This window comes from Myxocyprinus asiaticus, chromosome 27 (assembly GCF_019703515.2).
Source record: "Myxocyprinus asiaticus isolate MX2 ecotype Aquarium Trade chromosome 27, UBuf_Myxa_2, whole genome shotgun sequence".
Lineage (NCBI taxonomy): Eukaryota > Metazoa > Chordata > Actinopteri > Cypriniformes > Catostomidae > Myxocyprinus > Myxocyprinus asiaticus.
Window position 1 is genome coordinate 26,491,778 of NC_059370.1, and position 71,842 is coordinate 26,563,619.

At 38.4% G+C, this 71,842-nt stretch overlaps 5 protein-coding genes across 7 annotated transcripts; all 5 read right to left on the minus strand.

Moving 5' to 3' along the window:
• Positions 1-7,812: 7,812 nt before the first annotated feature.
• LOC127418230 (forkhead box protein I1-like) lies at positions 7,813-11,463 on the minus strand. Its single transcript, XM_051658698.1, has 2 exons — positions 9,066-11,463; positions 7,813-8,927 (listed from the first exon to the last, which is right to left on the minus strand). The coding sequence occupies exons 1-2, from the start codon at positions 9,658-9,660 to the stop codon at positions 8,362-8,364; spliced, it is 1,161 nt and encodes a 386-aa protein (XP_051514658.1). The 5' UTR covers positions 9,661-11,463; the 3' UTR covers positions 7,813-8,361.
• An 84-nt stretch (positions 11,464-11,547) lies between these two features.
• On the minus strand, positions 11,548-22,871 carry lcp2b (lymphocyte cytosolic protein 2b). 3 transcript variants are annotated; one of them, XR_007893352.1, is made up of 16 exons: positions 22,590-22,871; positions 21,773-21,835; positions 21,428-21,474; positions 20,638-20,703; positions 20,499-20,527; positions 20,364-20,398; positions 20,082-20,280; positions 19,885-19,970; positions 19,717-19,774; positions 19,555-19,641; positions 19,373-19,445; positions 19,207-19,273; positions 18,936-19,010; positions 18,495-18,650; positions 13,878-13,985; positions 11,548-13,759 (listed from the first exon to the last, which is right to left on the minus strand). XR_007893352.1 is itself a non-coding variant. In XM_051658278.1 (15 exons), the coding sequence occupies exons 1-15, from the start codon at positions 22,665-22,667 to the stop codon at positions 13,932-13,934; spliced, it is 1,173 nt and encodes a 390-aa protein (XP_051514238.1). In that variant the 5' UTR covers positions 22,668-22,871; the 3' UTR covers positions 11,548-13,931. The 3 variants fall into 3 exon arrangements, 2 of the variants coding, with proteins under 2 accessions (XP_051514238.1, XP_051514237.1); XM_051658278.1 differs by having other exon boundaries at positions 11,548-13,985; XM_051658277.1 differs by lacking the exons at positions 11,548-13,759; positions 13,878-13,985 and adding an exon at positions 13,993-17,129.
• Positions 22,872-26,043: 3,172 nt separating this feature from the next.
• Positions 26,044-28,376, minus strand: LOC127417925 (protein Wnt-8a-like). Its single transcript, XM_051658190.1, has 6 exons — positions 28,309-28,376; positions 28,115-28,148; positions 27,754-27,892; positions 27,467-27,592; positions 26,743-26,885; positions 26,044-26,598 (listed from the first exon to the last, which is right to left on the minus strand). Exons 1-6 carry the CDS (start codon positions 28,374-28,376, stop codon positions 26,044-26,046), a joined length of 1,065 nt encoding a protein of 354 aa, XP_051514150.1.
• An 820-nt stretch (positions 28,377-29,196) lies between these two features.
• Positions 29,197-30,909, minus strand: LOC127417878 (protein Wnt-8a-like). The gene is made up of 6 exons (XM_051658121.1): positions 30,839-30,909; positions 30,694-30,727; positions 30,424-30,562; positions 30,158-30,283; positions 29,900-30,042; positions 29,197-29,763 (listed from the first exon to the last, which is right to left on the minus strand). The coding sequence occupies exons 1-6, from the start codon at positions 30,907-30,909 to the stop codon at positions 29,197-29,199; spliced, it is 1,080 nt and encodes a 359-aa protein (XP_051514081.1).
• Positions 30,910-36,463: 5,554 nt separating this feature from the next.
• Positions 36,464-38,404, minus strand: LOC127417879 (thymosin beta-like). The gene is made up of 3 exons (XM_051658122.1): positions 38,276-38,404; positions 37,410-37,514; positions 36,464-36,847 (listed from the first exon to the last, which is right to left on the minus strand). The coding sequence occupies exons 2-3, from the start codon at positions 37,507-37,509 to the stop codon at positions 36,810-36,812; spliced, it is 138 nt and encodes a 45-aa protein (XP_051514082.1). The 5' UTR covers positions 37,510-37,514; positions 38,276-38,404; the 3' UTR covers positions 36,464-36,809.
• Between the last annotated feature and the right edge of the window lie 33,438 nt (positions 38,405-71,842).

Below are 71,842 nucleotides of genomic sequence, written 5' to 3' on the forward strand. Positions count from 1 at the left end.
ACAACAAAATTACTCATCTTGTGCTCTCTACATGAAGCTGTAATGTGATTAATTTTTATGTGTTTGGTTTTTATTAACTGATTGCCAACTGACTTCCCCCCAAGGAAACGAGGCGTTTCATCCCAGATATCCTGCAGTATCCTATTGCTAATGCAAATTTAGTTGACATGCTTTGTTGACGAGCTACATGCTTTGTTTATGTGCTGCTGTGATATATTGCAGATATATGAGTTAGGCTTACTGTCTATTTAATTCATTAAACTTGCACTTGTCCACTAGTAACCATTTGATAAATAATCATTACAAGTTCAACATCAAAGCTTAATTTAGAGGCATCTCATACAGTTTTTCTTTATGACGTTGAATAAAAGAATTAAAAAAAAAAAAAAAAATGTCAATGATCCTATATAAAACGAGTCTGTTACATATGGAGCAAATTTGGTAAACATTATTGTCAGGGCCGTAGCTAGTAGGGTGAAAGGCGGTAATGATTCTAGGGGCCCACAGGTCCAGGGTGGCCCCACAACAAATTGTATACTGTATTTTTTTAATAGGAAAGGGGCCCTGACCAATATACAATAAGGAGGCCCAGAATACCTTGCTACAGCCCTGATTATTGTATCGAAGCGCCGTTTTCTGAGTAGCCTAATTACTGAATTACACAGACACTGCACTCTTTCAACCACAAGAGGGAGCAGTAGACATGCTATGGCTGCGTGCCAAATGGCATAAATCACCCTCTGTAGGGCAATTTGAAGGGAGAACAGTCATGATATTCATGCTGTTAGATTGCTTCAAACAGAATTTCTAATAAAAATTATTAAAAAGTGAGTTCCGAATGACCCTTATTTTCAAGGGCATAGCAGCTGTGGGGGACGTGGGGGACACGTCCCCCGCACTCTTTAAAAAGGTGATTTGGTCCCCCGCACTTTTTCAAGCTAAACCCATATCAAGTCCAAATGGTGGATTTGTATACAGTATTTTTTGCGTTTTGTTACTTTGGCCTGATTGAGTGACCATCCAGCCAATCATAGGTGAGTTTCATGAGCCAAAACAACCCTTATGTAATAGGCCGTCAGTCAGACAGTCTAATGAATGCGGCTCCATTCATTTCTACAAAGTTGCTTTCAACAATGCTCATTTATCCATGTTTTTTATCGGCATTGATGTTGATCTAAATTAATTATCTAGCGATGAGGAACATACAAACTAGAGTTGTTTATCAGCATATCATTCTTGTTTGGCAGCATTACATGAAATGCACTGCAGAAAAAAAACAAAGAACAATCCTTCTTTTAAGCACACAATATAAGTGGAATTTATATCAGCGCCTGAGTCTTCATTAAGTTATGCTTTTTATATTATGTTTGTGAGGTAATAGTTTGATCGGTTGTTTTTGCCAATTTGAGCAGATTACTAGATCTGTGTTAAAAATGTAAAGCTTTTTTGATATCATCTGATTTTAACCTCTATGTTGGTGTGCAGTCGACAAACTATAGGAAAAAAGATAGATCAGCTGTGTTCTTAGAACACAGGAATTTTACTGAAGTCAAAAGATTTGTAGACACACTTTTTTATTCATAAAAACATACGGACATTATTGAAACTCTTATGATAAGACTGTTATTGTTGTCTTTTGATAAAAGTCATGCTCAGCAGCTCACAAACTGTAGGGAAATTATAGATTTGCTTTGTTCTTATAATGCTTAAAACTTCTAAAGTCTCTTTATAGGTCTGTAGACATACAAATGTTAAAGGATTAAAATTTTAATTTGATCGTTGATTCAGTGACTAACTAATTTCCCAGAAGACACTCATTTGTCACCACCTTCTGGCATCACCAGAAATGGTCACTGAATCATTAAATGGATCTGAAAAAATTTTGTTGAACATAGTCAAAACACTCGATACATTTAAATCGTAAATTGTGCACATGCACAATTTTCATTATTGTAAATGATTAAATAATTTATTCAGGAACAGTTTGTGCTCGGTCTTTTATTGTCAAAGTGTTCCACAAGATGCCCTTTATTTTTGCAGCTAAATTAGCAAAATTCTGCACTTAATTAGCAATACTTGAATCTTTAAAATACTAAATTAAATGTATATAATACATATATATTAATATAATACTTATATCATACTTATATATTAATATATACTGTAATATATTAATACTGCACTGTAAGTGTTGGGTCTGTACGAGCATGTGTCCCCCACTTTTAAAATTATTGCTACGCCCCTGCTTATTTTTGAGCCCCACACCTTTTAGTCTTTCAAAGCTCTCACAGTGGATGGATGGTAAAGTCTTCGAAGAGAATAGGGCATAGGGATACTCGCTTCAGAATGGAACGCACCCTATATCACATTGGCTTGCTGTCTAGGTCATTTCAAACAAGATTACCCACAGTGATTGCAGTTATCAGATCAAACACAGGTTTGAAAATAAACCTAACATTAAGCATAAGCCGAATTCTTCAGGATGTATTGACAGTAGTGCTGTGGGACACTGTATTTGGTTATGAAACATCTCCTGTGTTAGCTGTTGAAACTAATAAACAGCCACGATGTATGAAACCAGCAGCCAGCACAGTTGGAGCCAAATGGCTTGTAACACATGTGAAATTTTTGTTTTTGTCATGTTGACATGTCAAATATTTTAGGGGGAAATAACACAGAAGAGACCATTACAGTAAAGTGTTTGTTGTCTCTTAACACTATTTTCACTAAATATTCTATAAAAGCCCTGGTACATGTCAGTTCATTTAGACCACTGTTGTTCTCAGAGTTACGGAGGTTAGTTTGCATTTGGAACAAAATATCCAAAACACTGAATGCTTGCATAGGAAGGAAATTTGATTTTGGACCACAGAAAAGGAATATTTCTTGAATTCATTTAATTTTATTTTTTCTTCCTAGAAGAATATACAGTATGTTTGGATTCAGGCCATGGATGATGTTTTCTTTCTCTTGTTTTCTCAGACTTGTGTTTTCATCCTTTTTTTCTTTTTCTTTTTTTTTTTTTTTTTCATTTAAGGATCCAGAAGACAGAACTGGTACCTTTTCTGGGCATGTAGGAAACAGGATTTCAGACATTTGTTTTACAGTGTTTTCCTGATTAAGTTGGATTTTTTATGTTAAAATATATTAATTGGATTTCTAGTCTTCTTAGAATTATTTACTGATTAAATTAATGGAATGACTTGATTTGAATCAAACGAGTGGAACTCAAGCAAGGGTTATATTTGAATTTAATTTAACTGAATTTTGAGTTGATTTTGAGTTGAATGTTGAGTTAAAAATTGTTATCTCTACATAATTCAGAATCGTTCAATGTAATATATAATTTATGACAATTGTATTTATGTAATTGTACAAAATGTTTTATTTTAATAATGTCATGATAAATCAAAACAGTATTAAAACAGTCCATCCAGAATTGTATTAATATTGCAATAGTGTGTGCGTGCTTACATGCATGCGTGTGTGTAAGTGTGCAAGGAAAGGAATGAGTGTGTGAGTGAATCAGTGTCATTCAAAATCAGACAGGTCAAAAGAACATCTAAGTGACTTTGTTGGAGAAGGTTAGCTGTGCATATGTGCTTCAGAACTTCAAGGACAGCCACTCTCCTGGGTCTCCTTAACATGTGTCTGAAGTGTGTGAGTGTATTTACACACAACAATCAATTGGAACTGGATGGTCTTTCTTCTGCCTGATAGACTGAATCAGAGCTTCATCTCTCTGCCTGACATCTTCGCGCTGAGTTTACTAAACATCACTAATCAGGCAATACTGTTTAGCTAATAACAGTGCAGCGCGTGGTTGCTGTTTTGGTTTCGGTGCTACTCGGTAGTTGGTCCCATTCAGAGCCCTATGTTCCCCATTTAAAACACAGTGTATGGACACAGATAAAAATAGAAAAATCAACAGCCTTAAAGCTTATCAGGTGTGTCATCACATTTGGCAGTTCAGTTTCAGCATTGGCCCCCTCCCCCAGACCACGTCATCGTCCTGATGGGCTTGTTCATGTCTGTTTAGAGTTTACTATATCAACACTACACAGAACCAGCTAGAATGCACCCCAACTTAATCTTATCATTGACAGCCCAAACACTGATAGGAAATATTAGGAATTTTACCCCTAACTACACTACTTTTGGTGGTTCTAAGAATTCATCAGCTTTTCAGTAATGGCTTAAAGAATAAATAAGCATGTTTGAAATTGTAATCAGTCTAAAACTATTTATAACCCTTTACAAAATCTAACCAAGGTAAATAATAAGACAAAGTCATAACTAAGCCTTTTTGGTGTTAGTAGATGCCAATAATGGCTCCAATATTAACTGTTATTGGTTGGAGGCTTGGAGCAGTATATTATAAAAAAAAACTATTCTTGGAATACACAGAACCCAGAGAAGCAGCATCCTTCATTGTAGTTCTGTTTGAAAGACAGGTGTGTGCCATACAACAGGCAGCAGGTGTAACAGAAGATATATAGATTTTATTTCAGCATTATACTGTTGAGCAATAATTCCACCCAGAGGCTACAGGAAAGTGTGTGTTTGGTGAGTGGATGTTGAGCAAGCATGGATCTCATTTTGTCAAGCAAAATAACAATGTGCTGTAAATTAGTCAAACACAATCGTAATCAGTGATTACTTACTACTGAAATCCTCCTCCCTCATAAAAGTCTACATACAGTTGTGCTCAAAAGTTTGCATAACCTTGGAGAATTGGTAATATATGTACTATTTTTAAAGAAAACATGAGTGAGCAGGCAAAACACATTTCTTTTATTTCTTATGGGATTCATATTCAACTGTAGGTTATAACAGAATGGCACAATCATAAAACAAAACATGGCAACAAAGAAAAAAATGAAATGACCTCTGCAAAAGTCTGCATACCCTTAGTTCTTAATACTGTGTATTTCCGCTTTAGCATCAATGACAGCGTGCAGTCTTTTGTAATAGTTGTCTATGAGGCCCCAAATTCTTGCAGGTGGTATAGCTGCCCATTCATCTTGGCAAAATGCCTCCAGGTCATGCAAAGTCTTTGGTCGTCTTGCATGAACCGCATGTTTGAGATCTCCCCAGAGTGGCTTGATGATATTAAGGTCAGGAGACTGTGATGGCCACTGCAGAACCTTCACCTTTTTCTGCTGTAACCACTGGAGGGTCAACTTGGCCTTGTGCTTAGGGTCATTGTCGTGCTGGAAAGTCCAAGAGCGTCCCATGCACAGCTTTCGTGCAGAAGAATGCAAATTGTCTGCCAGTATTTTCTGATAACATGCTGCATTCATCTTGCCATCAATATTCACAAGATTCCCCATGCCTTTAGAGCTCACACACCCCCAAAACATCAGTGAGCCACCACCAAGCTTCACAGTGGGGATGGTATTCTTTTCACTATAGGCCTTGTTGACCCCTCTCCAAACATAGCACTTATGGTTGTGACCATAAAGCTCTATTTTGGTCTTGTCACTCCAAATTACAGTGTGCCAGAAGCTGTGAGGCGTGTCAAGGTGTTGTCGGGCATATTGTAACCAGGCTATTTTGTGGCATTGGCACAGTAAAGGCTTCTTTCTGGCAACTTGACCATGCAGCTCATTTTTGTTCAAGTATTGTCGTATTGTGCTCCTTGAAACAACCACACCGTCTTTTTCCGGAGCAGCCTGTATTTCTCCTGAGGTTACTTGTGGGTTTTTCTTTGAAGCCCGAACAATTCTTCTGGCAGTTGTGGCTGAAATCTTTCTTGGTCTACCTGACCTTGGCTTGTATCAAGAGATCCCCGAATTTTCCACTTCTTAATAAGTGATTGAACAGTACTGACTGGCATTTTCAAGGCTTTGGATATCTTTTTATATCCTTTTCCATCTTTATAAAGTTCCATTACCTTGTTACGCAGGTCTTTTGACAGTTCTTTTCTGCTCCCCATGGCTCAGTATCTAGCCTGCTCAGTGCATCCACGTGAGAGCTAACAAACTCATTGACTATTTATACACAGACAGTAACTGCAATTTTAAAAGGCACAGGTGTGGGAAATTAAACTTTAATTGCCATTTAAAGCCAACTTTCCTTAAATTTGCTTTATTGTCAGTTTTTGTCAGCATATTTGTTTGTTCTGTTTCTTTTGGCACATCGAAGCAGAAGGTACAAAGTAGAACAAGTTCTTCTTCCCGACCTTCACCTGCCACAGCTGCCTGTAGTCTGGTGCTCGGCTGGCATGGAAATATAGGCTAAAGAATATGCCATGGGATAGGATATATGCACTGCTGCATAAAAATTAATCAAAGCAAATAACCAAAAATATATGTCATATTTGAAGAGTAGCTGTCTGTTCTCTTATATTAACTTTAATATTCCTATGTCCTTAGCTGTATTCGAATAACATATGTCTTTCTCTCCCTCAGAGATTTTTAACAGGTCAAAAGGCATTATAATAACTCCTCACACAGAAAAATCAAATTATATTATTGAAAATGATTCTCTGATGCGCTAAATAATGGCATGTGTTCTGCATGTAACCGTGAATGAAGAATGGCCTTAATAATAAATCCACAGATTTCTCAACAAAAATGTCAATTTCCCCATCTAAAAAGGAGCATCCTTTCGGCATGCATTTGCTTCAGGGCTCAGTCTCTATTTATTTAAACTTCTTCTTGCAAGCATTAAAAAGTAAGTAAAATGGAATATGGAGAAAGCAGATTTGAATAATTAAAAAAAAAAAAAGTAATTCAGTGATATCCTGAGGTGCACTGTGAGCTGTTATGCAAAACATTTGTTATTATATGATCTGAGCTGAAGGCTACTTGGTAAATTTCTACCTCCTAATAGGTCCTCTTAAGGCAGATAAAGACACCCAGATAAATTCACTTCTGTCAAGACAACTGATTTACTGATACAACTTGTCTGTTGGTGACCTCAACAACTTGGTGAAGGTTGCCAAACAAAACTCTCCATCATGTTGGCACTTAGAATGTTTATGGACATCTTGACAGTACAAACACACACACACACCCACACACACACACACACACACACACACACACAAACCCACATGCACACACCTCCTCTGCTCCAGAAATTGCCACTATTTGGAATAAACAATATCCTTAAATAGGATTAAACCAATACAAATTATAAAAACAGGCAAATTATTTAATATAAAAAAGTCCAAATAAATCTGTAGACATACATAAATCACATAATAATTTTTCCTTGTTTATGTATTTAGTAATTGTTGGATTATTAATGCATTTTGAGCATCCACAGATATGCACAAAAAAAAAAAAAAAAAAAAAAAAAAACAATAACACTATCCTTTGCCTTGTCAATGTCTACACTGAATGGTGGATGAACAATAGCAGAAAGTGAAGGAATCTGTTAACTATCAGTTACTGTGTGGCTGTAACAGATTTCTCATTAACTAAACAAATATCAACATCTCAATAGTGTGCTTTCTTTCAACATATTATAACCCATGTCATCATCACAATACAAATGCTGACAAATCTTTAGTTGAAGCCCTTCCAAAAACTGTGGGATCAGCAGTAGCCTACATAATCCCAAACGAGACACTTAAGAGAAAAAAGGGAGTGACTACAGTTAGACTGACCTGGTGAAACAAGTTATTTTTCCTTCAAGGTCATCTTTTTTGTTCTTTTTCTTTTTTTTTTTTTTTTTTTGTGGACACTCTAAATCTGAGTCAGGGTGTGCATTTCATAAAAAATCAAAGGGTGTATAATTCAAAAAAGTATTATTATTCAATAATAACATTCAGGCTAATGCTGTTTTAAATATTTTATTTAAAAAAAAAAAAAAAATACATACATCCCATTAAAGACCTCATAGTAAAATACACACAAACATTCACACAAACCCAACTTTACACAAAATACAGAAATGCTCTCAAGTTAAAACACAAAGTCTGACAGTATCATATTACAATGCCAGCATGCAGCAAAAGAAAATCTGCTTCACTGCATGTATTTCCTCCGTGGCCCGCATTAGACGTAATTTATCTGTTCGGTTTCATTGCAGGTACTTGAATTCAGTGTCAGTAATATGAGTTAAGTAAGAATAAGATAGCTGAGTAAAATGGCTTGATGTCAGCAGCCTACCCTAGATCAGAGCTACTTTGCTGGTGTCAGCCTGTCATATCTCATGCTGACTAGGCCATTCCTGTGGGAATTCATTCGTATCTCATGCCCACAGGACTCATCTCAGCGGAGTTCAGTTAAAGCAGGCCAACAACAGTATATAGTCTCATGAAAATAACAGTTTCTTTCCTTGCCCCAAGAGTCTGTTGTGTGAACTGATCATTAGCTTGTCTATTCTTGCTGTCACCTGCCTCCTCTCCTACACCTCTGTGCCCTCCCGGGGGTAAAGAATACCAGTCGAGCTCAAACTAGGGTAGAAATGCCCATTAAACTGACTAATAGCAGGGCCGCTGAAACCTAAAGTGGAGTGGGAGGGTGATGGGGAGATGGGAGTGGGTGGGGGCAATGGTGATGCCCACTCGGACACTGTGGCGCTGGGGGAGTAGGTGCTAAAGCCTGTTGGTTGTGAAGCTCTCTGTGCTCTGTCCACTGGCAGACTGAGAGTAAAGGGACGACTCAGGGGATCTTCGTCAACGTCTAGGGAACCAGCGGCCACACCAGACATCTCAGTCAGGAAGTTGCTCAAACATGGGGATGGACCCGTAGACACGGGTGAAGGACCCTTTTCAGGGGAAGTGGATATGTCAGAGGCTATATTTTTTGGGCTGCCTCTGCCATTACTGTCTCCTGACTCAGAGCCCAGATTCCCTCCAGAACTGCCCTTTTCTGGGAGACTTTCAGACTTTCTCTTCCTCTTGCGTCTGAAGTTGCCATTGTCAAACATTTTTTCACAGTTTGGATCTAAGGTCCAGTAATTACCTTTACCTTGAAAATAAGAGATAAATTATTAAAGGATTACATGATGAAAAGATTATTTAAAATGACTAATCATTTTGAATATATTATTATTATTATTATTATTATTATTATTATTATTATTATTATTGAGCCACACACACTTACCAGGGTCATCCTCATCTCGTGGGACCTTTTTGAAACAGTCGTTCAGTGAGAGGTTGTGACGAATAGAGTTCTGCCATCCAGCCTTGCTCTTGTTATAAAAGGGGAAGTTGTCTGCCACATATTGATAAATCTGACTTAGAGTCAGGCGACGATCAGGTGCACCATGTATGGCCATAGCAATCAGCGCTGAGTATGAATAAGGTGGCCTGACCAGCTTCATAAGATCCTCCTGAGAGGGCATGGAGAACCAGGCCAGATCACCTCCAGGACCGCCTGGTCCACCAGGTCCCAGATAAGGCCTTTGCATACCATAGTGCTGTGGAACGAAAGAGGGTCCCGCAGGGCCAGGTGTCCCACCCAGATAGGGAGTGCTGTTCATCCCTGGGCTGTTGAACCACAGGTAGGGGTTAGGAGATGAGGCAGCATAGTCTCCAAGGTCGTACGAGGAAGGGTTTGTTCGCTGTGGACTTGGCAGTGATGGAGGGGGATAGTAGCTGTCACTAAACAGACTCAATTCCGGAGGTTCCTGACCCAAGCTAGGAAACTGGGGCCCACATCTTGTCGGAGACTGACCTTGAGATTCATAGGTTGTCATCGCTTAATGATCCAAATGGTGCTCCACTTGGGATTAAAAAGTCAATTTTAGAGATTTTGCTTTCTAATGATGTGTTACTTCTTTTGTTGCCTTATCATCAAGGATTATTTCTCTGGATATCCAAAGTATTTCCAGCAAAGTGTGGTCCTACTTGTGTCCTCTCACAGTGCTATTCTACACTCTTCTGCTGTATCAACACTGTCACCTGTTGCACCTGTTTTATATATGCATATGAAGCACCGCCTCAGTCCCACCTTACTGAAATCTTCCACGTGTTCAGGCTCTTCCAGACACAGCCCCAACAACCACCCACTCCCCTCCACACAAACCAGTAGCACAACCACCATCACCTGAAGGCATTCAAAGAGTTCAGCCTGACACACAGGAATTTTCTGTTACAACCACATAAAACAATTGAAAACCATTTTTTTATTCTGTAACACTTTTAAACAAGGTTTCATTTGTTAACATTAGTAAAAGCATTAGGTATTATGACCTAACAATGGACAATATACAGTATATATTTTACATCATTCATTAATATTTGTTAATGCTAGTTTTCAAAACTACCAAATTGTTTCTTGTTAGTTTATGCATTAGTTCATAGTACATTAACTAATGTTAATATTTACAACTTTTGATTTAAAAAAATAATTAGTAGTACATGTTGAAATTAACCAATATCAATAAATGATTTTAATGTATTGTTCGATGTTAGTTCAGGTTAACTAATGCAGTTAACAAGTGGAAATTTTTTTTATTTTTTATTATTATTTTTTTTTTAATAAAGCCTTTTATTCAGCCACTTAATCCTTGAAACTTTTCAGTTGCAACTTTTCTATTAGAAGTAGAAGTGTTTACATAGTCATTCAAAAGTTCATAAAATAGACCGCTTATAAATTGCATCTCACTAAAGGGATGGATTGACTTGATCGATCGATGCAGTTTCTACATTTATAGCGACCACGTCCAAACTTCAATCAGCGTGAGTCTTCCGAGAAAGAGACATTACTAGGCGAGTTGATTCCTTGTGGCAATTTCAAGTGTAAACAGAGACTATTTAACAGAGACGGACCATTTCTAGTAAAAATGAATGGGAGAAATTGGAACGTCCAACCAAGGAGCTCTGAGCGCCCAACGGTAAGGCTGGGAATTGATTCCAAAAAGAATCGATTCCTCGATTCTGAGGCGCTGGGAATCGAGGATCGATTCAAAACGTTGGAATCGACTCCAAAGCTGGAGTTGATTCCTGCCGAGGAAACCGGTTGATATTTTCCTCGACCACTTAACTACTACACATTTTAGAAGCCTAACAGCACTAATACAATTTACAAAATGATAATAATATTACTGCATCTTAACGATCATCAATCTGACTCCAAGTCAAATCCGCTCCGTTTGTTCATCTGTATGAAGTAATCCCACAAACCCTTCAGCACATTTGCTTTCCAGACCTGGATAGTCTGCCGGTATTTTACTTTGGATTAAACTAATAATTAAGTAACATGCCAAATTTGTGACAGTAATTTGGCATACAATAATAACTTCCCCAATGTTACAACACAAGTCTGCACAAGGATATGGTAGAGTTGAGTCAGCTTCCCAGTTCACATCAATAAATCTGTGCTGCACTTATTAAAGCGAGAATCTAACACTTTCTTTATTCGTTCTCGACATTTTTACAGAGTTTAAAACCTTTTGCATATATAAATTTTTTAATTAGCCTGCATTTTACACAATTTTACATTAAAATTATATAAAAAATAATAATTAATAATTCAAAAACAAAAATGTTAAATACACGTAAAAACAAATATAATATATATATATATATATATATATATATATATATATATATATATATATATATATATATATAAAAGGTAGTGGACTATTACCGTACATTCTAATATAAACCTCTTTCTAAAGAAGAACTCATGAGTGGTAACAGACAATTTCAATAATGCTTTTAAGAATATTTTCGGTAGTTCTTGGAAATACAGGCGCATCTACTCAAACTTCCCTCAAATTTATCTCATGTGATTGAAGCATCACGCTTTGGTATGTGCACAGGCCCTGATTTAATTTTAGGATGGACATATTAATAGTAAATGTCATTCATGCTTTTATAAACAGTGCAAAGAACGCTTCGGAGTCGGTTCCAAAATTTCTGAAATCGAACAGCGCAACGGTCAACGGATGTAGAAAGGAAGTCCCGCCTTACAGGTAAAACTGTTAAAATGCGTTTTCAGCATAATCTGAGATACAGAAGCACAATTTATGATACAACTGTTGTTTGATTTTACTGCTGATTTGAAATATGTCATTTAGCTTGGCAAACAGTTTTTGAGATTTTGGTGTTCCCCCATTCAAGAAGATAGAAGCTGCATTGTCATGAATTGCTAGAAAGACTTTGGTTAAACCTGTTCGCGCGGAGAGCAGTTCAAATTGCGTGTGTCATGCAATGCTCGAGCAACTGTCAGAAACATTTAAAAAAAATTGTCAGCAGATCGCTATTTTACCAAGGTAAAGTGGTAAGGTTATGAATATCCACTTACACAACATTTGTTTTTATATACAATAGCACAACTAATTTAAATCAACTTTTTGTCCTGAGGTAAATTTGTGTGTCAAACAACCGTTGATAAAACAAGTAAACCAGATTATATATGTTTAAACCTGCTCTTCTGTCTTCAGTTCTTTAAAACCTAACGTTTAAAGTAAGTAACAACAGTCTAGTGGTTAAATAATTTGATAGTTGTTATCTGACGATATGTCGAGTGTGGAATTATGCAAAGACTTCAGTCTAGAGAGTTTACAACTAAACCAATTTTTGGAGAAGATGACTGAACAAATGGAAGATATTTCAGGTAGATAGCGCACTAGTGAATAATCTATCAAAGCAAAATTGCCTGAAGCACTGTGAGATAAAATGACTGTGTTAATAATCAACTTCTTTGTCCTCAGTGAAGTTGTCTTGGATGACCTATGACATGGTTGTGATGCGCACCAGCCAGATCTTGCTGAATCCCTTAACAGCCTAGAGAATAAGTTCCTCAAGTGCAAAATTGTAATCTGTGGCACTACTGATGGACAAGATCAAGAATCTCACCCTGCTGCTGAAGACCAGAATATCCCCCAAGAATAGATTTGTTTCAGTGGAGAGCAGCAGCCTCGGAGTTGGCAGTGTCAGATAGTTAAATGCCTAGGCAGTTAGATTAGCCAGTGATTTGATTGTGCCATATATATATCTGTGATAAATTCAAATTGTTTTGGAATGATTTTGTGATTCTGTGCCCTTACACAAATCAATACAAATATTAACAAAAAAATTGTGTACTGATTATGTACCTGATTTAATCTGTCATTGAATAATAAAAAGGGGCCCAAAGCTCTGAATGCTCCTTGTTGAGACACTGCAAGCACAAGTAATATTCCTTGAGTTTGTGTGCTTAGAGTACATGTGATTATCTGTAAATAAAGCAGATAAATATCTTAAATATTAGATTAGGATAGCCCCTAACAGCAACCTTTACTTCTGCTTATCATTTTAGTGCTCTTCTAACTTATTTTAACAAATGCTTTGCTGGTGGTGTTGTTGATTTATTTTGTGGACACATTTGGATCAATTCAAGAGTAGTGAAGACAGGGGAAGGTCCAGCTGATAGTGGGCAGGATCCCAGCAGCTGCGACGTTCTCCACTCCTTCGTCCGAGGCTCGTGGGGCAGCAGCTTCACTCGAGCGGCCCAGCTTCCCTGGGCCTCGGCACTTGAGGGGAATAGCGGGCCAGCATCCTGGCCCGTCGGCCATGATGCGTACACCAATCCCCAGTGTTGCATCTAACTCGTGCTGGGGTTCCAGGGTGCGGGTCCGGCGACACATCTAACTCGTGCCGGACCCTCCCTGCTCTGTTCCTGGACCTGCAAAGATGCTAGCAGGTAGAGACTGGTCTCCCGAGGAGAGGCACGCTCTGTGTTTAAAGGCAACAGTGATATGGCTCTTCACTGGGTTCAGGTGAGCCCCGTCACATGCTGCCAAACGGGAAAATGACACCATGGGCAATGATGATCCATGGGAGGGGTGTGTCATTCCATAACAACTGGTAAAAAAAAATTGAAAAAAAGAATTTTTACCGTCTTGAATAGCTAATGCGCATGCACGTTCTTACGTTAATTGACAGGCGATTTCTGCATCTAAAAGGTGATTGGCTATTTTACCTGTAAGGTAGGACTTCCTTCTACATCCGTTGAACGCTGGCTGCCACTGGGCATTCAAATTTCTCCCATCCATTTTAATAGAAGTGGTCTGTCTCTGCTAAATAGTCTCTGTTTTGACAAGCAGGAAATGTTTATGGAACATTGATGTCACTTGACGTCACCAACGAACAGTCCTTGAAATGGTCTATACTGATGTGCTTTTTTAAAGAACAGCTGTGTCTCCCATTGTTTACATTTAATTATAATGTGTGTCATCCCTTTTAGTTGGAAGACTACCTTTTAAATGGTAATATAATAATAATAATAATAATAATAATAATAATAAACAAATAAATAAAAAAACATAAACCCTTGTGTCTGTGAGTGACAGACCTGCTGATGGAGTCTGAGGGAAATGCCATACAGAGCAGTGAACAGAGTCACCGCTGGCCTTGATTATATCTTGAAACAGCTGGATTTAATGTCCGAATTGATGGACCAATTGGAAGGTAATGTTAGTAAAGACATTTTTATTTTTTGTTAGCATTATTCTATATATTTTCAGTGATTCTATTGACTGTTGGACCTGGTTGTCCCAGCATTTTGTTGATTTACATTAGTATTATAAAATAAATGTAATAATAGTTTTGAAAGTCCACTCAACACACACGTCTTGACAATTCTTTAATGTGCTGGCCGTTTGATAGTTGATTTACTTACAGTGTTGGCAGAAATTCTTCTGGTAGCTTTCAAATGGTTATTGTGTGAACACATTTTTGAAGAAAACGCCAAGGGCCTCAGTTAGTGAGGAGTCAAAGATATGATATGATATAATACAAACATATTAGCACTCAGATGAACCTCCCCCGAATCCTCAAGACTCAGCTGTCATTAATGTGTTTTATTATGTCATAGAGCCATTAAGCAGAGCAATAAAACATGTTGGCTAAATCTCTTGTTTCATGCCCTGTATACCCAGTTATGCATAAAAAAGTGTCAATGTATAATTTGACACTTATTCACATCTATGATGTACAAGGGAGAGAAATGGATTGTTGTTTCATTTAGTGGGTGATTATGACTTGCAACTGCCATATTTTAGATTGATTACTGCAATGTGATAATGGACTTATTGGAGGTTTCCTTGTTTATATATATAAGCAGCAGCCTTTGTCTAATACATAAGAGAATGCTCCTATTTACACTGGCGGCCAAAAGTTTGGAATAATGTACAGATTTGCTGTTTTGGAAGGAAATTTGTACATTAATTCACCAAAGTGGCATTCAACTGATCACAAAGTATAGTGAGGACATTACTGATGTAAAAAAAACAGCACCATCACTATTTGAAAAAAGTCATTTTTGATCAAATCTAGACAGGCCCCATTTCAGGCAGCCATCACTCCAACACCTTATTCTTGAGTAATCGTGCTAAATTGCTAATTTGGTACTAGAAAATCACTTTCATTATATCAAACACAGTTGAAAGCTATTTGGTTTGTTAAATGAAGCTTAACATTGTCTTTGTGTTTGTTTTTGAGTTGCCACAGTATGCAACAGATTGGCATGTCTTAAGGTCAATATTAGGTCAAAAATGGCAAAAAAGAAACCGCTTTCTCTAGAAACTCATCAGTCAATCATTGTTTTGAGGCATGAAGGCTATACAATACTTGAAATTGCCAAAAAACTGAAGATTTAACAAAGGTGTACACTACAGTCTTCAAAGACAAAGGACAACTAGCTCTAACAAGGACAGAAAGAGAAGTGGAAGGCCAGATGTACATTTAAACAAGAGGATAAGTACATCAGATTCTCTAGTTTGAGAAATAGACACCTCACATGTCCTCAGCTGACAGCTTCATTGAATTCTACCCGCCCAACACCAGTTTCATGCACAACAGTAAAGAGAAGACTCAGGGGTGCAGGCCTTATGGGAAGAACTGCAAAGAAAAAGCCATTTGTGAAACAGAAAAACAAAAAGAAAAAGTTACAGTGGGCAAAGAAACACAGACATTGGACAACAGATAATTGGAAAAGAGTGTTATGGATCTTAACCCAATTCAGCTTTTGTGGGATCAGCTAGACTGTAAGGTGCGTGAGAAGTGCCCGACAAGACAGCCAAATCTATGGCAAGTGCTACAGGAAGCATGGGGTGAAATGTCACCCGAGTATCTGGACAAACTGACAGCTAGAATGCCAAGGATCTGCAAAGCTGTCATTGCTGCACATGGAGAATGTTTTGATGAGAACTTTTTGTAGTAGTTTAAGAAGTTTTTTTTTTTTCAAATTGTAATAGTAATTTTTCACGTTATTAATGTCCTGACTATACATTGTGATCAGTTGAATGCCACTTTGGTGAATAAAAGCACCAATTCCTTTCCATAAGAGCAAAATCTGTACATTATTCCAATCTTTTGGCTGCCAGTGTATATACTCTAATTATAGTAAACATAGCCAGTCTGTGCTAGTTTTAGTCAGTCATAATGAGAATGAGAATGAGAGTGGTCTGTGCTTTTGGTGTTCTTCTAGCTGCATGTTCAACCACTTTACTCTTTGTTTTCAGTGAAAATCCAGCTTCTGCAGTGTAACCTGACTGTGTGCTTCACAAAAAAAAAAAAAAAAATGGCATGACTTCAGACCGACATGGACACCCCAGCGTGGTTGAGCAGAGCTGAGACGATGGGAGACTAAAGAAGTAACTCAAATTAAGTAGATTTGTAGGGTGGATTCAGCTATAATATGTGCTCTGTCCCTTTAACAGCACAATTTCATAAGCAGCATTAACAAACTCTGAGAGCACATATTTAGAATTAAAACTAAAGGCATTTCATTGTGCATGTAACAATTTAATTTAGAACAGACAAGTGAACAATTAAAATGAAAATATTACCTCTGAATTAAAAACTTTGAAATGTTTTAAACATGTACCTCTGCTTGAAAAAATGTACTCAGACTTGTCTGATTGAATTATACTGAATATGATTTATTAGTATAGCTTTCTAGTTATGTTTTTTTTTTTAAGTGTATAAATATCCTGGCGATGAAACACATCATAATCGGTGCATTTTCCACAAAGCCTTGAATTCCAAATCTGCCTCACATTGGAACCCAGTCAGAATTGTGTAGATGGCATGTCTACTGTCTGGCTCAGAAGCCTGCTGGGTGCATGAGACAGCACTGTCGCTGAGGTCCAGCTCCACGCTCCATTGCATCTATCAGAATCAGTGGTGTCTTCATGTGGTGTGTGACCATGTCCATAACACTGGAAAAATTCTGTGACACACATGCAGTCGATTGGTTGAGGGTGTCTGTCTGTCAACAGTGGTTCTCAACAACTGGTTTTGCTTTAGGACTCAAAATTGTTTAACATACAAAAAGAAACAACTTTATTAGTGTTGCCATAAACTGCTTAGGCCCAACCATATGCAAAAAAAATTTTTTTTATTATTATTTTGAGTTTGATTGGACAAAAAACTTTTGACTTCATCAACAAAAGAAATCATATAAAAGATATATGGGATGCGTTTTGTCACTTTTGAAAGTATTTAGCATTTTCTACTGTCCATGATCCTTACAGAACAGACTTGCCACCAGGCCTGGCTCCAGCTTTAGGGTGTAAGGTGTCTCATAGGACCCTTGGGTGAGCCAAACAGTTGGAGTGGTGGGTGGGGGTGTGGTTACCAAGGTGGGCCAAGCTCATGATTTGGTGGGCCTTAACCCCCAGTTGAGAACCACTGATCTAAAACACAACTGTTCACTCTGATGGCTGCTGTGGGTTTTTATCAGGGCTGTTGATTTAACAAGCTAATTCAGTGCAATCAAATAAATAAATAATGCAATAAAAAAATGTGTACAATTAATTATGCCCCTGGACCATAATAAGGAATTTTCCTACCACTGAAGCAATGCAAGCTTGAAGTACCACCTTCATGTTTTTACAAGTCTTTATGAGTCAGCAGGGGACAGTAAGCACAACTCCAGATGTACAGGCAATGAGTTCCGCAGGCAACAAACTACACTGACAGCAGATAGCACAAGATGAGGATGTGTTCTTGCGTTCAAACACAGCTGGACGAAGTGCAACTTCGAATGCAGGGGTCTCGAGATGTGTTTTTCTAAGTTTCAAACTATGTTTAAATTGACAGCATGTTTTATGAGGCGACACAACAAAAGTGAGACTTCAAAAGCGCCCGTCCGATGCATTTGTACATAGATGCATCCTTAGCTTAGACAGATCGACAAATTCAATTGCAAAAAGTATTTTTGTGGACTGTAGGCCAAAAATGGTATGGAAATAATATATTGACTTCTGAAGTCACTTTCTGTATTGTCTCATCAATGCTTTACTCATCTGCCATGATAATGTATTGTATTTTAATTATATGAATTATTACATTTATTATAGATTATAGTTATTATTTATAATCATTTAATCATAAGATATTAAATTAGTTTCATTTGGGGGCCTTTCTCAGCAAATATTGATATTTGCGATTAATTTAAATTAATTTGATTATTAATCGTTATTGTATGTAATTAATTAGATTTTTAAAAAATTATCTATTTATAGCCCTTGTTTTTATTTAATCAGGACATCATTCATGACACACACTTCTGTCAGAATAAACAGATGCTTACCTCTATGCCATTTAGGCCTGTGCCCAGGGAATAACCACTGTTGTTTCCAAGGCAACGGATCTGGATGTTGTACACTTTTTGTTGGTGCAGCACCATAAGTGTATATGGCTGGTCTTTGCCTCCTTTTGAGCTGTCTCTCACCAAGAAAGTGCCATCCTGAAAGAAGACTTTATGTCAATCAGTCGAAGCACTCATATGCAGTTATTTCTTAATTTCCTCATACTGTTACTTGCTCTCTTCTCTCTCACTCAATCTTCTCATATACCTTATATATGGGTATAAAATACAGCTGTATTCCTGTACATTTCTTTTAACTCCAGTATTCATTTCAACCCCAATAACAGCTCTTTTAAATCCATATTATGATAGAATTGTTTGAAGGGAGGGTTTGCAATTGATAAATCTTAAATATTTTTGTAATTAAGCAGTGGTTGGACTCACTTTATTCACTTGTCTGAGGGAGAGTTCTGACTCGCCTCGTTTCATTTGCCCCACGTACCACTGTGGATCCATGCCCTGTGCGCACAGCAAAATTGCAACCTTTACTGTTCATTTTCTTTGTTCAACTTCCTTGTCAAACACAGCACAGGGCCAATGTAACAACAGTGCCATCTTGTGGCTGTAAACTCTACCTGCATTATCCAGTTTAGAGCACGAGGTGTCTGTGTGAAATGTTTACTGTCATGTATATAGTTATTTGGATTTTCTTTACCTGCTCCATCATCACATTTGATGGTATAGGAGGGGGCGGAAACTCCTCCCACTGTTGGGAGTTACATCTGTGTTGAAAGATTAAAGAATAAAATAATTATGTTGGTGCAGTATTGCCCTCTAACTTTATAGGACTGATTGTAAGTTCAGTTGATGGAGATACATACATCTGGTTGGGTAATATCACTGCTTTTGAGGCCATTGGTAAGCTGTTAGTCACGTTTAAAGGATTGCTTCTTGCTGCAAGGATGAACAATTATGTTTAAATGAAATGCTTTGTGATATTTCCAGGTAAAGATCTAAGAAGTTCAAATTAAACATTAAACTGAGTAGTTTAAATCAGTGGTACCTGGTCTGCCAGTATCATTTTTGAAGAGAGTAGATAAGCCCGGTTTCTTACTGCGATCTATCACTGGCACAGCTGGATCAGGTTTGGCTGTGAATACGATTTTAAGAACATTCAGACATCGTGATGTGAAATATAGGATGATTTGAAAGTAAGCACACTTACTTGGGGGCACGAAAGGCCTTTGTGGAGAGGGATTCAGTCGTGATGGAGGCTTAGATATCTGAATGTAAAGAAAGGTTCATGAGTCATCTTGGGCACAACCTTAAATTTAGGAGCATTCTTAGTACTGTATATAGAACCTATGAGAATGCTTAGAACAGTTTCACCTACATTCATAGGGACTCTGGGAAGGGATGCAGACCTATTGTCTTGATTTTGCCTTGTAGTCCGGTCACATGAACCACGAGGGGCGCTATCTACACACACCAAAATGAGAGAGGGATTCTTTCAGATTTTAATGCTTGCGTTTTTTTTTTACTCATATGCAAAAAGTAATCATTTGTGATAACAGTGGTATTGTGTGTTACCCAAATAATCACCATCTCCCAGAGGCTTAGCAACGCGGAAGTGACTCGGTATGTCAGACGTTATTTCAGCAGGTGGTGGTTCATAGTCGTCATTACTGTTCACCTCTTCCTCTAAATCGCGTGAGGCTGCACATATGTAATTGTCATCATGGTCGTTGTTATCTGGCTGTTCATATTCACTGTCACTTTCTTCTTGGTCCTAGAAAACAGTTGCATTAAATTAAGTTCCTGTAGGTGATGAGGTGAACATGGAGAACTCTTGGAAAATATTTAAAGACTCACAAATTCATCAGAATCCCAACCTCCAACATTAGGCTCTAAATGTTTTCGAAGAGATTAAGACATGTTTTAGGCTGTGCCTACTGGTTTAGGGTGTGTAAACACATTTATTTGTGACACAACTATATTAAGAGCTACCTTGGTTTGGAGGCATCAGATGTTCTGATCTGGGCAAGGTGAAAGATTTAAAGTTAATGAAAAACTCAAGAATACAGGTTTAGACAGTTAAAAAATGGCAATTTAATTATGAAGTATTATACAATATAAACTTGCTTACCGATTAAATGGATTCTTCCTTTGTTTGTTAGTTTGGTTAATATCTTTGCATATCTTTGTGATATATCTTACAAAAACAAAAAGCAAAATTAATTAAATAAAGCTATATAACGAAAAGTATAAATGAGCTTAACAGGCTTAACAGCTGGTCAGAACAGCTAATTCAGTGTACAGGGGTAAAAAAAAAAATGGCAGTATAAATGGCAACACACTCTCACAGTGAAATCGTAAGGATGCGTATGACTTTTCTACATTTGGCTAATTCGTATGATATTGTACGACTGCACTCCTTCACTACAGCCAATGACGTCGCTGGACATCGTTTTCATCTAATACGTGACAATTACTTGCTTCTGTCACACACAACAGCTTCCTGTCATGATTACATACTTTACTGATCGGTTGATTAGGTTTAGATAAGGGGTTTGGGTAAGGGCATAATATTAATAAGCATGTCCTTGACACCTCACGCAAAACTCGTGCTTACTTCCGCATTACACATCTGGGCATTTGCACGTGATGAAATCGTAGGAATTCATACGAAATAGCCAACTCGTAAAATATGTACGAATTTTCGTGAGATCGGGTTGCATAAACTACACATTCATTATGTAAAAGTCATTCATGGTGAATTACTTTGTACTTTTAAGTGACACTTTGTAAGGCTTTTTGCGTATAGGCCTGTGTTCCTGCAGCCGCTGATAATGGCATGTCCTTTTTTATTAACAATCTTGTTTAGTTAATATCTTTCTGTCATGTTTTTGTATTTTTTTGTTAAGCTTAAAACTTACGGTATATGTGCTGTGGGGAACTTCTTAAGTTCCTTATCAGTCATATTCTAGAACAAGACAGAAATAGGAATAATTTGTTAAATATTGTGTTTTGACTCATTTCAATGCATGTACATTTGAAGGCATTTGTATATTATTTAATGATGTGTACAGTTTAAATATAAACGACAAGCATTTGAAGAGGCCTTGGAAGTCTGAATGTGCATAAAAATCTTAGAATTACGGCTTTCCCCAAATGTAATACAATATAGTGCATGAAGCAAAGTTTTAATACATTTGTAGTAGCCTAGAGTCTGTTGTAGCCTATAGTTCTAGTAAATTCATCAAAAAGAGAGTAAAGTTCACCAAGAATCTTGCGCCACTCATATTACTTTTCTTCACCACTCTGTCACACCCCAACAGTCTCATCTGAAACAGAAAAAAATGTGTGAAGACCAAAAACTGCAATTACACTTACTACTTACTTCTTCACTCAGTCTTGAGCATTTTATAAACCCTCTTTCTTATGATAAAGAAAATAGACACAATAGCTGTTTAATCCAAGATAACCAGGTGAAAACCAGTCAGGATTTGCTGTTCACTATTTGCTATTAACTCGCTGTTTCAAAACTGTACAATAGGGCATAGTTTATATCTCTCTTTTTTATACATTACATCTGTTTTGGACAGTTTCTGAGATGATTGGTCAGCATAATTGCAAGAGATTGGTAATTATACTGTACCAAAACATGTCTCTAACTTTAAAATAGACTTTAACAGAAATTTTCACAAAACCACATTGTGTGACAACTTATGAGCCACACTTGAAGTGCTGCAACTGAAGAGTTACAGTGAGAAATCTGATAAAAATACAAAAATGACAAAGTGAAACTTTAGAATGATCCCCTATTAAGAGCTTTATTCTGAAAATGCCATGTAAGCAGTTCACTTGACAAGCCTTTTGACTGCTAAAGGCTTCATTATGCTATGAGCTTCAATAATTTCTGTCTACTGGATTTCAGTTAGGTTAGAGGCAAAAAGTATCTAAATCTAAAGAGTAAATAAATGCTTAATTTTACAATTATTATAATTTCAACAGAATATGCTTTTAATATATTTCCCTTTAATTGAACACATCTTGTCATTTTGTCAAAGCAAAATAGGATGAACTCGTCATACTCACTTTTTTTAGATAGTCAGCTAAGTTTGCACAGTTCCAGCCCATCACCTCTGACTTGGTCGGCAGACTTTCAGTACTCATTGTGGTTGGAATAGCTGTTTTGTAGAATATTTGATGTTGACTGTTCTACAGTTGCAGCTGCTTCTTGCTGTAGAGCTTTTAATTAGAAATAAAGCAGCTTTGATGAGGATGGCTATCAAAGAACAGCTTTGGTGAGGATGGCTAGTTGTAATGTTGACAACGCAGAATGTCAGCTTCTCAGCTCTCTCTGTTTCCTGTTACTTTGTTTAGAGGAAGTGCCTAATCACCAAAGACGTGAGTGTGAGCTTACAGGCTCACAGAAAATGACTTGGACAGTGTATAAGGAAAGACGTGTTTACATTTATAATAAATATTGTTGCATCGCTTGCCAATACAAAATACAAAGAGTGCTATGCATCATCATCCCTGGGGCTCATTCACCTGTTATGCATAGTATTTTCCAAACACAGAGAAAGGAAACATCCCTTTTAGGAACAGATCTGCATGCAATCTAACACTAATGTGAGAGAGGTGAAGGCACTCATCAGTCAACTGCAGGCCAGCAGGACTGCCATATTGAAGTAGCTACTTCCCCAGGGGGCTTTGCATAGGGCTACCGCCTTTCATTTTAGGCTGTAAAAAGCAGAAGGAACTTTTGTTGCAGGAAGTTTTAGGCGTTAAATATATCTTAATGATCACACCACCACATACTGCATATTCAACCTAATAAAGTGTTAAATGAATTCCTTTTGGGGTCTTATAGGTCATTTTCTAGGTTCTAGTTTAATGCTGGATTTAACAACATAAAGTGCTTTACTATTTTGCAGATATAGATGTAAATAGGAGACAATAGTACTAAATGACATGATCAAATATCAAATTAGCAAAATTCTATGATAACAACATGTCATGTAAAAGAAAACCTAGAGCGCCAGAACCCTCTAAGACATCACAAATAAGTCAGGGAGTCAACACTTACCTTGATGGAGAGTGTGTCTTCTGATGAAGAAACAGGGCATTCCTGGTCTTTGTCATGCACAAATGGCATCCTTTGGGCTAAAAGGAAATAGGTCTTTTGTGGAGTGGAGCAGACTGGGATCACTGTTAGTGCTGGGGTTTTGAAGTTCGTAAACTAAAGGGCTGCACTGAGATTACAACCTGATTCTTTCCATATGAAAGGTCAGTAAAATAAGAGACAAGGAGGGGAAAGGGATGGGGGTCATGGCTGAGATGACAGCAACATGGTACTGTATTTGAGGGGATGGCCACTTTGTCTCTTATTCATCAGAGCTCAGCAGGGTGGCGTGGGGAAAAAAACATGGCATCCTAAAAGGGAAATAAGCATTCTAAAATGAGGACATATTTAACTAAATAATTTTCTATTGATTGGAGTTCTTTGTGTAAAATTAGGTTATTTCTTGATATTATCATTTTGAAAACTACACTTAGGGAATGATTGATAACATTGAATTAAAATCAGTGTACAATACACAAATGTTTAAAATGTTAAGAAGGTGTGTAGTACTTGCCATTTTAAATGATAAGAATGATAATATTATATTGGGTGTTTCTTCAACTTCAGGCACTTTAGAAAGTAAAAACAAATTCAGTTTAATTAATTTGTCTACTAACAATGTCCAACAGTGTAGCATGTATGAAAGGAGATTTATAAAGTACCCACCACAGTGTAATTTTCGTTACAGTACATCTCAAATTCTGTATCTGTGTTTAATAGTTCTGTGGTGTAAGTGACAGTGATGGAAATGACAATTTTTTATATTTTTTAAATCAAATGGCCAACACCTTTGGCTTGCTAAGACTAATAACATTTTATGTATATCCTAAATACATTTAAATTATCGTATGTAGGATCATAAAATTTTCTATTTTTTTGTTTAATTTGCCAAAATTACAGCTTGATTGGAAATGACACCCAATAAAAACATTCTGGACACCAGATATTTACCTTGATTTTTTTTTTTTTTTTTTTTTTTTCAAAGCATGCTATCTTTACTGACACTTTTGTTGACTTGGTTAAAAAAAATATATATATATATTTATTAGGGGCAAAATTGTTTTGTGTGCAGAATGACGCCACAACTCTGGTACAGTTGTAATTTTTGAAAAATTGTTGGAAAACATTTTTACATAAATATTGAATTGGTTTTATATTTAATTCACTCTTTGTTTAGATTATCATAATTTTAAACATGTAATAATTTGTATTTTTATTATGGATTTTCATAGTTTAATATTTAAAGTCTGGGTCTGGGACAAGGCTACAACCTTAAAATCTATGCATACAAGGCGTTTGAAGAATACTGCAAATAAATGATGAAAAGTTTCCAAGTCTGTTTTAATGTGACCTTCATGTAACAAAAAGAAAAAAAGTTGAAATCTGTTAATTTTATTAAAAATCAACCCCTAAGACATGAAAATACCATAAGTGGAAGAAATCCCGATTTATTTATTTTTTCACCTCCCTGCAGTCCAATCATTTTGTCAGTTATCATGCCAGTAACCAAGGGAAGTAAATAAAGTCACCTTAACATACTATATTCTGAGTGCATCAAGAGTACCACCCCCCTATCCTCTGAGCCAGACCCCCCACTGGAGCCAATATCCCATCATTCATCAGGCCAGACAGTTTGGCAGATTTATGGCCTGTCCTACTGAGCAAATTGACTATGCATCAAGTAATAGCCAAACTTAGGGGCAATCTGTTGATTACGCGTATTAAAATAACAAATGTCATGATTAGGCCATAACATCAAACAGTAACACATAATGAATTTATGTTGACACGTGAAGTAAGATCAGACAGTTTTACCATTTAAATTCATTTTTTTCACCCTCGTAACGTGACTAATAATGGAACTGAGATCATTCCATTTGATTTAGGTTATTTGCATGCGCATTGCTGTGACTTCCGCGGGTGTGACTATGTAGGCTACACCATCACAGCGGTGTCGCGGATTAACATGCCAAACACCTTCTAGCACTGGCATGTTTACTACGGGCTTTGTCTACAATTTTGTCACACACTGCCCGTACTGTCCGCATATCAAAGTTCGCCAGAGTCAAGGCAAGAAAGGTGCTTAGGGCGGAGTGTCACACGAAGTTAATCCCTTCAAGAGAGTATTCATTAAACAAACGCCCTTTACTGCGTTACTAATTAAAACCTCCATCATTTCTTTCAAGCGCTTTCTCCGTGACGGCGCGTGTCTATACAGCGCTCAAACGGCTCATTAGCTTACAACAAACAGACAGACAGATAGAGACATAGAATTATAAAATAATAATAACAAAATAATTAAACGAGACAACAAACCATTTCAGTTTATTATAAAAGTTTAATATATAATTGAATTTGAACACATATTACAAATATTAAGACAAAAAGTGCAGGTGGGGGTAATCTTTATATGGAAAACGTTTATTTTGGTCCTCGAGGTCTGCGTCTTTGGTGACCGTGACTGCCGTGTCTCCAGGCACATACATGTTTCACAGTGGTCTGAGAGCAGTTCTCGCATTTAACCGTGCAACACCAGTGGAACTTGCAATTGCAACTGCTCACTACCTCTGTGCGCCTCTCCTCCACGCGCAAACCGCACTCATAGCACAGTCTGCGGCAGCTGCGCCGTTCCCACTGAGTGAGACTTTCTCCGATTTGCACGCACTCCCGACCCTCTGTGCCCGGAAACCCGAGGCTCATGTTCTTAGCGCAATAATCAGGCGAATCCTGCAGGTATATGAGCTCTGTCAGGGAGATGGAGCTGAAAGCGTCTGCCATGGCCACGCGGTTGTCCGCGCTGTTTCCCGCGCGCATCCGTCTTTTGTCTAGTTCGAGTTTGTGAGCCTGGTCGTGCTTTACTTTCAAGTAATTGCCAATCTCACGGAAATCAGATAGCTGCATCCAGCACGTTTGGATCGTGCAACTTTCTGACATGCCATGGCACTTACAGATCCTCTTCATGGTCGCCTTTACAGCCTATTGAACACAATTTAGTGTTATTTTACAGGCAACATTAAAACGCTCAATATCACAGCTATGCCTATAAAGTTTTTTTTTTTTTTTTTTTTTTTTTTTTTTTTAAATGTAAGAAGCCTGTTTGTTTGTTTTAACTCAACTTACCAAACGTCCAGCTTCATTATTGTGAAGATTAACTGCAGCTCGAGAGTCTTGGCCAGTCTCGAGAGCATCCACATATTGTTTTGAAATTCTTTCTCCAAACTCCATGTTGTCGCTACATCCTCCCCAAAGCCAACCACGACCCCCTGGATAATGCAGAAGATTATATCCATTTAAATTAATGCAACATGACTATTTTGAACGCAACATATTTATGTTTTTATGTGTAATGCATCACTATTGCCACATATAGTTCCATTTGCAAGGTAGGATCAGACATTCAGGCTGACCTTATGTTTTGTCTTCTAAGTAACACAGTGCAACAACTTGTATTTTACTTATACGTAAATTGACTGGCTGGAAGAACATAATATAATAATAAAGAAGGTCCAAGGTGCCAGCTCAAGAGATCACTAATCACCATAATGGTGACTTCAATCAAAACACAACTACTGATAACAAAACAACAACACTAATTAAACTAAGACTTCTAAGTCTGAATAAATAATTTTGTACGTTTTTTTTTTTTTTTTTTTTTTTTGTAGCTCCAATGAATTTGCCAAAGCATTCATACTTATTCAAGCGCAAATACTTATGGGTATTTCACCATGATAACCCACAATGCAGTACTATACTTTTATTTTACTGTGAACAGATTTTTTTTTTTTTTTTTTTTTACATCAATCAAAAATGAGCTCCTTTATGAACCCATCACCAATATCCTTACCAATTTTGCCGTTCCTTGAACTGTCACACCCACAGTCGTGCAGATGTCCCAGACTGCAGTTTCTGGTTAAGGTATACATTACCCCGGCTGCGCTTATGGCGTGGACAAATGACGTCTCTCTCGTTGCTATAGAAATAGACAGTACAAATGAGCTTCGTAATCAGTTATATATATATATATATATATATATATATATATATATATATATATATATATATATATATATATATAATTAGTATAATAAAAATATTCTACAGACAAATTTCACATTTTCAAACAGATCTTACCACTTCTAAATCCTTTATGAGTAGAAAATTGCAGCGCGCTGTCCGGGCAGTTCCACCTGTCCCACGCGAACTGATGTTTGCACTCCTGTATCCCGCTCTGCGCACCGACCTGTACACTACTTGCATATGTCAGATACGCCTGAGAGGAAGACAAGAAGAGTATATTCAGGATTTTGAAGTACTGTACAGAAATTGTAAACGAAGCATTTTTATATTTTCCATGGAATGAAAACGTCTAAAACCCACAACATAACCTGGTGGCGCATTTATATGATGGACATTTTCTATGACGTAGAGCATTTTCACAAGAATGTGCAGTTTTTTTGAAGACCTTTCAAAACGGAGAAAACAAATAGTTTACCTTGGGTCCAGTCATCAGCAAGTTGTTCATAGCCCTGTGGAAGAAATTGGAAAGACAAAAAATAAATAAATAAATAAAAATAAATAATAAAATAAAATAAATAATAAAATAAAATAAAATAATAATAATAAAAAAAAAAAATACGTTTCCGTTAAAACATTGCAACTGATAGTAATTCACTAATGCAACCTTACCATGCATGTCCAGGAAGAGATCTGTCGCAAATAAAGAATAAAAAGACCCAAATAAAGTAGTAAGTCATTGTTATTTTTTATTTTTTTTAAATCCACACTCACAAAGCAGGCTATGCACTGACTGAAGAAAGTAATGTCCCGTGATGTAATTTATACTCTTCCCATCGGGGGCCAGAGGGCAGAAGACCTTTTGTCACAGGATTCTCGTCAAGCAATTGGTCCACAGCCACGAGTCAAGTGAAGGAAACACCTCCAATGTACATCAAAGGTTATCAAAACACGACAGTTTATTCTCTCTCTGCAGACATAGTCGCAGAGGTTTTACGCCATTTATTCACCAATAAACATTTGAACCTGCATTTAGTTGACAAACTGCGCAACGGAATTGACCACTTAGAGACTGTAATTATGTTTAAAATATTTAATGTGCTTCCCAGGACAAAATAAGTAAACTGAATATATAAACCGAATGCGGTAGTTTAAAAATAATTGCATTAAATAAATTCCATAAAAGACGTAACACTTCTAGCCCCTTGTGAAATAGTAGGCCCTACACACTGTCAAGTGATCTGTGCAAGAACAAAAATCGTGTGAGATGCAAATATTCAAAATATCCTTTCAACATTTTTCTAAGCAGCTAAATCTGTAATAATGTCCAGAACAAAAGGTGCGGAAAATGAACTTATGCATACGGTGAACTTAGAATATGTGATCAATCCAATTGACAGTGGGAACAAGGAAAACCTTTTGCTTGGGGTTCGAATCTGCATTTTTCCTAATAGCAGTGTGCAGAATAATATAAGTAAAAAGCAGAATATCTTAAATTCTCATATAAAATATATTTACATTGGAAATATACAACTTAATATATTTGCGAACATGATTTTATCATCTATTACGCGTATGGTGTCTTCTGCGTGAATTGTTGTGTGGCCGATGGTTTCTATTCCTTTTTGCGCAAAAATACTTAGTCACAGTCTGGGTGCATGTGTCGCATTTGACAGTGCAACACCAGTGGAATTTGCAGTTGCAGCTGCTCACTGTCTCTATCCTCCTCTCTTCTACTTTCAGGCCACATTCGTGGCAAAGCCTCCTGCAGCTTCTCTTCTCCCACTGAGAAAGATTCTTTCCGCTTTGTAGGCATTCCCTGCCTTCTGTTCCATGCTGTCCCAGGCTGAGGTTTTTCACACAGTAGTCTGGAGAATCTTCCATATAAATGAGTTCTGTGCGCGCAACTGTGCTGAACGTGTCCGCGATTGCGCCACGATTGTCGGCACTGTTGCCTGCCCTCATGCGTATTTTGTCCATCTCGAACTTCTGTGCTTGGTCATGCTTGATTTTCAGATAGGTGCCGATATCCCTGAAATCAGCCAGCTGCATCCAACATGTCTGAATACTGCAGCTTCCAGACACACCGTGGCACTTGCAGGTCCTTTTGAGTGTTGCCTTGACAGCCTGAAATAATAATTGAAATATATGGTCACAATATGCACCCAACGCATCACCAAAACAGTATTTCGTTGTACTAAGAGAAAATCGATCCCAAAAACCACATAATCGATATTAAATGAGAGATAAAAACAATACTCACGAGTCGACCAGCCTCGTTGTTGTGCAGGTTGACCGCAGCGCGAGAGTCGTGACCATTTTCCAGCGCGTCCACAAACTGCTTGGCGATTCTTTCTCCAAAGTCAACATTGTCACTGCAGCCTCCCCAAACCCAACCACGGCCACCTTTGAAAAAGAAAAAAGTGAGCACTGATGTTATCTGAGAACTGATGAGGTCTAAACAAGTCTATAATTTGTGAGATATACATTTATTTTTATTTTTATTTTTTTTATGTCTTACCCATTTTGCCTATCTTGGAGTCATCACAGCCACAGTTATCGAAGTCCCCCATACTGCAGTTCTTCGTCAAAGTGTACATAACTCCAGCAGCACTTATAGCACGCACAAAAGCGGTCTCTCTTGTGGCTTAAATAATAAAGACGACATTCTAAGAATAAGTTTGGTCATATTTAACAACTTTCAGAGTAAAACAGCAAGTCTTAGCAAATTGATCATCACATCTAACTCATAATATTCCGTTTAGTTGAACGAATAATTGTGCTTACCACTTCGTAGACCGTTATGTGTGGATAACTGCAGTGCGCTTTCCGGGCAGTTCCACCTGTCCCATTTAAACTGATATTTGCAGTCTTCAATACCGCTCTGTGCGCCTGCTTGCACACTGCTTGTGTATGTAAGGTACGCCTGTTAAATGTAAACGACGTGAAAGTATTATAACTTGATAAGTTCGCACAAAACACCATATATCCTAGAACATAATATAGGCCTAAAACGAAAGAACTGAAATAGGCAATGGATGTGAATACTTGAATTACCTTTGGTCCTGTCATCAGGAAGTTGTTCACCGACCTATTGGATAAGAGGAGAAAACGTATAACGTTAACAAACGTTGACAATGACAAAAATAATTGATGATGATATATTTGAACATATTTTGAATGCACTGAAAAATGACTGTACCATGCTGTTGTCGAAAGTATGTGACAGCACATAGACATCACCAAAGATGCAAAAAGCTGGCAAGGGTTCATTGCTGCGTGAGCGACACTTGATTCTTCTACGTTCCCTTCTTGTGGAAATCCAAGGCAAAAACACTGAGATGGATACCCAGGAAGAGACAGAGACAATTGAGTGAATGTTTGAACGAGCACGCATTTATACCTGTCGCCAACTTTGAGTGACAGGGATCTCCCAACCTTTTCGCTGTGAAAAGACGTCGATGAGGTCATTGGAATTGTGCAAGCTTAACTGCACTTCAAAGCATTAACACTTTTAATCCCTTCAGTCTTTTTTTTATTTAAGCTTCACCATGAGGGTTTATTTAGTATGTTCTTAAGCCAACTTTATTATTATTATTATTATTATTATTATTATTGGAACAGTCCAAGGTTATTTATTTGCACATTTAATGTGTTGCAATTTGTAGATTTCTCAGACAATTTGAGATGGTCTGTCCATCAAATTGTTCATCTTATATCCATTGATTAAGATATGTCTATTGAAGGTGTCCTGTAGTGTACTCCCACAATACACTGATTGTTGATTGCGCATTGGACAGGTACCACTGGACAAGCACTTGATTGATTTATTTTTTAAAAATTGCATCAAAATGGCTCTTTTATCGTTTAGAGTTTAGAAGTTTATACATAATGCTAGCCTATTACCAGATGTTTAATTGCAGTCTTTACTACAAAGTCATTTTACAGCTTAGATTTCTAATAAATTGATTTAGTTTTGTCTCTTTTACTGATTTTCTTTATTTGAGTCTTGACCTTTCACATTTTGGGAAAGTTTTTCACTGGGAAATGACACTGTAATGTAAGAGGCTGCACTACATTGTTTACAAAAAGCCATAAAATTGTTCGGCTCCGTCCGCGAAGGGCCATGCAAATAACATGTAACACGTCTTTGCCTCTAACACAGTGGTGTTAATAGAAGTCCAGCTGATGCCCTGGGAACATCTTTGGTGTGAAAATTGTCTGGAAATGTAGTCCGATACACGTCAACAGTACAACATGTCACAAATATTAGCATGTAGAATGTTAGAATATTAAAATGAAGCTTACTTATAGTTTGACGTTTTCTATGATGGATCAGTTCGCTGCTCTCTCTCTCTCTCTCTCTCTCTCTCTCTCTCTCTCTCTCTCTCTCGCCTATGTATAATTTTGCTTTCCAAAAAGTTTGGATTTCGCACAAAAGATACTAATTATATACATTTTATAATCATATGGCAATTAACTAGTTTTGAAAACATGCGTTTACTGATGACTTCACACAATTGTGTCATTTCAAACAAATTCGAAACAGATAAATGACACTAATGCAAGAGACAGTTGTTTACAAAAAGCCATAAAATCATTCTGATTAAAAGGATAATAATCATTAGACCGATTATATTTCATCAATTTACTTTCGATGACTCCTGCGATTAATTCAAACTCTATGGAGATGTGATTTTTACACTGCTACCCGTGGAAAGATTAATTGTTGAAACCACGTATTGACATCTTCGAATCAAATCGTTAGCCACTCAAAACCCCCTTTTAAATCAATTTGATTGTCTGATAATGGTTTAACCAGTGTGGCTTGCTAGAAGACAATGGAGGGACGCTCAAGTGAGGATAATCCCTACTAATTGGACATCGTCAAGTCTACAAGGTGCCTGAAACCTAAATTCTCACACCTACTTGTCACAAAACAAATCAATATTAAGCAGGGATCTTGCATGCGCACATACCTAACCTAACATTGGCAAACAATATCGCTGTTGACGATATTTCAATTTAATTGGTCAAACCTACTTGTAACATACAATAAAATTCATAACCTAAACTATGGTTATGGAGGGATAAACAGGCATTAAAACAGTGGCAGCGCATCACACCATTTTTTTAAATTATTTTATTTATTTATTTATTTATTTTTACTATCAGGGAGCACGGCTCACCTTGCTGCACAGATGATTCATTTAGACAACTCACTCACAGAGGCTCAGGTGCAGTTCATTAGTATATGCTGTTAAGACATTTCGCCTTGTTTTTTGATCAACGTATATTCTGGAAAAAATAAAATAAAACATTAGATAGAACTTTCTTATATCGACTAAAAATCTATGGGATGGGTCCATGTGTTATCTAAATCAGTTAAAGATGTTTTGGCTTTTATTGGTGTTTTTAAGACTTTATCGTTTTGCTTTATGGGGTTTATTTATGCCAGCTCTGTATGAGATAAATAGGTAATAAATGATAAGTGTTAGAGAGGTTGTGTGGTATTATGAACCGCGCTCTGCAATAACATCTCAGCCACAGGTGAGTTCAAAGGAGATTTAGGTGCGTCATCTAACACCTCATCAGCAGGTGTTAATGGTAATAAAAACAAGAATAGCCCTCTAAAATACATGTAGTATACAGTAGTGGCCAAAAATATTGGCACCCTTAATAAATATGTGCAAAGAAGGCTGTGAAAAAAAATCTGCATTGTTTAGCCTTTTGATCAAAAAAAAAAAAAAAAAAAAAAAAAAAAAAAAATCGCACATTTAATTGAAGTAAAACAATTGAAACAGGGGAAATATCTCATTATTAAATAAATATTTTTCTCCAAAATGCATTGGCCATAATTATTGGCACCCTTTTATTCAATACTTTTGCAACCTCCCTTTGCCAAGATAACAGTTCTGAGTCTTCTCCTATAATGCCTAATGAGGTTGGAGAACACATAACAAGGGATCTGAGACCATTCCTCCATACAGAATCTCTACAGATCCTTCAAATTCAGAGGTCTATGTTGGTGGACTCTCCTCTTCAGTTCACCCCACACATTTTCTATGGGGTTCAGGTCAGGGGACTGGGATGGCCATGGCAGAACCTTGATTTTGTGGTCAGTGAACCATTTTTGTGTTGATTTTGATGTTTGTTTTGGATCATTGTCCTGCTGGAAGATCCAACCAGGGTCCATTGTAAGCTTTCTGGCAGAGGCAGTCAGGTTTTAATTTTTTATCTGTTAGCATTTGATAGAGTCCATGATGCCATGTATCCGAACAAGATGTCCAGGACCTCTGGCAGAAAAACAGCCCCAAAACATTCAAGATGCAGCACCACATTTAACCGTGGGCATTGGGTACTTCATCTCTGTGTATGCCAAACCCATCTGGTGTTTGCTGCCAAAAAGCTCTGTTTTTGTTTTATCTGACCATAGAACCCGGTAACATTTGAAGTTCCAGTAGTGTCTGGCAAACTCAAGACACTTGAGTTTGTTGTTGGATGAGAGCAGAGGCTTTTTTTCTTGAAACCCTCCCAAACAACTTGTGGTGATGTAGGTGATGTCTGATTTTTTTTTTTTTTTTTTTTTTTTTAGACTTTCTGACCACAAGACCCAACTAAGTTTTGCAATTCTCCAGCTGTGATCCTTGGAGATTCTTTGGCCACTTGAACCATCCTCCTCACTATGTGTGGAGACAATATAGGCACATGTCCTTTTCCATGCCAATACTTAACATCTCCAGTTGATTGGAACTTCTTAATTATTGCCCTGATGGTGGAAATGGGTATTTTCAATGCTTTAGATATTTTGTGAAGCTCAACAACCTTTTGCAGCACATCAGAACTATATTCTTTAGTTTAACCCTCTGTGATTGATGATTAAGGGAATTTGGACTGTGTGTTACCTCATATTTATACCCCTGTGAAACAGGAAGTCATGGCTGAACAGTTTCATGTTCCTATTCACCAAGGTGCACTAAAAAATGTAAAATATGAATGGGAATATACTTCAGATATATTTTAGTCATAAGAATTTCTAGGGGTGCCAATAATTGTGGTCAATGTGTTTTGGAGAAAAATATTTATTTAATAATGAGATATTTCCTCTCTTTCAGTTGTTTTACTTCAATTAAAGGGTAGATTCTTTTTGAATATTTTGAATGAAAGATCAAAAGGATAAGCAATGCAGATTTTGTTTCACAGCCTTCATTGCTCATATTTACCAAGGGTGCCAATATTTTTGGCCACTACTGTAGGATAATCAGTGACATTCGAGCAGGGCTGTGGCTACATGACCTGATGGGGATGCAAACTTTTTTATCAACAAGAACATGCCTGGATTGCAGTCTTGATTGGGAGTAGGTATCTCATGATAACATATAATTTTCTATTCATTCTCGTGATTCTGTGGTTGAGATTTAAAACTAATTTTTAAGGATGATCAAAATTCATTTGAATTTTTTTTTCTGGTCATTTAGGTTATATAATTACTTCAGTCTTCAGGTGTGACCGGCCATAATCAGAGTATAAATTGTGGCTCCCCTGCTGGCCATAAAACACTATCATTCTTAGGACAGTTATGTGATGTTTTAATGCTGTATGGGGGAGGCTGGGGCTAGTCATCAAATGTGAAAGTACTGTTAGGTTTTAGTCTAAAGCAGTGGTTTTGTATTTTGGTTTCAAATAGAAAACTTAAATTAGGAAAATTTGTGAATTCACACTAAAATTTAAATATAATTTTTCATGCTATTACTGTTGGATAAACAAGTAAACACAATATAACCACCCTGACATGCATTAAGGTTCACTCTTGTAATAAAGGCAGACTTTAAATGATAGGTTGAAGCATTCATTCTCTGGACAAAGGTATTTGTCATAATTACCAGGTCAGGGCAAGTTGTCACTTGTGCTTTTAATGTTATACATTTAAAATGATTTGATTTTTATTCACTATCTCTTACATGTTTGCTGTTTTATTTATCGTTTTGTGCTTCATAATTGTTTATATGTTTTCTGAAAGTGCATAATAGGCTGTTTGATTGCAGGTTCTATTGTGACAAATTACTTTTGTGCCAACATGCCCGCAATTGGGGCATGTTGTCACAAAATGTCAATGTCTGTTCAGTGAACTGTGTCGTGGGCAATAACGGTTGACATGTACAATCGCTTGGGTATAGGTATGTGCCTATTCCGAAACTGACTTTCAAAAATAAATCTACCCTGAAAAATGTTTGAAGCAGTAAAAAGTGTGACAACTAATCCCAATACATAAGTCTGGTCTGGAATTGTCCTCTTATTAGCATCCCTTTATACTAGTACTAAATTAATCTCGGCTGTCTCAAATACTAAAATATTAATGCACATCCTTCATTGGCTGGTCATGAGGAGAGACAGAGGTATATATGCTAGAAAGCCACTGTTTTTCCCCACAAAGCTGTTAATATGTGTGATAAAATCACCTTTTTCATTTTATGATAGTCTTGGGGTAAAATTGAGGATATTTAAATGTTCAGTTTTTAAAATGGAAAGAAGGGTGAGTGAGGGAATTAAGCAGTGTAGTCATGAATTTTAGACACAGATCAGTTTTGTTGTTTATTCTGTTTTTTTTTCATCAGCTAAAATGCCTCAAGCTTGACATTTAGGTTCAATTTAGCTACCACTCATGTGTTGAATTTGTATTTCTTCAAAATTAGAGTCTACATAACTCCACACAATTGAAACCATTCTAAAATGGAAATATGCAGAATACCTGTCAAATCAGTTTATCTTTGAGTCTTATGCCAAAGAGCCAAATTCATTCCATTTTAATAAATCATGTACTTATACGTCATTTTGAGAACAGGAGTCATTTTTGGCATTTTATTTGTTTTGCATATCATTTGTCTTTATTTCCAAGAAGAAACACATAAAAAAATAAAATAAAAACTAAATAATAATGATAATAATAATAATAATAATAATAATAATAATAATTTCATAAAATATCTTTTTTTTAAACCCTGTCTCATGTCACCCCCATCATCGCTCTCCCAATCAGAGGCCCCAGTGACTCCAATCACCATAGTAACCATGCATCACATGGGGCAATAGCACCCTTAAAACAGAAAAAGGAATTGTAATATCTTCTTTTCTGAAGAGCATCTTTTGTGCTTCTCTTCTCCATCCCTGTCAGATCATGGAGTGGCATCTCCTTTCCTTTCCTGCTCTATAGCTGAAAACAGAAATAGAGAGATTAATATAAATAATGGCAGTGCAAGTGCCTTTATTATGCCAAGACAAGCTTCTTGAATCTTGAGAGACAGAGATGTGTTTGAAAGGTGACCATGTCCTCCTCCTGCCAGGGAACATGGCATTATTACATATGATGCTTATTCACATGGGAGATCTCATTCTGCAGACAGGCTTAGGTCTGCACTGCAATGCTGATGGAGGAATTTGACAGCAATAGAGATGACACCCATCTGCTGACACAGAAGGCTAAAAAAAGAAAGGCTGCTTACTGAGCAGTGTTAAAGAGAGTGAGAGAGGAAAAAGAAGGAAAATATAAATAAATTTGCTACTCTTCTCTTAAAGAACAGATGAAACAGTGACTGAAAGTGTGTTTAAATAAGAAGAGACTGAACCAAATATAAATAGTGAGAGAGAATGTACAATAAGAGAGTGGAATGGAACTAATGAGATGATGGTCAAAATACTGCAGAGCAGAGAGACAGATGGGGAAAAAGACCTACAGTATACCACACCCAGACTGATTGAATGTGAGGGATACTCACTCTCTTTGGTGGGCAGAGGGTTCTTCTCTTTTGTTTCTGTCTTCTTCAGCTTGGTTTTGTCAAACCTGGCAATCTCTGTGAGGTCTGGCTTGTCAGACATGCTTGCTGTCAACAGAAATGACAGATGTGGCTTACAGTCATACTTACCTTGCATTGTCTCATTTATGTGTTGCACAAAAGAAACTAGCAAGGCTGTTTTAGCCACTTCACTGTAGGGTATGTTGGTCTTAAAAAGTATTTGATTAAAACATATGCTATTTTTAAAATAATTTTTTTATGTAAATCTCATGTAAATCCTTGAGCATGCTCAATTTCTGAGGTGCCGTTTTCAATTAAAGTCAGCTGAATGCCAGGGGATGGAATGTTCACATTCTCCCTGTACATGTGTGATGATCACATGTAGCACACGTGTGTTGCAGCTCAGCCATTTGCCATGTGTGTATCATGTTCCGATGTTAACCACACACCTACACTCCAAGTGTCTTAACATGTATCTACCAACACACTTCTCATTCATTCACACTAAACACCTTTTTCTGAATGTCCTTTCTTCCTATATTAGGTCTCAGTCTATGTTTTCTCCACATTGCTTCATTTATATCATGGATGGCTCCCCCATTTTGACATCCAGACAGCCGTTTTGCTTTTTCCACATGCTGGACTGCAGTGTACCTCACAGAAGAAAAAGATCTCCATACCATATCCATCAATTTTTCTAGATCCCTCTATCTCTCTTCATTCTTTGAATGCCGCACCCATCTATCCAATGAGTATTTGCAGTCACCTGCAGTCATATTAATCAAGCAATTGCTTTGATCCACACACACATGCAGAGAGGAGGATGGATATTGTTATAATAGACTTACCGTTGTGAACAAAGTGGTTGTATCCACTGGCTGGTATAAGAGATGAGGACAGCGTGTCTGTTAAGATTGCCCAGGCTGCTTCTGTCTCCTCTAGGGCGTGGAATTATGAGAGACAAAAAGAGAGAGAGAGAGTGAGAGAGAGTGCAAGATGATGCTAGAGAGGTTTAGTCTGAGCAGCCTATCCCTTCATTGCACCCCCATCCTATCTAATTAATATTTGTGCTCTGTAGAGACAGATAATGGATGCCTTTACGTGATTGAAAGATTAATGAATAAAAATAAAATATTACAAATGAAGTGGACACAAGGGCAAGTGATTTTTTTTGGGATAATAGAATTAGCTACAAGCAGGGCTGTGTAATACCAGTGCAATATGGTGTGTGAGTGTGTGTGTGTGTGTGTGTGTGTGTGTGTGTGTTGCAGCTGTCTGGTTGGGGGCTGGGATGTTGAACTGCTGATGCTGTTTTCTGAGAACCCGAGACCCTGAGTCATCTCTCATTTTAACATGTGCCCTCATTTAGCCACTGGAATATACCACAGTACTGTTCTAATGACATGTCGACAATTTTAAATTTATGATTAATGATGCAGGATAAATCCTGACAATGGTAATGAAGTTTATAGGCTTTGGTCTATGCAATGCAAAATATGACATCTTAAATGCTAAACTGCCTGGTGCTTTGACATAATTTCTCAAAACTACTATTGAGCTAGTCATGGTTACTTCCCACAAGCTCTCACATCACTTGTGATATCATCAGGCATTTTAGTCAGATTAGCCGCTCTTACAATGCCAACATGCTCTGAGATGCCTAAATGCATCTTTTGGGGAACTAAAATCAGCCATTGCAGGAAGGTGCTCCGAATTTTCCCTGGGAGGCTGATGAGGGTCTAACCCAGCCTCAACCCTAATTTTAACCATATAGAGCATGCAAGGCTGAGTAGCCTGTGGGACACAACTCAGGGCATCATTCAGGTCTCTGCTAAAATCAGTCAATAGCAAGGAGTCAATTATTAATCTTTTCATGTGAAAATAAATATGTAAACAAATCACTTTATGAAATAAGTAGGCGTTTAAAATGATTGATTGAAAATCTTATTAATTATAGCAATAATATATTAATAACCCATTTTTAATTATATTTGAGAAAATGTTTATTTTTTACTTTGTAATTGATTAAATACCCCCCCCCCCCCCCTCCCACGTTCAATATATTTTCTCATTTATTTTCTTTACAACCAGTTCCTTTTCCCTGTCTGTCCCCATTTGCCAATTAATTTGCTTAATTTCTTTAAGCCAAGTTCTTTTCCTTTCCCCATTTATTAATTCATTTACCTGTCCTCCTCACACAAATCTTTCACATTTGTCATATGGATATAAGCTAGAATTCTGTTCATCTGTTCATCAAAGAGAATGTTTGGAAAGATTTACTTAATTTTTATTTCACAAGATTTTGCACACAGTTTTATGTAAATTTTAATGGTATAAAATGTATTAAAATCTACTTCATGAGATAATATTGATTAAAGTGAGTACATTTTACTTAGACAATTTTAGACAATAAATTCAATCAAAAAGTTTTTTTTAATACTGAGCAGTTAATTTTGAGTAGAAAATGAACTTGGACATAACAAAACAAGAAGTTACTAAATGTAACAATAAAAATGGTGTAAATAAACTTGCAAACTGTGAAACCAAGCAAGATCATCAATTATTTAAGCCCAGTGCATGCTGGGAACACCAGCTTTGAAAGATTAGGTCAAATTTACATATTTTATTTACCAGTGAAATTTACTCAAATTAGCAAAAAAAAAAAAAAAAATAATAATAAATAAATAAATAAAAACATAAAAAATAAAATTTAAACATTTAAAAATAAAATTAAAAATAAATTATATATATATATATATATATATATATATATATAATATCAGTAGATTTTAATATTACTCATTTCATGCGCTGATCTTAATTATTATTATTTATTTTTTTTTAGTGTAACAGCTGGCCAAATTAATTGCTAAATTGTTACTTGCAACTTATATACATATAGGCCTACATTAATTACAGATTTCTTTCTTTTTTCTTTTCTTTTTTTTTTTTTTTTTTTTTTTTTTTTTTTTGTCCCCAAAGTGATTACAGTGCATTCAAAATACGTTTTTATCAGTATGCATGTTGCTGGGAATTAAACCACTGAGCATGGCTGCTAGTGTCATGGTCTACCAGTTGAGCTAGGAATCTGTATATGTAAACTTGTTCAGAAATTGTATAAATTTGTACATACAAATAGATTGAAATAAAGGAAAAAAGAATACATGTACACCACTATGTAGATGAGTTCTCTCTTTTGTTCAAGGTTGCTTGGTTTGAAAGGAGTTGAGGTTAGCAATCAACCATAGAGTATGACAGCACACCAGCAGATGGCGATCTTTCATTTCATTTCATTTAGTAGCCTATGGCTGTGTCTCGTTTGGAAGGCTGCATGCAAGGTAGGACGTCCTTTGAAGGCTGCAGTATACCGAGAGTCCTCCTTTAAACAAGCCTCGTTTAAACGCGATGGCCTTCGTAGGACAAACATAAACAGAACGTAACATGGTTGCTATGACAGCACGCCACTCTTTAACAAGCGGGAGCGCTTTGAGTGAAAAGAGAACAAAGTCCCTCTGGAAGGGAATGTATGCGGTACATTTTAGGAGAGTTATAATGATGTAAAGAGAAAAGAAAATAGATTTTATAGGTGTACTTTAAGTCTAATACTTTATTTGAATTATATATTAATATAATTATACATATTATATACTCTGCACCCATCTGCTGAGGTACTTCAACTTGGGAATTAACATTCCTTGCATTTGAACATCATATTTACGGGCAAATTGGCGTCATTCTTTTTTTTTTTTTAGACATTTCCGTTGAAGCAAATTATTGTGGGTTATGAGTGCCCACGAAGGATACACCTCTTGCATCCTCCGAATTCCCGTGAAAGAAGGTCGCATTCGAAGGCTGCATTCGAAGTGTCTTACTCGCTATTCTGAAACGAGACAGCCTCGATGACGTATGCGGCCGACAAATGTGACCTCCGGAGGATGCATCCTTCCAAACGAGACACAGCCTATATCAGCTGCACCAACTGTGGCAAAACCAGAATGAGTGATACTCACGTTATAGGATAAAATCTGGTGCCCTTTTATAAATTGGAGCAACTGCTTCAGCAGCTTTTTATTTAGTCGTTTGAGGGATTTCATAACCTTTTCTGTTTAGAATTCTCCATGTTTGCCCCCATAACAGAGAGGCGCACAGAATAAGCGCTAGGCGGAACCAAGTTATACGCTACTTGCGTTGACACGGAAACTGAGTAGACTGTAAATGTGCGTAGTGTTGCATCAGCAGTTCTGACTGGAAAGTTTGTTGGATTGCTTGTGTTTTAGGGACACTGTATGAGTGACGGACAAAGTAGGTTCACTGTTATTTGACTTGTTATGTTATATTGTATAAGTATTCGTTAAAGATACTGTTTGTAAGGTCAATTCATTTATTAGCGTGATCTGTTTACCGCACTTGAGTTATGTGCTGTAATATACAATGCTGATTCTCTGAGGAGTTATTAACGTAAGATAACGGTCATTGTAGATTGTATATGGAGAAGATAATGCTCTAGAATATAGGGTGACCATACATCCTCTTTTTCCTGGACATGTCCTCTTTTTCCGACCTTAAAAAAGCGTCCGGCCGGGATACGTCTTTAATTGCATTATGATGTGCATCTGGTCTAATACTTAATTGTGCGTGCGCGCATATTTGCATTGCTTTAACCCCTCTTTGTAAGTCCCGCATTCTCGCACACCAATTGGTCGATTATAAGAGGCTTGCAGCAACTATTGGCCAAATTCCTGCCTGTCAATCTCTCCGCGAACGTGCAAACGTTGTTGTGTTCGGCATCAAACAGTTGCTTGACAGTAGCAGCAAATGACAGCTGAGTGGAAACAATGCCCAAACGAATGTGCAAATTTACAGAAGATTTGCACAAAATTCCCATGGTTTCATCCAGGTCGAGATCTGTGGGAAGCATGTAAAGCTGGCACTTATGTGTCAGTTGCTAATAAAGGTGCAAGTGATTTAGAAGCACACATTAGCTCTGCAAGCATAAAGGGTCAGCAAAAGGTGAAAGTTCATCAGGTAAATTAACGGACTACTTTTTGTGACCAGGTAAAATTGTTATCACATTGCTTCATTTTCCATGGCCATTCAAAACAATAGTGATAGTAAATGAAGGTACACTCATGGCATCAAATATTTTATTTTAGAACATGGACATTCATTCAATAGAATGTTGGAATTTTTATTTATTTATATATATTTATGTTATGCTAATAGAGAATTAAAGTTTGCATTCATAGTAACACTGTTTTGAACCCTATTACCCCCCCCCCCCACCCTACTACAATACTGAGTTATGGTATTTACGTTTATTATGTGAAACGAATAACACTTCAGTAATTCATTTGCTATTTGTTTTATTCTTTATTGCTTTAGAAACCTTACATATGTCCATCTTCCATATGTCAACATCAGAGCAATCATTAAAGCAACATATCATCTATACGTGACTCCGAATTCTCTAATAGGGACACTGTGCATATCGATCCAGCATTCAACTCCTAAACAGAACATGGTCCTTCGTGCCAGATACTGACTACTACAGATATGTCATTGCATGATGATAATCCCTCCAGTTCAGATTATCCAGTTGGGTGGCCAGTGAGACAAAGTAAGCTTCCTAAGCATTGGAGGACTATGTTATGGATAGTAATCTTACAAAATCAACTAGTCTCCCATCTTGCTCACTAAATACACAGCCAGTGACTTCTGCAGTAAACAGAGCTGGAGACAGTACAGTATCTTCTCCGACTAGTATGTCTACTCCAGTACATAAAGCAGAGCAAGTCCAGTCAAAGATAAAATGTCCTTGAGAGAATTGATGGAGAACTTCGCTGCAGCTGAGGAGGAGGAATCAGCTGAGACTGCACAGTTTACAAGCAGACTGTCTCTTTACGAGAAAAGGTGGCAGCGATGACAGGATATGTTAAAGCGCATTAATGCATTTCTACCGGAGGAGGAAGCAGACAACCTCTCAGTCTAAGAAGGAGATATAGCATCTCAGAAGGGAGCACTTTCCCCTGAGCCTGTTCTTAACATTACCTCGACTGCTCCACACTTCTCAAAGACATCAGTTGATTTTCCAGAATCTCAGCCTGAATTAATGAGCCCTAAACCAAAGAAGTATGAATCACCTCCGATCCAACCGGTTTCAGTTATGCCGAACATAGCCCATGGTACCATAAAAGCTCAAGCGGCCCGGCGAACCCTTTCACTGCACAATATGAGTTCAGTCCACTCAATTCCTTCATCATGCTTTGTGTCTCCCCTTCTTCCTACAGCTCCTGATGCTGCGCTACAAGGATGGTTACTCCCACAAATACCACATGAACATAAGTCACCTCCTGCGCTTCGAAGGTCCTTAGGAACTGAGGATGCTGCTTATTCGACCCAGCAACAATAGGCCACCAATCATCCAACTGCAGCACATACAATGCAACACTTGGTAGCTCCAGTTTATACCGACTGTCATCCCAGTTATTTTGGTGCATACTCAGCAGAGCATAGTCATCCTGATGCACATAGTCATCAGTACCTAGCACAACAAGTAAGCTGGCCACAGTTTGTCGATTATCAGGCAGCTCCTTCACCTCCCATTAACTTGTGTGGGGCCCTGAAACCTTCTATACCAGACTTTGTTGTAGATAGTGAAAGGAATTTCGCCAATCTGAAACTAGCTTTGGATAATCTACTCGAACCTCATCCTAAGCTGTCAGAGAAATACAAATATCACGTGCTGCTCGAACATCTCAAGCTTCCAGAGACTCAAATGATCAGCCAGTCTTGTCAACATGAAGCTCAGCCATATACAGCAGCGATGCAGGCTCTACAGTTGCACTATGGACAGCCATATAAATTAACACAGAGTGAAATAGCAGCCGTACTCAATGCTCCAGATGTGAAAGTTAATGATGCTACTAGTTTCCAGTCATTCACCTTAAGAGTTCATCTTCTTGTGAGCATGTTATTGTCCCTGGAATGCCCGAGAGGCATTGAACTCAATTGTTTTTCCCACGTAGGCAGGCTCATCAGCAAACTCACAGAGACAACTTCATTGAGTTCTTACAGATGCAAGGCAAGTTGAATGTCTCCAGCCTCAACCCATATAATCTTCAGGACTTTTCTGGTTGGCTGCAAGATAAAGCGCAACAATAGCGTCTATCCAGTAGACAAGTTGAACGTTATCAGAAGAAGAAATCCTCCAAGTCAATTTATGGAAAGGCTTCAACTCGATCTAAAGGACAGAGTGCTTCAGTCTACCATGGCGTAGAGCCCCAGAATGTCAAGGCACCTAAACGAGAACCTCAGTCTTCTCAATGGAGGAAATCCATAGTGCATTGTTTGTTCTGCCGCAGCAAAGAGCATTACATAATGCAGTGCAAACAAATGAAGGATCAATCCACAGAAAACCTCATGCAATGGATAGCAGAGGGAAAACAATGCTGGAAGTGTGGCTGTTCCCACTGTCCAGAGGACTGTAACCTAAAGAAACCATGTGGAATCTGTGGGGAGATTCATCTTCAAGTCCTCCATGGAGTCGCTGAACAGCGAGACAAGATGAAGCCAACCAGTGCATTGAACGGTAGGATCTACCTTACACCTTCAATTCCCTCAGGTTGTGTACTACTGAAAGTTGTGCCTGTGCTTCTTCATAATAAGGATAGAACAATGGAGACCTTTACAATATTGGATGATGGCGCTGAGCATACCATGCTGTTACCTGCTGTTGCTTGACACCTTCAGCTGGAGGGGAAAGAAGAAACTCTAGCCTTGAATACCATCCATCCTGATGTCACATTCCTCGCTGGCTCAGTTGTTACCTTCGATGTGTCCTCGAAGGTCAATCCTGGAGTCAGATACAAAATCCAGAATGCCTTCACTGCTGTGGTTTGGATCTTGTGGAACAGAGCTACTCAGTCAAAGCTCTTCAAAGCTGATATGCCCACTTAAAAGGTATTCCGTTGCAGTCATTCAAGAATGTTCAGCCCCTGTTGCTGCTTGGCTCAGATAATAGCCCTCTGATCACTGCAGTGGAAACATTTCAAGTGGGTAATCAGGTAGGGCCAGTCGCAGTTCATACAAAACTAGGATGGGCTCTTCAAGGTCCTGAAGGTCTTCCAAATTGAGCAACCTCCACTCATCTGAGTTATTTAATCACTGCATCAGCAGCATATGATGCCCTCTATAGAGACGTGGAGCGATTGTGGCAGCTAGATCCCCTACATTACCACAGTGAAAAGCTGTTGACTCATTCTAGACAGGACCAAGAGTCTATCAAGATCTTAGAGGCAAAACCTGTAGGGTGTTGGTCGATGGAGTTCAGTGTTATGTCACTCCTCTCTTGCGGCCTACAGATTCCCCCAAGCTGAGAGCTCCTCAGGAGTCAGTGCTAGCCAATCTCCGTAGTACTGAAAAGAGACTCAGAGATTAAACACAGAGGGCAGCTGCCTATCAAGGGGAGATGAATAGACTAATTCAAGTAGGAAATGTGAGAGAGATCACAGCTGAAGACGCTAATGAATCAGAGGAATCCTGGTATCTGCCACATCACCTCGTCTACCATAATGGAAAGGCACGTCTAGTGTTCAGTTGTTCCTTTGTATACAAGGGTATTTCTCTCAGTGAGCAGCTCTTGCCAGGACCAAATCTCGGACCATCCCTCCTTGGGGTCCTTCTGCGATTTTGACGGCACCACGTTGCAATCAGTGGAGACATCAGGGGTGTTTCATCAGGTTCGCCTGTTACCTGAGGACAGACCCTTATTGCGATTTCTTTGGCGGGATTTGCAATGAGAGATTCCACCGAAAACATATGAATGGCAGGTGCTGCCATTTGGAACAACCAGTAGCCCCTGCTGTGCCATCTATGCGTTACAGAAGCACATCAAAGAACACCCATGCAGCACTCCTGATCTCATCCAGTCAGTTGAATCCAATTTCTATGTTGATAATTGTATGGAGAGTCTCCCTACAGCTGCAGCAGCCAAGACTAGAGGGGATGACTTGCGTGCATTTCTGGCGGATTTGAAATTAGGCAGTGGGCTAGCAATTGATCATCAGTTGTGGCTCACTTATCAACTGATGCTAGATCCCAGGACATGGAACTGTGACTGGAACACAATCGGTGTGATCCTCAAGAACCCACATTAGGACTCTGTTGGAATTGTGGGACAGATACTCTGGGTTACAGATACCGATCTATCGATCACTCAAAAATGACAATGCGAGCAGTTTATAAGGTACTTACGAGTCAGTATGACCCTTTGGGTTTTATCACACCTTATACAACCAGGGCCAAGATTCTCATACAGCAGCTATGGTCGAAGAAAAGAGACTGGGATGACCCAGACCTCCCTGCAGATCTGCGTCTGAGTCTTGGAACGAATGGGAGAGTGAATTACCTCACCTCAGTGCAGTCTTAATCCCGCGTTGCTATGTCCCTGAAGTGATGGATAATCCCGGGCTTGAACACCACCTTCATGTTTTCTGTGATGCATCCGAGAGGGCGTATGGAGCGGTAGCATACCTCTCTACAACTCATGAGGGCGTCACCAATATTTCATTCGTCATGGCCAGATCGAAAGTGGCCCCTAAATGTCAACAGACCATGCCACGTTTGGAGTTGTGTGCAGCGCTAGCTGGAGCACAGCTGGTGAGATTGATCCAGACAGAATTGTCATCTTTCTTACAACAGACCACACTATGTCAGATTCTACAACTGTTCTAGAATGGTTACAATTGGAGTCATGCCGGTTTAAAGTATTTTTCAGCACTCATGTAACAGAAATACAGGAGCTAACAGATCTGCGATCATGGCGATATGTCAACTCACGAAACAATCCAGCTGATGACTTGACATGAGGTAAGAAGCTTCTAGAGATTACTATATCCAGTAGATGGAGTAATCATCAGCAATGTCACGGGGCAGCAGAGCCAAATTAGACTCAATCGACTAACAGTTACTGTGAAGCAGAAACTACCCTCTGGAGAGCTTGCCAAGCACAAAGTTTTCCAGAAGAGCTCGTTCTCTTAGGGCAGGTCAGCCTGTTTGTGTCAGCAGCAAACTCAGGAATCTAGCTCCAGAGCTGGATCAAACAACAGATCTCATCAGAGTAGGTGGAAGGCTATGGCAGTTACAGCAGGTTAGTGACTTTGAGATTCATCCCATAGTACTCGACTCTCGTCATCCTGCTACAGTACTTTTAATAAAAGACTATGATGAACATCTGTTACATCCTGGCTTTGAGAGATTATTTGCAGAAATCAGGGGACAGTATTGGAACTTGAGAGGTCGACAGGTCATTAAAAAGTACCAACTTCACTGCCCATAGTGTCAAAGATGGAGAGCACAGCCTAAAGTTCCTCAAACGGCAGATTTGCCATCGGCTTGCCTCCGTATCTTCTGCCCACCTTTCTTCTCAATAGGCATTGACGTTTGGGCCATTCATTGCTAGGATTGGCAGACATAATGAGAAATGTTGGGGGGTGATTTTTAAGTGCTTAACAATATGTGCAGTTCATTTGGATCTCCTCAATTCAATGGACACGGATGCCTTCTTGCTAGCCCTTCACAGATTCATTGCTCAGCGAGGCAAACCAGCAGAGATAATTTCAGATTGAGGTGCAAATTTCAGAGGTGCTGACAGAGAACTCTGAACAGCTTTCGAGGAAATGGAACCACAGCTTCAACAGCAACTGGCAAGTTATCAAATTGAGTTCAAATTCAATCCCCCTAATGTGCCACACTTCGGAGGAGCATGGGAGCGGGAGATTCGTTCAATCAAGAATGCACTTCGGGTTGCAGTGGGAACTCAATCATTGTCAGAGAACGTACTTCACACCATCCTAGTTGAAGTGGAAGGTATTCTTAATTCCAAGCCTCTGGGATACGTTTCAGCTGACGTGGCTAATCCTGACCCTAATAACACCCTAATATGCTTCTCATGGGTCGGCTGGACGATTTTTTGCCTCAAGCCATTTATGCTCCTGAGACTATAGGATGCCATAGATGGCAACATTGTCAGCACTTGATAGATCAATTTTGGATTCGTTACCTACGTGATTACCTGCCAACACTTCAGTCCCACTGCAATTGGCAGCAACCGGCAGGGTCCCTTACTCTGGATACAGTGGTAATGATAATTGACCCCAACCTACCACGATCCCAATGGCCTATAGGTCGAGTGGTGAAGCTCATTCCAAGCAGAGATAGGTGTGTACGAACTGCTGAAATTCAAGTAAAGGATAAAGTTTACACTTGACCTGCAGCCCGCCTTATCCCACTTCCAGGACTCCCAGATAATACCGAAAATCTGCAACCATAAAGAATTCTACTAATCTACACATTTGCTGCTCAAATGTGGGGGCGGCTGTTCAGAATTCTCCATGTTTGCCCCCACAACGGAGAGGCGCACAGAATAAGCGCTAGGCAGAACCAAGTTATATGCTACTTGTGTTGACACGGAAACTGAGTAGACTGTGAATGTAGCGCCATAGTGTTGCATCAGCAGTTCTGACTGGAAAGTTCATTGGATTGCTCGTATTTTAGGGACATTGTATGAGTGATGGACAAAGTAGGTTCACTGTTATTTGCCTTATGTTATATTGTATAAGTATTCGTTAAAGATACTGTTTGTAATTCAATTCATTTATATTAGTGTGATATGTTTACCACGCTTGAGGTATGTGCTGTAATATACAATGCTGATTCTCTGAGGAGTTATTAATGTAAGATAACGATCATTGTAGATTGTATATGAAGAAGATAATGCTCTAGAATACTGAGTTATTTACATTTATTATGTGAAATGAATGACACTACGGTAATTCATTTGCTATTTGTTTTATTCTTTATTGTTTTAGAAACCTTGCATATGTCCATCTTCCATATGTCAACATCAGAGCAATCATTAAAGCAACATATCATCTATACGTGACTCTGAATTCTCTAATAGGAACACTGTGCATATCGTTCCAGAATTCAACTCCTAAACAGAACAATTTCAGTTATTTCACTTAGTTCATCCCTTTTCATATAAAGTGCTTTCCCATACTAAGGGAAAACTACATAATTTAAGAATAGTTAGACATTGGGCTGTTTGTAAATATCAACAATTCCTCTTGTGTAATTTTTATTTAAAGGAGGTGCTGCAAAAGCAAGGATATATTAATTGATTTTATGACCTGCAACTCAGACACTGTTTTTTGGAAGGTCACTGTCTTCTCCAAAACTACTTATCAAACTGAATAACATTTGTGTAAAATAGCTCATCAGTGTAATCACAATACTGATGCAGATTTTGAGTTAAAGATTCTCTCACAAGTCTTATTTAATCTCATTGAACGAGTGAGTTTGCAGTCCCTCTGATCTGAAGACTTGAGGATGTGCCAGTTTCTGCTTGTTGTTGAAGCCTCTAAAGATGGTCTGACCTCCTCTGAGCTGGCAGGAAGCTGAGAGCTTCATCCATAACCTTCAGTCTGACTCCAGACTCCCACCATTAACCTTTGTGTTGGAAATGCTAGCAGTTAGGATTTGGGGCCAGAGTCCGATGATAAGGTCAGTTGACATTCAATTTACCCCATGAAAAGGCCAGAAGCAAGCCATTGGACTTTATATCTGTCCAGGGTCTTTTCAACTGTGATCTCAACTCACTCTGTGTTGTGTGTTTCTTACTCAGATCACCCTCTCAATTGGAAAGTGCAGGTTGAAGTTCAGGGAGTTATGTAATGTATTGCAGTTTATACGTTTAGTAAATGACCCCATGGTGGCAGTATAAGTATGCTGGTGCTATTCTGAGTGCTGTCTGGCCAGTGGCAAAGGAGTGTGAAATCTCAAACCCAAACAATAGTAAGTACATTTTTCATTGTCATAAGTGTGATGTTCTTAAGACATTGCCTATGTATTTATTTAGACACTTCATCTCCTCATCACACTGAAGAAATATTTTTAAGCTTGCAAATAATTTTTTGAGACAAATTTTAATTCAAATATGTAAAGACCCATATTTAATTGCTGTAGTAACAGTGCCTAAGGATTCCCCAAATCATGTCATCAATTTTCATGAGCAGTGGGTGGCTCTCTACGATGAGCTCATTCAAATGGAGGCAGAACTGAAAAGCTCCAATAAGTACCTGGAATCTAGCAAATGCATTACTCATCATAACACCCTCAAAGGTTCTTTGCCAGTAGCTGTAAGTATACGATTAGCTGTTTAGGTTGTGTGTTTGTAAATTTTTTTTATTTTCGTCTATGACTTCCTGTGTCATAGGAATTCTTAAGATTTGTGGGGATGAGATGAAGTTGTGAAATTGACTTCAGTTTGATAATGTTAACCTGTCTGGTTGTCAGTATAAATTAACTGCTTTGTCGGAGCTGTAGTCTAGCATATAGCGCAGTTGTTCTTAACTGGTTTTTCTTCAGGGCCTAGATTTTACATTGGACATTAAGTAAAAACAGTAAAAAAACTTAGCCTGTATTTAATGTAACCTGGGTCACATTTTCTTTTATCTTGCATAGTTTTGTTCATGCCAAAACTACTCAAGCATAAGGGCATGTATCAAGTGACATTATTTTTGTTGCTGATGTTAACAACAAAAGATACAGGAAGTTTTCTTTCCTTCCTTTTGTAATCCTAAATTGATGATCCTATTTATTTGTATGAACCTATTATATTTATTATCCAGTTTGTTTCCTAAATATATAATATCATACAAACAGAACGTATATTACACAGGAGGAAAACTTTGTCCATCATTTTCCATAAGTCCTGGAGGTCAGTGCCCTTTATGTATTGCTCTTATATTTACAGTTCATTGCCATATAAGCAGAGGCAAGACAATGCATGTCTCAACATTACTGTGGTTAGGCCAATTTAGTTAATCTTTAAAAAAATAAAATAAAATAAATAAATTGTAGCCTACACACATTTAGAAATTGTAACTACACCTGCCACAGATGTAAATGTCTAATAGATTCTACCTAATAGATAATTTAATATGACACAATACCATTTTTGTCAAAATACAGTAATTACTGTTATTACTGTAAAAGTGTGAACAACTTTAGTGAAGGTGATGTGTAATTTGAAAAAAACAAAACAAAAACGTTATTTTTGCGCATGGCACAGTGTTGTCTTTTTTGCTCATCAGTGCTGTTTAGCATGTCAGAGCTGTCTAGGTTTGAATAGGTTTGAATTCCTCCATAGTACTTCAAACTAGAACATTCTCACTAGAATTCAAATGGGTTGCATCAGTTGTGTGGTCTGCGCCGCGATATCGAGGGAAGCCTGGTTGATGTGCACTCGTGCATGCTCCAGAGACACAGTAGGTTAGAGCAGAGCAGATCATTGGGCAGGTCACAAATGCGTGTTTCAGACGAGAAGCATATTTAGCGCGTATAAAGCATCGTACATGAGATGAATATCATTCAAATTTAAATGGAGGAAGAACCCTAGCATTGTTCTTTCCCTGCTTTCCATGACCCTATTCGAACAGAGCTACAACCCTTTTTTGGGTCACGACCCACCATTTGAGGAACACTAGTTTAGCGTCTGTGCTTCAAAATGTATATGGGCAATAAGCCCCTGCTGGAAGATACTGTAACTACACCATTATGATACTGTAACTACACCATTTAGATTGAACTCATTCTTACTAGACACAAACAGAGCTGAACACAGGTGTCTCGAGACACATTTGTAAAAGTTTACGCTCTTGTTACAGGGATAGATATAAATGTTCTCTCATCATTTCCTCACCCTCATGCAGTACAGATGTTTATGAATTTCTTTCTTCAGCAGAACCTCTGTTGATCTATACAGTGCTGAAATATTCTTCTAAAAATATGTGTTCTGCTGAAGAAAGAAAGTCATACACATCTGGGATGGCATGAGTGTGAGTAAATGATGAGAGAATTTTATTTCTTTTGGTGAACTGTCCCTTTAACTTTACACAGGGTCTAAAAACTGCAGTGTTCCTGCACAAGACACTGAAAAAAACACCAAGATGTGGCGCAGCGGTCAAAGATATCTGTCTAGCACATGTTTACAGAGAAAAACAATTAATAAAGCCTAAACGTGTGGACAAACATGTGAACAGTCCCTTATGGCGGGGAATAAATCATCTTTCTCCGTTGACAGCCATTCAAAAGTGGCCATGTATACTGAGGAAATACTACAAATTTATTGTAAATACGTTATTATTATATAGTATTTTTTTTTTTTTTTTTTACCAGATAACAATTTTGGGGGGCTCTTACAATACATATTTTTGCTGCCTTTGACATCCCAGATCATACTGGATCTGTCTTGTGGTGTCATCACCCAATGTTGTCAGGATGTAATTTTCCTTTGGCTCCTGAATGAATAGTCACATGGCATTCATGGCTCAGGTGATTGGTTTAAAAACACATAGATGCAGAACCGAATGCCCATGAGCAAAGATGGCAGACTGTTGCGTACTTCCAAGGGGGTCCTGTGACGGCCAAGAAATGGCCATTTAGATTAATAGAATGCTAACAGATAGATCTTTTCAGGTATGTGGCTGTGAGGCTTGTGTGGGTGATGCAAGTTTAAATTTGGCTTGCAACATTTTCTTCATAATTTCTTGTCCTCTCTCTACTCTCCTCTTTCTAAAAAAAAAAGAAAAAAAAGGCCAAGAGTAAAAAAGGTCAGTATTTTGTCTTTTTGAAATTCACTTATGTTGTCAGAAATTGGATACAGTGGAAAAAAGACCCCTTTACTATATGCAGGAGTATTTCAGGTATAAATGAGACAGGTGAACCGTACTCTTTACCCCAAAGTTTCATCTGTGTACAGCTGCAAGGCTGTGTCCACTAAGAGCATTATGATATGCTGACCTGACAGCAGTCAAGGTTACTGTGAAAATACTGTGATATTTACTCATGAGGTTTAGAAACAATAAAAGCCTGGCAGCATTTAAGAGATTATAGACATCTATACACATCAGTGGACAATAATTTCTCCTTCTTCTCTCTTTTCCTCGATTTTCTGCTCTTTGATTCTGGGTTCACATGACATCCCACCGCTGGGATCACTGGAGCGAAGCGTCTGGATAGAGCAATGTTTCCCATTTGACTGAGTGCGCGCACACATAATTTTTTCTTCTATCTCGAGGGGTACCTTCCATTGACTATTAATGCATACTGAGCTTATAATATTTTCTATCCCCTAACCCTAGCCACAGAAACCTTTTTGCATTTTTACATTTTCATTAATACATTATTTATGTTTATTAAGCCATTTTTCTTGTGGGGACAGTTGGCTGGTCACTATATCATATATTTCTGGTTTTAATATACTTGTTGTGGGGACATTTTGGCCCAACTTGTAATAATTCATGTGAGATGGCGATATCGTAAGATATTGGATGACTTGGCTTGTACGAAAAGGTACGACTTTAATTCCCATAGACACCAACCCACCAACAAACAGAATTTCAAACTGAAACAATATAGGCATCAAATTTTAGCTATAGCCTCCTATCCAACACTTTATTTTAAGAAACGTAATTAATCTTTTTTTTTTCAATGTTTTAATATGCTTACTTATTACATATTTATTTATTTATGTATCACTAACCTCTAATACACTATCCTTGTATCATTCCAAACCCCAATGTTCTCTTTCTTCTGTGATAGACAAACGTTATTTTCATATATATATATATATATATATATATATATATATATATATATATATAATATATAAAAATCATAGTTAGGTTTAGGGTTTGGGTAAGTAGTTGTACTTTATGGTTCGGTTTAGGTTTGCGATAAACTTGGAAAAAATCGTAATAACGTTTTTTTTTTTTTTTTTTCAATGGGAGTAAAATTCATAAATATTTCTATGAACCAACTTAACAATGTTGCCATTTTATACTGTTATTACAACTTTAAATTCGACCGGGTTCTATGTATAGGCAAAACCTGACTAACACACACATACACATAAAACCTTTAAAATCTGTCTTGTGAAAAACGTACAGCACACAGTACACTTTTCTATTGAAGAATATAAAAAAGTCTTTATTGCGTTATAGAGTACATGTAGGGTGACTGTACGTTCTCTTTTTCCCGGACATGTCCTCTTTTTTTGGACCTTAATAAAGCATCTGGCCGGGATTTCTAAATTTGAGAAAATGTCCAGGTTTCGGCTTTAGTTCCATTATGATGTGCATCTGGTCTAATACTTCATTGTGTGTGGGCACATATTTGCATTGCTTTAACCCCTCTTTGTAAGTCCCGCATTCTCACACACCAGTTGGTCGATTATAAGAGGCTTGCAGCAACTATTGGCCAAATTCCTGCCTGTCAATCTCTCCACAAACGCGCAAAGCTCTGTTGTGTTCGGCATCGAACAGTTGCTTGACAGTAGCAGCAAATGACAGCTGAGTGGAAACAATGCCCAAACGAATGTGCAAATTTACAGAAGATTTGCACAAAATTCCCATGCTTTCGTCCAGGTCGAGATCCGTGGGAAGCCTGTAAAGCTGGCACTTATGTGTCAGTTGCTAATAAAGGTACAAGTGGTTTAGAACCACACATTAGCTCTGCGAAGCATAAAGGGTCAGCAAAAGGTGAAAGTTCATCAGGTAAATTAACGGACTACTTTTGCGACCAGGTAAAATTGTTATCACATTGCTTCATTTTCCATGGCCATTCAAAATAATAGTGATAGTAAATGAAGGTACACTCATGGCATATATATTTATGTTATGCTAATAGAGTGTCTTTTTCACTGTATTAAAGTTTGCATTCATAGTAACTGTTTTGAACCCTATTATTCCAACCCTTGAGTTTTTTTTACATCCATAGCCTAGCTCATTTCTGTTTTTTGAGTGTTAACAAAAGATACAGGCAGAAAGATACTTGCTATTCCCAGTATGTGGTGTATGTTCCGTTCTTTGGTACATTATCAAGCTCAAGGTTAGAGAGATCTGCTGTAGTACAAATGGTGGTGGGTGCACCAAACGTTGACTGTGGACTGTTGGCTGGTTGCAGACTGGCACAACTGAGTCCAAGCTGTTTAGAAAATTGCAATCACTGAATATTAAGAAATGTTTGTGCCATGTAAAACTGTTCCATAAGAATGGGAGGTGCTACTGGGCATGTAAGGATAAATGATTGAAATTATTAAACAGTTGATTTTTCAAATCAGTGGAACAGTCCTTTAACAGTAGAAGGTATGTGTTTTCTGCAGAATGGGGCACACATACTTATTTACACACATACTCACAGATGTGAGTTTATCAGGCTCGAGCAGCCTGTGAGCAGAGACAAAGATAAAGAGGAGGGGGTGAGAGAAGAGAGAACAGGGAAGACCATACACCTGTACATGGAGAACACACACTCTCACAGCACCTTATCAGGTTCAGACACAAACTACTATCTGGAACATCACTGTATACAGCTTGTTTATTTTGGGGAGGAGAGAGAGACAGGCAAAGAGACAGAGAAAGAGAAATTTGTGGTCGTAGTCTAAAACTTTATGTGTGCACAAACAAGCCCATTAAATAAAGATCAAATGCCAAAAAACAGAAAGAAATAGTTATGTTTTATCATACCTTGTCACCTAATCAATGATTGTCCTCAGGTGTTTCTGTAAAATTGTGTCGCAAAGAAACCCAAAGGAATGGAGCATATGTATATATTTGTTATTTTATAGTGTGCCTAATTATGGTGTTTGCTATTTTGTATTTCTGAATGCTTACACTGGTTTTGCAGACAAACTTGTCCATTTCATAGATACACATGTGGTTTTATGATTGAAGACTGTGCCTTGCTATGTGGAAAACACTCAATCCAGCACTGCATGGATCCTTTTCACATTTCTGGGTTTGGGACACAGAAGTTAACAATAGCGGAGTATAGACTTCTATTGCAGTGAATGGGAGACCACAGCAAATATTATTTTTGCGCTCCAACACAATTTAGTGTTTCTTCAACTTCGGGCACTTTTAGCAATGTTTACTTAAAAAGTAATTAGAAAGTAAAGTCTTGACAAAAGATTTTTCAACAGAAAAAGTTTTTTTTTTTTTTTTTTTTTTAACAATGTCCAACAGTATACTGTATGTAGGTACATGCATTACAGGAGATTTATGTAGTTTTCTTATAGTCTTGAAAATCCCCACAATTTCTACCACATCTTAAATTCTATTTCTATGTTTAATGGAATTGTGTGGTGGAAATTATTGAAATATTTTTTAAATAAACTTTGTCTTGCTAAGGCAAATTTCATACATTTTATGTATCCTAATTAATATTTACACACTTTTTTTTTTCTTTTTTTTTTTTTACACAATTTGGCAAAATTACAGCTTGATTGGAAATAATGCCCAATAAAAATGCTCACAAGTGATAATTACCTTGATTTTTCTTTGTGTTCTTCAAGCATCACTTGTCCCATAATTAATTTCGAGAATGCTCTTCCCAGACACTTTTGTCAGCTCGGTAAACAAGTACACTAACAAAAAAAAAAAAAAAAAAAAAAAATCTTCAGTCTACATTTGAACACTGCCCTAACATTGAAAATCAATGGAATTCTGGCAGTATACACAATATGAAGTGCCAAGGACTGTAATGCATAACTTACTAGGAGGGAGTAGGTTATATCAGCAGAGGAAATACATGCAAGCATCCATTATGAGTAGACAGGTTTACTTATTATTTAGGGGAGTTGGCTACCGCTCAAGCCTCAGACAGCATGTCACTGAGCTGTACATTTTAAAGGAACAGCGAAGAGTGCAATGAAAGTACATGGTGAATACATCTCCTTTTGTTTTCCATGGACGAAATGAAGTAATTAGTGTGGAACAACATAAGGGTGAGTAAATGAGCTTGGGTGAACGAACCCTTTAACATGGGTACATTTTGTTGTAAGGGTTTGGAGTGGCTCTGCTGTGGAGCCTCCAGGTGACAGTCTGTTTCTCATTATTGTCTATTGTGTATTCTATATATACTTTTTTCTTTTCAATATATAAAGTCTTGTTGCTGTTTTGTATTGTTGTGTACTGGATGCTCCTGTCACCAAGACAAATTCCTTGTATGTGTAAGCATACTTGGCAATAAGGCTGATTCTGATTACCATGCCGATGGGGAGAGGGATTAACTCTGGAAATATGTTGTATGGCTCCTTATGTTTACACAAATCAGGCAGAACTTGAACATGAAGAGATGTGTTCAGCTTTCTGTGTGTTGTTCACGTTGACGTGTCTGTGTGTATGTGTCAGAGAGTAATCACAGGTTCTCACATGCATCATCCTCCACACATTAATTGACCACACACTGAGCTGTGTGACTCTGTCTCTCCTCTCATCCATATTTCCCCAACTGGCTGCCTTCCAGTGCTAAGGAGCCTTATAATTGGGTGAAATTGAGCACTAATAACACTGAGTCAGGGCATTATCTGAAGAAATACAAGGAAGGAGACTACTAAGTCACACTGAGACAGAAAAGTAAAGGCCCATAGCTTGGCAGCACTCTGTTGAGGTTCTGTTCTGGGTGCTTTTTATGACCATCTATGGACAGAGAATGTCAATAATGATGCCTGTTAGTAATATGATATAGCAGATCCTGGCAGAGATGGCTAGGGGGAACTGTGACACACTCTCCACTACTTGCGGAGACTCTCTGTGCAATACTTCTCTCCTCACCCCTTCTCATTTCTGCTGTTATCTGTCTGTCTATGAAAAATTCTCATCACCTGCTAAATGCAAAAAGTGAAGATTGATAGTGCTGTACATCAGAGGTCAAGTTAATCAAGTCAGTAAAATCACAAAATAAAAAGGAACCAAATGTGCTACTTATTTTTTTATACTTTATTATTATTATTATTATTTTAAATTTTTAATGCTTCAATATGAGACATTTTGCAATCAGAACGAGGGGGGCCCTGTCAATTCGAGAACTGATTAGAAAGTTTTCTCTCAGTGATTAAACATAGAGGGATGAACCACTAATGTGAGTGTGTTGATGCAACAATATAGCTTTGTTTTTCTTAGTTTTAATCCATCTACTCTTCAAAAGTACATTCTTTTGTCTGTTATCCAGTCGTACATTATGCTAATACAGACATAATTTTATTGGATCATTTACAGTGTTGGCCCATGAAACCTTCTCAAATCACCCTGTTAAATACATTTATCGTTGAAATCCATGACAGATACCAGCAATTAATTGGAATTATGACATCTCGTCATGTACTATTTTATAGGCCCTCTGTAGAAGTCACTCTCAGAATGGATGGCAGAGGAATACCCTACTTAAACTAATTAAAATGGCTTCAACTTACATGACTTGGAATAATGCATCTCTTACTGACAGAACACTTTAGATCATGGTCTTGGCCCAGATTTCTCTTGCAGTAACTACTTATTATTCTTTGCTGATCTTAAGGTTAAATCTTACTTCTTAAACATAATTTTAAGCAGACTGTGTTTACAGTCCATACACGCGAAGTTTCACCTTCCAAAATGTTTATATAAACTCAGAGCAGTTGTATCAACACATGGAGGTCTATTGATTGGCTTAATGGCAAGAATTAGACAAGGGTCACCTCTGAGGTGCAAGTGCAGCAAATTGACAAATGACCTCCACTGAGGTAATTTTACTCAGTTCATTTAGTCAGTGACAGTTCTTTGTCTAGGGTTCCCAGCTCTGCTTGTCATCAGATGTTTGTCCTTTGGATGAAAACATTTCCAGTATTAGATATTGATCACCACCCTCTATTAATCCTGAACAAGGAGGGCTTGTAACAGACTGTGAAATATTGATGAGATTCTTGGTTTTATCACACCAATTCTCTCTTATAACTTTGGTTAGCACAGCACAGTATTGATAAAACCTCTCTATATGGTACTGTAAATGAAACATTCTCTCTCATTTGTGATGTCCCTCTTCTTAATGAGAGGATCTTCACTAAGGGTAGCCATTTGTCAGAATACCACACTGTCACTGTGTGACTTCAAAATGTCTTCTCCACACTCTAGACCTCCTGCTGGTGGAGGAGCGATCTTCCTAACAGATGCACTGGGTGAAGCTCCATTCAGCCTCTCACTACCAAATCTAAACTAGCAGCTGACAGAGGCAGAAATAGGTAGAGATGATGTTACCTGGTGCTTCAGCAGAACTTTTTAGACCCGAGTTTTTCCTGAGCAGATGTGGATTAGGCAATTACACACCTGCAGCTGGGCTCTATCTCCTCTAAAGCCTGTTAGCTTTGCCTGTGCACAGGTTTCTGAAGATAAGTGACCATTCTCTGTCTCTCAGTAAGTGCTGTCAGTGCTACAGGAATTCACTCTGTAAGCCCAAACTTGGACAACCCTTACAAATATACTACAACTCATAGGCTTCAGTCCTCCTTCTGGTGATAATTTTTAACAGTGAAATACGTAAAAGTAACACTCCAACACGAGAGAGAGCCGTAACATTAAAAATCTTTCAGACTTTTCTGAGAATTCTTTGCTACAAAGTTCCAACAATGTTGGGTAATGCTATGTAAAAGTTAGGAACAAACATTGTTAAAATAACATTTATGGAACATCCTTATGAAGATATTAGTATTAAACACTATTAGTATTCGAAAGTTCTCACAATGTTAAGAGAAAACATTCTTAGTGCAACATTGTTTGTATGTCCTTTTAAACCATATTTCTTAAAATAAAAAATCAAATAAAAAATCTTAGATTGAAAACTGATAAAGTTAGCAAATGAAGTTGTGTTATGCTAACCTTTACATTACTCTAGTCACATTTTCACAGTCACAAAACCACTGTTGGGTAAGTTACTCAAAAAACTTAATCAACTACAGATGACTAAGCACATAAAATAGTAATAATTTTACTTATCACTTCATAGAAAAAATAATCAATTAATAATTGCTTTACTTAGATACTTTCTAAAACACTTTTCACAAAAATGTTTTTCCATTCAACAAATGTAAAATAATGTCTACATTTACTCTTTGTTCATTGTCGGAAATGCAAACAGATGTACAAATGAACATATGAATTCAAATTTTAAATGGAATATACATACATAATATTTTAGAAATGTGTAACCCAAGTAATGTACTTAAAAGAAAATACCGTAATTGAAAGAAAAATAGTGAGACTATTTAACAATCCACATTTGATTAGACAATCAAAGACTTTGGATCCATTTTCAGAGTTAGTATAGTTACTGCTTATACTTTGTAGGGCAGTGTAGCATATCAGGTGTAAATGAACGTAAACAATCTGTCATTAAAGGAACAAAACTTTTAGTATGCATCTGCAATGCAGGACATGCATCATGCATTTTCAGAGCCAATTGAGAGTCACTAAAGGATTGTGCATGCATTTATAATTGAGCTTGAGGGGCTGTTGCATGTTTAGCCTTAGGTTAATGATGAGATTTTTGTCAGAATGTTGTTTTTCCAGTGCTGGGAGCATTTTTGCTTGGTTGATTTTATATTTTCAGTCATGAAACCAGAATTAGAAAATTATTATTATTTTTTTTTAATTATTTTTTTTATACTCTTTTTAGTCAATAAAACATTTAAATACTCCGAGGACTCAATTGGAAGCAACACAAAAGGAATGAATGGGGTTTTTGAATAACTTGAAAAAATATTCATCTTAAGTCATGGCTGAGCAGTCAAGAAACAGCCAATTCAATGCAACAAAAGTATTACATTATTACCATTTTCCTGAGGAATTAAACTTTAAACAAACTGTTTGCTGAAAAAAGAAAAGAAAAACATGACTTATCCACAGGATTAGTACAACTGGCTTTTTCTCAAATATCCACTCAATAATCTTCTATTTCTTTAAACTGAGTGCTCTTTCAGACAGCTGTGGAAGTAAGAAAAGGCAAATTGCTTGGCAGTGGGCAGAAACGAGTAAGTGCATCTGTGCGGTCTAGATTGGTCTGCATGCCAACAGGAAGTGAAGTCTTAATGGCGGCTTTCCGTTTATCTTGTCCCCTGGCCTATTGAGACCAATTACCATGGCCAGCAGAGCCTGACGAGGAGATTTCATGCATCAGGGGGCGAGAAAGTCAAAGGTTTCCTGTACTTTGGGTGAAGCCATGATTCACTGCCACAAGACACAGGCGCCTTGCTGACAAAACATGAGTTAGGATGGAGATGGAGAGAATATGAGGCTGTAATTGTGACTTTGCTTTTATTGTTGCTTCTTTCAGCTATCAACCACTCCTATCGAGCAAAAAGTAAAAATTTTAAATGCAGTGGCAATTTCAGAATAGGCATCGATAACCACTATGCAGAAGCTTTTAGAAAGAGTCAAATGCTCTTAATGGGGAAGAGGTTTCCGTTTACCTTTTGTTATGTACCAAAACGCTCCTCTAAATCAATCAAACACTTAACACAAAGTCAAGTGTGAACCTGGGGATTATTTTTTATGTGCAGTGGGCGAAAAGTAAAATAGCAGATGTTGTTTATGACATAAATTATAAAAGCCCTCTAAGATTTGTAGCAGCAGAATTCCCAGCTGTCCCCATGTGTTATGCTCTATCCCTCACCTCCATCCACACCCCTCTCTCTGTCAGGTCCTCCATAACGATGCTCGTCAATGCTTTGTATTTTAGAAGCTGGTTATGGTGTGCAGGCCTGTAGCTAGTGGGGTGAAAAGTGGTATTGATTTAGTGGCCCAAATGTCCTGGGGGCCCACAACATATTTGAAACTGTATTTTTTTTTTTAATAGGTAAGGGGCCCAGAGCAATATATAATCAGGGGGCACAGAATTCCTTGCTACGAACCTGGTGGCATGCATAATGCCTTCAGTACAGGTTGACTGGAATACAAACAAGTAATGTTCTTGTCATAGCCATTATTATTATCTTTAAAGAAAATTCTAACTGAATTAAAACATTCTGTTTACTGAAATAAAAACAAAAACGACTATAATTGGATAATTGCATTGTAAAGGAATGTACCAGGTTCAGTATAAATTAAGCTCAATCAGCAGCATTTGTGGCATATTGATTATCACAAAAAAGAAAAGGAAAATAAATACTTTTACTTTGTCCTGCATTTGTATTATTATTTTTTTTCTCGTGCCTTGCTTATTTAAAAATTGTGGTTACAGTAATGCACTTACAATGAAAGTTAATGGCGCCAGTCCCTAAACATTAAAATGCACATTGTTTCAAAAGCATAGTTGCAAGATATAAATATTATACACATTAATATGATTTTAGTGTGAAATTTTCTTACTAACCTTATCACTTTTTCCACATTTTGTTATGTTACAGCCTTATTCCAAAATGGATTAATTTCAATATTTTCCTCAAAATTCTACAAACAATACCCCATAATGACAACGTGAAAGAAGTTTGTTTGAAATCTTTGCAAATTTATTAAAAATAAAAAACGAAAAAAAAAAAAAAAATCACGTACATAACTATTCACAGCCCTTGCCATGACACTCAAAATTGAGCTCAGGTGCATCCTGTTTCCACTGATCATCCTTGAGATGTTTCTACAACTTGATTGGAGTCCACCTGTGGTAAATTCAGTTGATTGGACATGATTTGGAAAGGCACACACCTGTCTATATAAGGTCCCACAGTTAACAGTGCATGTCAGAGCACAAACCAAGCCATGAAGTCCAAGGAATTGTCTGTAGACCTCTGAGACAGGATTGTATCAAGGCACAGATCTGGGGAAGGGTACAGAAAAATTTCTGCAGCATTGAAGGTCCCAATGAGCACAGTGGCCTCCATCATCCGTAAATGGAAGAAGTATGGAACCACCAGGACTCTTCCTAGAGCTGGCCACCTGGTCAAACTGAGCGATCGGGGGAGAAGGGCCTTAGTCAGGGAGGTGACCAAGAACCCGATGGTCACTCTGACAGAGCTCCAGCGTTTCTCTGTGGAGAGAGGAGAACCTTCCAGAAGAACAACCATCTCTGCAGCACTCCACCAATCAGGCCTGTATGGTAGAGTGGCCAGACGGAAGCCACTCCTCAGTAAAAGGCACATGACAGCCTGCCTGGAGTTTGCCAAAAGGCACCTGAAGGACTCTCCCATGAGAAACAAAGATTGAACTCTTTGGCCTGAATGGCAAGCGTCATGTCTGGAGGAAACCAGGCACCGCTCATCACCTGGCCAATACCATCCCTACAGTGAAGCATGGTGGTGGCAGCATCATGCTGTGGGGATGTTTTTCAGTGGCAGGAACTGGGAGACTAGTCAGGATCGAGGGAAAGATGAATGCAGCAATGTACAGAGACATCCTTGATGAAATCCAGAGCGCTCTGGACCTCAGACAACTCTGTGAATGTCCTTGAGCGGCCCAGCCAGAGCCCAGACTTGAACCCGACTGAACATCTCTGGAGAGATCTGAAAATGGCTGTGCACCGACGCTCCCCATCCAACCTGATGGAGCTTGAGAGGTCCTGCAAAGAAGAATGGGAGAAACTGCCCAAAAAATAGGTGTGCCAAGCTTGTAGCATCATACTCCAAAAGACTTGAGGCTGTAATTGGTGCCAAAGGTGCTTCAACAAAGTATTGAGCAAAGGCTGTGTATACTTATGTACATGTGATTTTTTAAAAAAAAAATAAATTTTATTTTATTTTTTTTTAAATTTGCAAAGATTTCAAACCAACTTCTTTCACATTGTCATTATGGGGTACTGTTTGTAGAATTGAGGAAAATAATTAATATAATCCATTTTAGAATAAGGCTGTAACATAACAAAATGTGGAAAAAGTGAAGTGCTGTGAATACTTTCCGGATGCACTGTATATCCAATATTATTATTTTTTACCATGACGAAGCAACGGTAAACCCTAAAAGTGATTTTACTGCACTAAAATCATGCAGAACAGAGATTTTATCCATCTATAGTCATGTTAACTGGTGGACTGGCTCCATTTACTTCCATTTCATGTGCCTTACTGTAACCACAATTTTTAAATAAGCAAGGGATGAGTCAAAAAATGTTTTCTGTGGTAATTAAGATTATTCTACAAATGTTGTCAGTTGAGCTTAATTTGTATTGAACCTGGTACATTCTTGTAATGTCTCCAAAAATGAACTAAAATAAAATAATGACCACTTTAGTTTTATTTTTTGATACACAGTAGACAACAAACTTCGGAATCTACAATACATCTTGTCTACTTTAAGCATGAAAATGCCATTAGATATTGAAAACACCAGACAGCCCTATGAAATTTTAAAACACATGGAAGTTAATGCATGTGGCTGCCGAAAAGACTTAAACTAAAATAAAAAATAAATAAAATAAAAACACTAGAAAAAACTAAATCTATACTGAAACTAGAAAACACTGAAAAACTAAAAATAAACTGAAACTGGCAGTCATAAAGTGAAAACTAAAAATAGAAAATAAAATAGAAATAAAAATTCAATTCAAAATGTAAAACTATTAACCCTGATCAGCAAAGATTGCAAGGGTTATGACAGATGCTTTCATCGTCAGGCCCATATCTGACTCACTCACACACACTTGGCTCAGTCTGTGGCTGTTATAAAATATCGAGACAGATCTTCAAGCAGCTCGCTGTTGTTTGTCAGTCTTTGCAGAGGGCTGTGTTACCATGGTAATTCTACTAAGAACGAGATAAGTGTCATGTGTATTTTGTTGATTCTTGTATTTCATGTCTTTTATTTTGAAAATTCTAGTCATGTGGTTCCCTAGTCATGTGATTCCTGTTTCCCCTCCATGTTCATGTGTCTTGTTTTCATTGGTTTATTGTTTAATTATCTTGTTTAGAGTTCTGTTTGTTCATTGGTTTGTTCTCCCATGTCCATGTATTTAAACCCTCATGTTTTCCATTGTCCTTTGTCAAGTATTGATTATGTTTGGTAATGTTGGTTCCAAGTCTAGTCTAGTCTAGTCTAGTCTAGTCTAGTCAGGTCTAGTTGTTCATGTTTATGTTTGTTTCACATTTGGATTTACGGTTGTGGATTTCACTTATGTAAATATATTTGCACTTGGGTTCTTCAATTCATCATCATCGTCATTGCCAGCATCAGCAGCCAATCGTTACAGAAATACTTGACCAAACAATGAACCCAGCAATCCAGCTCCTCCGCTTACGTCAGGGGAATTGTCCCCTGGAGGACTATGTGGAGGACTTCTGCACTCTGGCCTGCCGGGTGGACTTCAATGAGGTTGCCCTCAAAGACTTTTTCCAATTTGGACTAAATGAGCCTCCACTTTGATGCCTGGCGGTCACAGTATATCGACCTTGCCCTGCAGATCACTGGTTCTATGTTCACTGTGGGGAAGACGGATACCGAGCCAGCGTTCCACGACATGGCCGCCGAGCCAGCGTTCCACGTCATGGCCGCCGAGCCAGCGTTTTACGTCATGGCAGCCGAGCCAGCGTTTCACGTCATGGCCGCCGAGCCAGCGTTTCACGTCATGGCCGCCGAGCCAGCGTTTCACGTCATGGCCGCCGAGCCAGCGTTTCACGTCATGGCCGCCGAGCCAGCTTTTCACGTCATGGCCGCCGAGCCAGCGTTTCACGTCATGGCCGCCGAGCCAGCTTTTCACGTCATGGCCGCCGAGCCAGAGTTCCTCGTCATGGCCGCTGAGCCAGAGTTCCTCGTCATGGCCGCTGAGCCAGAGTTCCTCGTCATGGCCACTGAGCCAGAGTTCCTCGTCATGGTCGCTGAGCTAGCCCCCATCTTTTGTCTCAGCAATGCCTCAGCCTGCTCCATGCCATGTCACAGCAACGCCTCAGCCTGCTCCATGCCATGTCACAGCAATGCCTCAGCCTGCTCCATGCCAAGTCACAGCCACGCCTGAGCCTGCTCCATGCCACGTCACAGCCACACCTGAACCTGCTCCATGCCAAGTCACAGTCACGCCTGAGCCTGCTCCATGCCACGTCACAGCCACACCTGAGCCTGCTCCATGCCACATCACAGCCACGCCTGAGCCTGCTCCATGCCACATCACAGCCACGACTCAGCCTGCTCCATGCCACATCACAGCCACGACTCAGCCTGCTCCATGCCCCGAACATAGAACCAGTGATCTGCAGGGCAAGGTCGATATACTGAGCGACACCACACCTGAGCCTGCTCCATGCCACGTCACAGCCACACCTGAGCCTGCTCCATGCCACGTCACAGCCACACCTGAGCCTGCTCCATGCCACATCACAGCCACGCCTGAGCCTGCTCCATGCCACATCACAGCCACGACTCAGCCTGCTCCATGCCCCGAACATAGAACCAGTGATCTGCAGGGCAAGGTCGATATACTGAGCGACACCACACCTGAGCCTGCTCCATGCCATGTCACAGCCACGCCTGAGTCTGTTCCACGCCATGTCATGGCCACATCTGAGCAGTCGGACCTGGAGATGGTTCCCACCTTTGTACCCACCCTTAGTTCTCCTGAGCAGGCAAGGGGAACTTTCAACCCTCTGACCCCGCCTGGACCCTCCGAGCCCTGGACTCCACCTTGGCCTGTCGGTCCCTCGACATTGCCTCAGCTCTGCGTTCCCTCGGCTCTACTGCGGTCCTTCAGCCTGTCGGCTTTGCCGGCTTCTCCTTGGTCTGTTGGTCACCTGGCTCCGCCTTGGCTCTCCGATCCTCTGGCTGCGCCTCGTCCCTCCGATCCATCAGCTCCACCGGGGACCTCCTTCCCTACGGCTCCACCTTGGTCCTCAGTCCCACCAGCTCTGCCTCAGTCTTCCAAACCCCCAGTTCCGCCTTGCTCTTCCGAGCCTTCGGTGCCGCCTTGGTCCTCCCTGCCTCCGGCTCCACCCTGGCCCTTCGAGTCTTCGGCTACTCTCCGGGTATCCAGTTCCCCATGGCTCCGCCCCTCGAGCCTCTCATGGCTCCACCTTCCATAGCTCCGCCCCTCGATCCTCTCATGGCTCCACCCCCCATGGGCTCCGCCCTGCCAAGCCATGCCTCAAGACCACCCCCAAGCTTTGTTTGTTCATGTGTTGGGGCATCGGGAGCCGCCACTTAGTGGGGGGGGGGATATGTCATGTGTATTTTGTTGATTCTTGTATTGCATGTCTTTTATTTTGAAAATTCTAGTCATGTGGTTCCCTAGTCATGTGATTCCTGTTTTCCCTCCATGTTCTTGTGTCTTGTTTTCATTTGTTTATTGTTTAATTATCTTGTTTAGAGTTCTGTTTGTTCTCCCATGTCCATGTATTTAAACCCTCATGTTTTCCGTTGTCCTTTGTCAAGTATTGATTATGTTTGGTAATGTTGGTTCCATGTCAAGTCTAGTCAAGTTAAGTCTAGTTGTTCATGTTTATGTCTGTTTCACGTTTGGATTTACGGTTGTGGATTTCACTTATGTAAATAAATTTGCACTTGGGTTCTTCAATTCATCGTCATTATCATTGCCAGCATCAGCAGCCAATTGTTACAATAAGTGAAAGTGTTGTGCTAATGTTTGTTGGTATAGCGGTACAGAGTAGGAAGAGGGGAGGTAATGACTGTGGCCACAGATGTTTTGAAATGACAAATATTCTAATTGGCTGGATGTTTCATTTCTCAATCGTGAGGGCCTTGTGAAGTCTGGAGGGAATATTTATTTTTCAGCGAGTCAATACTGAATTTAATATTCATCTATGGAAGAAAAATCAGACAGCTTTTTGACAGACAGCCAAATCAAAACAGACAAGTCCAGTCTTTCCCTCTCTCTTTCTATATCTCTCTGATGCACACACACATACTCTTTTACAAATACACTTACATATAACACTTTAGCACATGCCTCAGGCCTTCTTGAGGGCTCCAGCCTACATAGCAATGGGGGACTGACAGCATGCATCCATAGAGGGGAGGTGAGGCAGAGACTCTCAAAACTGACTTCATATGAATCACTTTCAGTCTCTTTTTTTCTCTTGCACCTCACTAAGAGAGATTCTTTGCTGTGAATCCTTCACTGCCTCTCACATATATGTACAGATATAGTATATTTTCATAATTCTTATATATGCATGTATCAACTCATAGGAATGGAGAGGGAGACTACTCCAAAGTGGCAGTCACTCACCCTCTCAACCTAACTCTTGAATACATCACACACTCATACATAAACATCCAGAATGAGAATTTTCCTGATGCTTTTAAATCTCAGTATAGAGATGAACTGTTATGAATTTAAATGATTTTGCAAGGACATTTCAAGGAAGCAGTAGGTGCTGGGCTCCTGGTGCTGACCAGATAAGATGCTCTTGAAGGGATGTAAAAATACATACAGGTGCATCTCAATAAATTAGAATGTCGTGGAAAAGTTCATTTATTTCAGTAATTCAACTAAAATTGTGAAACTCGTGTATTAAATAAATTCAATGCACACAGACTGAAGTAGTGTAAGTCTTTGGTTCTTTTAATTGTGATGATTTTGGCTCACATTTAACAAAAACCCACCAATTCACTATCTCAAAAAATTAGAATATGGTGACATGCCAATCAGCTAATCAACTCAAAACACCTGCAAAGGTTTCCTGAGCCTTCAAAATGGTCTCTCAGTTTGGTTCACTAGGCTACACAATCATGGGGAAGACTGCTGATCTGACAGTTGTCCAGAAGACAATCATTGACACCCTTCACAAGGAGGGTAAGCCACAAACATTCATTGCCAAAGAAGCTGGCTGTTCACAGAGTGCTGTATCCAAGCATGTTAACAGAAAGTTGAGTGGAAGGAAAAAGTGTGGAAGAAAAAGATGCACAACCAACCGAGAGAACCGCAGCCTTATGAGGATTGTCAAGCAAAATCGATTCAAGAATTTGGGTGAACTTCACAAGGAATGGACTGAGGCTGGGGTCAAGGCATCAAGAGCCACCACACACAGACGTGTCAAGGAATTTGGCTACAGTTGTCGTATTCCTTTTGTTAAGCCACTCCTGAACCACAGACAACGTCAGAGGCATCTTACCTGGGCTAAGGAGAAGAAGAACTGGACTGTTACCCAGTGGTCCAAAGTCCTCTTTTCAGATGAGAGCAAGTTTTGTATTTCATTTGGAAACCAAGGTCCTAGAGTCTGGAGGAAGGGTGGAGAAGCTCATAGCCCAAGTTGCTTGAAGTCCAGTGTTAAGTTTCCACAGTCTGTGATGATTTGGGGTGCAATGTCATCTGCTGGTGTTGGTCCATTGTGTTTTTTGAAAACCAAAGTCACTGCACCCGTTTACCAAGTAATTTTGGAGCACTTCATGCTTCCTTCTGCTGACCAGCTTTTTAAAGATGCTGATTTCATTTTCCAGCAGGATTTGGCACCTGCCCACACTGCCAAAAGCACCAAAAGTTGGTTAAATGACCATGGTGTTGGTGTGCTTGACTGGCCAGCAAACTCACCAGACCTGAACCCCATAGAGAATCTATGGGGTATTGTCAAGAGGAAAATGAGAAACAAGAGACCAAAAAATGCAGATGAGCTGAAGGCCACTGTCAAAGAAACCTGGGCTTCCATACCACCTCGGCAGTGCCACAAACTGATCACCTCCATGCCACGCCAAATTGAGGCAGTAATTAAAGCAAAAGGAGCCCCTACCAAGTATTGAGTACATATGTAGTAAATGAACATACTTTCCAGAAGGCCAACAATTCACTAAAAATGTTTTTTTTTTATTGGTCTTATGATGTATTCTAATTTTTTGAGATAGTGAATTGGTGGGTTTTTGTTAAATGTGAGCCAAAATCATCACAATTAAAAGAACCAAAGACTTAAACTAATTCAGTCTGTGTGCATTGAATTTATTTAATACACGAGTTTCATAATTTGAGTTGAATTACTGAAATAAATGAACTTTTCCACGACATTCTAATTTATTGAGATGCACCTGTACATGTGTGTGTGTGTGTGTGTGTGTGTGTTCAAACTCCTGTTATCTGCTTCTAGTCACTGCACCACATGATTTCAGCTCAAACCACTTGAAATTTCAATCATGCCTGTTTAATGGGGAAATGTTCCAGAAAAGGCCTAATTGTAGTGAGTTCAGATTTGTGTTTTGAACAATGCTTCTATCCATCCATTTCAGAGGATGTTTTTGATGGGTTAGCTTAGAGTCTGTTGCTGTGGAAGTATTTGAGACTGTAGTTACAGAATTCTTTAAATGAAAATTTAAATAACGTAAATGTAATGAACCATACTGCCGTACAAAGGCAAAAGGCCGTAACTTCGTTTTTGGTCGAAAATGAGTTATTGATATTTTTGAGACTTTCAAGACCTCCTTTATCATGTGGATAATTATCTTGAGTCAATTCCGTTGTTTTTTCGAGAAAATAATGGGTTGTCTTAACAGTAACTTCCAAAAGCCCAAGAGAAACCAAGGCAGAACTCCGTAACTCCAAATTACCGCTCTTTGACTTTGTTTTGGAATGCTCAAATTGAGTTAGGGTACTCTGCCTTTGTTTAGCCGTGCGTCAAAATGAAGTTACTGTGCCGGCATGGAGTTACTGTACTCTGCATTTGTTTTTACATTAAAGTTTACCACGTTTAAATTACGGTGTAGCCTGTGTACTGTCATACATCTGTCATTGAAGCAATCTGACACACACAATACCTGAATAAAAGTGTAGTAAACAAATATTGTTGAGTGTTTTTCTATAGCGTTTAAGGGAAAATGATTGTTGAGATGGCTTTGAAATGCCGACATAAAGGTCAAGGTAAGAAAGTGTGTAACACAACAGATGCATTAGACAAACTAATTAGATAGATAGATCGCAATTTACTTCATTTAGCTAGCTAGCAGCCTATAGCATAAATAGGCTACTCGGCTATCCAATGAATAGGCTACCAAACTGCTCCATATAACAAAGCACTGTAAACAAGCAAAGACTGGATAACTTGCTAGCAATAAGTAATCGTAAATATTCTCAAAGTTTTTTTTTTTTTTTATTTTTTTTTTGTTTTTTTTTCATAATGCAGATTATTCAGTCAGTGCCAGCCTATCAGTGACTGCTGTCAACATCAGTGTCAGTGAGTCCGGGGCTGCCCACTAGTTGCACGAGTGTGGACTCGAATGGCATGACAGCGTAGCATGTAGCATGATCACACATAAAATCAGTAGTAACAGTTCACAATTAAATCTGTCCTACCTTTTCTGGTAACCCAATAAAATCCATGGCAATGAACGTCATCGCAGATGTTTAATCCACAAGCATTCTGATTTCTGAGCATTATTCCTACTTGCTGCCGTTCACATCAATCCACAAGTCGATCTTTTAGGCTAGGCTACTTTCATTCAATTCGATGTAAAAGCATATAGGCTAACTTATGTCTTGTATCCTTTTATGTTAGTGAACACTGCAATAAATAAATTGGTTTCAAAACGGTATCCAACCACATGTATAACTTTTTGTCTGGATGTCAGTTATGGTCAGATTCAGAAAAACAATAAATATAGTCACATACTCTATATTATAGCCTTTGAGTTTGG

Coding starts and splice junctions, on each gene's coding strand:
- LOC127417878 (XM_051658121.1), bottom strand. CDS start 30,909: ATGAACCCTTGCCAGCTTTTTGCATCTTTGGTGATGTCTATGTGCTGT. Junction 30,728..30,838: donor ATACTTTCGACAACAGCATG/GTACAGTCATTT, acceptor CTTATCCAATAG/GTCGGTGAACAACTTCCTGA. Junction 30,284..30,423: donor ACATAACGGTCTACGAAGTG/GTAAGCACAATT, acceptor TTATTATTTAAG/CCACAAGAGAGACCGCTTTT.
- LOC127417925 (XM_051658190.1), bottom strand. CDS start 28,376: ATGACTTACTACTTTATTTGGGTCTTTTTATTCTTTATTTGCGACAGA. Junction 27,593..27,753: donor TCATAAAGGATTTAGAAGTG/GTAAGATCTGTT, acceptor CTATTTCTATAG/CAACGAGAGAGACGTCATTT. Junction 26,886..27,466: donor TTCAAGGAACGGCAAAATTG/GTAAGGATATTG, acceptor TGCATTATCCAG/GGGGTCGTGGTTGGCTTTGG.
- LOC127418230 (XM_051658698.1), bottom strand. CDS start 9,660: ATGACAACCTATGAATCTCAAGGTCAGTCTCCGACAAGATGTGGGCCC. Junction 8,928..9,065: donor ACGAGATGAGGATGACCCTG/GTAAGTGTGTGT, acceptor CTTATTTTCAAG/GTAAAGGTAATTACTGGACC.
- LOC127417879 (XM_051658122.1), bottom strand. CDS start 37,509: ATGTCTGACAAGCCAGACCTCACAGAGATTGCCAGGTTTGACAAAACC. Junction 36,848..37,409: donor CCCTCTGCCCACCAAAGAGA/GTGAGTATCCCT, acceptor TTCTGTTTTCAG/CTATAGAGCAGGAAAGGAAA.
- lcp2b (XM_051658277.1), bottom strand. CDS start 22,667: ATGAGTACTGAAAGTCTGCCGACCAAGTCAGAGGTGATGGGCTGGAAC. Junction 20,281..20,363: donor GTTGGGATTCTGATGAATTT/GTGAGTCTTTAA, acceptor ACTGTTTTCTAG/GACCAAGAAGAAAGTGACAG. Junction 19,642..19,716: donor AAGGCCTTTCGTGCCCCCAA/GTAAGTGTGCTT, acceptor TCGTATTCACAG/CCAAACCTGATCCAGCTGTG.